Source organism: Pygocentrus nattereri, chromosome 21, assembly GCF_015220715.1.
Source record: "Pygocentrus nattereri isolate fPygNat1 chromosome 21, fPygNat1.pri, whole genome shotgun sequence".
NCBI lineage: Eukaryota > Metazoa > Chordata > Actinopteri > Characiformes > Serrasalmidae > Pygocentrus > Pygocentrus nattereri.
The window spans coordinates 32,574,208-32,646,014 of NC_051231.1; the positions used below are offsets into that span (position 1 = coordinate 32,574,208).

Below are 71,807 nucleotides of genomic sequence, written 5' to 3' on the forward strand. Positions count from 1 at the left end.
CTTGACCACCTCTACATGCCTAAATGCAGTGAGCTGTGGCCGTGTGATTGGCTGATTAGCTATCTGTTCTAACAAGCAACTGAACACTAATAAAGTGGCTGGTGAGTGTAAAATTCAATTGGGTATCCATCCAGTCCAGGACTTTTGCTGTTTTGCATCTACTGTTTCCTGCAATTACAAAGGGAATCCATTCTTTCTTTTGATCTGAATCTATGACTGGGATGTCTAATTCGTCCAAGAAACCGGACGCAGCCGAATCATCATCAGTGAATTCAGCAGAGTATAAATGAGAGTAACGTTTTTTAAAGCATCATTAATTTTATAGGGGTCTACTTCGCTTCTTGGGCTGCACTACGAAATCCTGAAATTATCCGGGATGCAGATTTATTTTGTAGCTGATAAGCCAAAAGACATCAAATAGACCGTTCTTGATCCAGCTTCAATATAAAGTCTATACGTTGCCGTTGTTTCCACTTTAATGGGTAACCGGATTACAGCTCATGTGTAGCAGCAGTGAAACCCTCCTCGTTTACCAGACTTCACACCAAAGTTCACAGTCATATGGTGCTTGGCCGTAAGGACTTAGTGAGCTGTTAGTCACAAGCAAACAGCATTTTTTCTGTCTTCACTCCAGCTCTCCGTGCACCAGCGTTACACTAAGAGGTCAGTGACAGAGCGGTCTCTCTGTACAAATACAGAAATGACCAATGGCAAAGGCTATGCCTGCAGAGCCAGGCTTCCTACATACTAAAGCTTATTATTCACCAACTACAGGGAGTCCAGTACAAACGGGCTGAGCGATTCTTAGGTTACAGAAGCGTGCGCTGAAGCTTTGGGCCCACTGGTGGTCCCTGAACGTCTCAGGGGTTAAATGTGTGTATTTGTAAGGCCTCACTGCTCCTGGAGGTGCCATGGATCGAACCACAATCATAGCAACTGTCCTTGGATTCTTACTCATCTGTGTCACCTCTGCCCCAACCAGTGAGGTAAGGCCAGAGGTTATTCAACGCATCGGCTGTGTGTTTATTCCATTTAACCCTTAGACGTCACAGTGATGACCAGTATGCTGTAGTTTTATACCGATTATTTCTGACTTGCAGACTCTAAAAGGGGAAGCTTTCAGGGCAGCGCAGAGGCGTTCCCGACTCTGCATGCATAACGAGTGTTAAAGGCCTAGAGACGCTCCAATGAAATTTTAGTGAATTTGAAATCATTAAAACCAATATTAAAAAGATTCTTTAAAAATGCCTCATAAGCAGGAGGTACTGCCCTTAAAGCGAATAAGAAAGCAGCAGTTATAAGTTGTACACCTATCTCTGTTTAAGCAGTTGTTATGTGTGGATTAACTTTTATTACATTATCTTTTCAATATGAAATATTTGAGCATTGGTTGGAATAGAAAATCAGCTACGGCAGCAATTACTTTATTTTAATAATAAGCAGTGATATAAAATCTGCGTTTTGCCATTTCATTGCGGAAAAGGGGTCTTTATGATATGACATGAGGAGGAATTCTTATGGTGTTATTATTACCATACGTTCCAAATACCAACAGAGACTGCATTCATTTCCAGTGTTTAGACAGTAGATATTGGGCGGTACATTTCACTAAGCGTAAGTTGGATTTGACTACGCACTGTTCCCATATGGCAACAATTTACCAAATACCCCACTTAAAAAAAAATTAAATTAAAATATTTCCATTATGTCAGGAAATTAAAATAACAAAAAAAACACATTTAAACATTTTTATAATGTGCAAGTAATAATTCATGCTATAGAGGGTTAACTGTCCTTAAAAGAATAACATTTGAGGGGTTCCTCTGGGTGGTCTAGTTTCTACTACATTGCTAAAAACTTTGTTGGTTCCTCATCCGTACCAAGACTGCATACATTAATAAATTCATCATTATAATCCCACATAACCATAGAAACCATAAAAACATTATCAGACTAGACTGGAAATCAATGGAATTAGACAATGTACAAATATACAAAGTCAACAGCTGACCAAGGTCCACTCTGATAGATTGGTTTTTCCATGTTTCTGTGGGAGGTTAGAAATGGCTGGACGCCAGAGTGCTCAGCTGATGCGAGCTGTTAACACTGCCCTAATGTCGGGACAGCATCTTGTTACAGAGAGTCACAGACATTCTGTGAATTGTGTCCAATTTTAGTTTCATATTGTAATATTTTAGAACATAAATTCTTAAAACGTCAACATGGTGAGGTGTGCGGCGCTAAATCAGCTGAACGTGGTGTTCTGGTGTTTTCTGAGCTCTCTTGGTATGAAATCTGACAAAAGCCTTTTTAACTGGATGAGAACAATCAGTAATGAAGACGTGCATCTGACCGTTACCGAAAGATCACTCTCTACACCAGAATCAGCACCAGAATCAACCCTGACAACAGACATCATCATTATCCTTCACCATGTACTGCTTTCCCCACCGCAGAGGCGAGACATTGACATCTACAGCTTCCACATAAACTCCACGGTCACCAGCCGCTACGCCGTCACAGTCATCACGAGCCATGTGTCAAACCGACTCCGTGAGTCCAGCGAAGTCCATTTCCAGGTCAAGATTCCCAGGAACGCTTTCATCAGCAAGTTCAGAATGTGAGTCGATATGTTGAACAGATTAAGCTTTATTCTTAGTCCTCGGTCTTATTTAACATCGTCTAACTATTAAGGTTGTGTACAATTACAGTGTCTATAAACTCGTCTGTCTCTCAGGACCATGGAGGGGAAGACGTATGATGGAGTTGTGAAGGAGAAAGAAGAGGCTCAGCGGCAGTACAGTCAGGCAGTGTCTCGGGGAGAAAGCGCTGGGATGGTCAGGTACCGTCATACAGACTTAAACACAGCTAATTCCATCACTCAGGCTCCTGAGGAGATCCTGCTTTACCCAATCAAACATTCTCCTCAGATGGCTTCACTGATCTCACCCACATTATCCAGAGCTCAGGTGGAAACTGAACTACCACAGTAGTTGAATTAGCCCCAGTTTGCAGTTATAGATATCAAGACTGACAACCATCACGTCCTTCTGTTCCAGCTCAGTAGGAAGGACTCTGGAGGAGTTTAAGACCTCAGTGGCAGTGGCTGCTTCCAGTAAAGTGACCTTCGAACTGACCTATGAGGAGCTGCTAATTCGACGCCTTGGCAAATATCAGCTACTCATCAACGCCCAACCGATGCAGCCTGTAGCAGATTTCAAGGTAAAGCTGAAAGCTAGTCTCAGCCTCAGATGCTCTCCTGCACATTACGATGACCACCACTGAGCTTCTTGCTGTACAACGCTGTGCAGTCCTCACCCTCAGATGCTGCTGCTGCTGCCCCACCTGGTTTTCCTGCTTTGTTCTAGAAAACTTCATAGTAACAATGTTTGCTGTCCGGTGTCGACCAGAGGAGGACGGGTTCCCCTTCTGGGTCTTGGTTCCTCTCAAGGTTTCTTCCTCTTTTAGGGAGTTTTTCCTTGCCCCTGTTGCCACCGGGGGACTTTCTGTAACACTGATTGTTCTGTAAAGCTGCTTTGTGACGACACCTGTTGTACAAAGCGCTGTATAAATAAACTTTGCTAACTTGCTGTCAGGATTTTGTCGGTTCGTTCTGACTGGTTTTCCACGCGTTCATGTAAACACAGTTCTGTGCAGCAGGTTTTATCAGTTCCAGGATCTCAGAGTGAGATCTCACGTTTGGCCACTACTTAATAAACTGCCCACGCATTCGTAGAGTCAGGGCTCTTTTAACATCCACCAAATAACGACAACACGAGCCCAACAAGCGAGTAAACCCAGTAACCGTCACGAAAGACGCTGCTTTTCTCTCACAAGTGAAAATGTTTCATTTCATCAAACCAAAATTTTCCTCCCAATAATTACATTTTCTTTCATTTCATTTGATCTCAGTTCATTACTTTGTTTTGTTTATTTCTTTTTATTCCTTTTTTTATAATTCTTTTACTTGGCTGCTTTAAATTTTAGTTTAAAATATTTGTTCTTTGATGTTTGTCTTATGAACTGGTTTATCGTCGTGGTTTAGTTTTATACTTTCTTTTCTAAATGAAATCTTAATTGTTTTTCTTAATTATTGGGGTTTTTTTTGGTTTTACTGTTAATTTTTTTATTCACACACACACACACACACACACACACACACACACACACACACACACACACACACCTACCTTCTAAGCTGCTTCTCCTTCTAGGTCGTGGGGGGAGCTGGAGCCTCTCCCAGCTGACATTGGGCGGAAGGCAGGAAACACCCTGGTCAGGTCGCCAGTCCATCGCAGGGCATTTGTTCACGTAGTTTAACCGAATTAAAATTAATTTAAAATTCTTTTTCCATCCCTTTCATTTCTAAATGCTTGGCAACATAGAAGATATAATGTAAATATAATGTAAATCCGAGTGAGAATACAGGTCGATTGATTGACTGATCGGTTGATTGACTGATTGATTGAAATCTAAACTTACACAGCTTAATGAATGAAGGGCCAATGAAGAGTCAATCTGAAGCATCATGACAGGCAGTTTGTGTTCAGAAATCACGTCTATAAAACGTTTTATAAAAGCTTTTTTCCGTTGGGGCTGCCTGCTATAGTTATTGATATTTACATGAAAAGACAGTATAACAGTTCAGCGCTGAGTCTCAGGTGTTTGGGTGAACGTTACAGTTGAGTTTTGTGAGGTTTTCGTTGCTCGAGAGCCGATATAACTTTTAACGTGGCTGCAGTTAAAACTAATATGGGTTTTGAAATTTCAGCTTGTGTCGTTGGACCGAGTGACTCTCGGCCCTGCATGTTGTGTAATCGCAAAGTTTTAAGACAGAACGATCTACAGTCAATATAAGAGCTGCGCACACTTACATCATTTTGAGCTTTAGATCTTTTCCATCACTTTAACTGCTCTAAGCTCCGTCTAACTGCACTGCTGTTTATATCTGCACTATTTATACCCACAGACCTTAATCTGCATGTGCCTTAGATCCCTTTAGTGTTCTTTTCAGGACCTTCTGATATTTATATTATTATTTTTTTATTATTCTATTTTTCTACTGTTAGTGTTTATTTTCACAATCAGTGTTTAGTGTTTTTTTTTTTTAGCAAGTAGGGCCTGGGTTCGATTCCCCGGCCGGACGACCAGGGTCCCTTCAGTGTGGAGTTTGCATGTTCTCCCTGTGTCTGCGTGGGTTTCCTCCAGTTTCTTCCCACATGAGTGAATGTGTCTGTCTGCCCTGTGATGGACTGGCGACCTGTCCAGGGTGTATCCTGCCCGATGACTGCCGGGATAGTCTCCAGCACCCCCCGTGACCCTGAGGGAGACGCGGCTTAGACGATGTGTGTGTGTGTGTGTCTATGTCAATTCACACTTTTCCTGTTTAGCATCTGTTTAAGTGCTGTTGTTACACCACGGGGGTCTGAGAGTAACAGCTTCAGTTCGCTGTATGTCCTGTAGGTTCTGTAGTATTGACAGTAAAAGCTGATTTGATTTGATTTTTTTTATCCGTTTTATGTCCTGTGGCATCTGGATATTTTGGAACCAATTCACTACACAAGCTCTATTTTTATTCCATAGTCTTTTACTTCCACTTTCCCTCTGCACTGTGTCCAGGTGCAGTTATAACGCTGTTAAATTCCAGGTGGAGTTATAACGCTGTTAAATTCCAGGTGGAGTTATAACGCTGTTAAATTCCAGGTGCAGTTATAATGCTGTTAAATTCCAGGCGCAGTTATAACGCTGTTAAATTCCAGGTGGAGTTATAACGCTGTTAAATTCCAGGCGCAGTTATAACGCTGTTAAATTCCAGGTGGAGTTATAACGCTGTTAAATTCCAGGTGCAGTTATAACGCTGTTAAATTCCAGGCGCAGTTATAACGCTGTTAAATTCCAGGTGCAGTTATAACGCTGTTAAATTCCAGGCGCAGTTATAACGCTGTTAAATTCCAGGTGCAGTTATAACGCTGTTAAATTCCAGGCGCAGTTATAACGCTGTTAAATTCCAGGTGCAGTTATAACGCTGTTAAATTCCAGGTGCAGTTATAACGCTGTTAAATTCCAGGTGGAGTTATAACGCTGTTAAATTCCAGGCGCAGTTATAACGCTGTTAAATTCCAGGTGGAGTTATACCGCTGTTAAATTCCAGGCGCAGTTATACCGCTGTTAAATTCCAGGTGGAGTTATAACGCTGTTAAATTCCAGGCGCAGTTATAACGCTGTTAAATTCCAGGTGGAGTTATAACGCTGTTAAATTCCAGGTGGAGTTATAACGCTGTTAAATTCCAGGTGGAGTTATAACGCTGTTAAATTCCAGGCGCAGTTATAATGCTGTTAAATTCCAGGTGGAGTTATAACGCTGTTAAATTCCAGGTGGAGTTATAACGCTGTTAAATTCCAGGTGGAGTTATAACGCTGTTAAATTCCAGGTGGAGTTATAACGCTGTTAAATTCCAGGCGGAGTTATAACGCTGTTAAATTCCAGGCGCAGTTATACCGCTGTTAAATTCCAGGTGGAGTTATAACGCTGTTAAATTCCAGGTGGAGTTATAACGCTGTTAAATTCCAGGTGGAGTTATAACGCTGTTAAATTCCAGGTGGAGTTATAACGCTGTTAAATTCCAGGTGGAGTTATAACGCTGTTAAATTCCAGGTGGAGTTATAACGCTGTTAAATTCCAGGTGGAGTTATAACGCTGTTAAATTCCAGGCACAGTTATAACGCTGTTAAATTCCAGGTGGAGTTATAACGCTGTTAAATTCCAGGCGGAGTTATAATGCTGTTAAATTCCAGGCGCAGTTATAACGCTGTTAAATTCCAGGCGCAGTTATAACGCTGTTAAATTCCAGGTGGAGTTATAACGCTGTTAAATTCCAGGTGCAGTTATAACGCTGTTAAATTCCAGGTGGAGTTATAATGCTGTTAAATTCCAGGTGGAGTTATAACGCTGTTAAATTCCAGGTGGAGTTATAACGCTGTTAAATTCCAGGCGCAGTTATAACGCTGTTAAATTCCAGGTGCAGTTATAACGCTGTTAAATTCCAGGCGCAGTTATAACGCTGTTAAATTCCAGGCGCAGTTATAACGCTGTTAAATTCCAGGCGCAGTTATAACGCTGTTAAATTCCAGGTGCAGTTATAACGCTGTTAAATTCCAGGCGCAGTTATAACGCTGTTAAATTCCAGGCGCAGTTATAACGCTGTTAAATTCCAGGCGCAGTTATAACGCTGTTAAATTCCAGGCGCAGTTATAACGCTGTTAAATTCCAGGCGCAGTTATAACGCTGTTAAATTCCAGGCGCAGTTATAACGCTGTTAAATTCCAGGCGGAGTTATAACGCTGTTAAATTCCAGGCGCAGTTATAACGCTGTTAAATTCCAGGCGCAGTTATAACGCTGTTAAATTCCAGGCGCAGTTATAACGCTGTTAAATTCCAGGCGCAGTTATAACGCTGTTAAATTCCAGGCGCAGTTATAACGCTGTTAAATTCCAGGCGCAGTTATAACGCTGTTAAATTCCAGGTGGAGTTATAACGCTGTTAAATTCCAGGCGCAGTTATAACGCTGTTAAATTCCAGGCGCAGTTATAACGCTGTTAAATTCCAGGCGCAGTTATAACGCTGTTAAATTCCAGGCGCAGTTATAATGCTGTTAAATTCCAGGCGCAGTTATAACGCTGTTAAATTCCAGGCGCAGTTATAACGCTGCAGATGCTGTTAATGAAACTTTTGCTTGATTTATTTCTCACAGTAATGTGGGTCACACAGGTCTAGAAAGAGTATTAAAAAGATAAAAGTTTGCTATATTTATTTTTATATTTGACTTTATTTCAGAGTGGAATTCACAGAAAAATAATCTAAATAATCAATAACAAAAATCGGATTTCATTTTCCATTGTAACTGTAGCCTCAGCTTTATATGCTGGTTATGCTCTCTGACAGGTTGACGTGTACATTAATGAGGGTCCAGACCTTTCCTTCCTACAAGTGAAAGGAGGGCTGTACACCCAAGAGCTGACCGATGCTCTAACCACTACACGGTCTGGTAATAAGGTGAGAGTAATACACTGTATACGCTACATACACCATATTTATGCTTCTTTGATTCCTTTGAATTGATATAACACATCAAATTGATATAAATATTCAAAATTACTGTCTAAGATAAGATAAGATAAGATAAGATAAGATAAGATCAGATAATCCTTTATTAGTCCCACAGCAGGGAAATTCACAGTGTTACAGCAGCAGCAGAGTAACAGGAGTAAGACACTCAGTAATAGAAACGGGAAACAGTATAAACATTATAAATAATAAAAAATTAAAGCTAAATCTCGACTATTTACAGGAAAATAAGGATAATAATAAAAGAAAAGAAAAGAAAATAAGAGTTGCCTAGAAATCTGTATGTGTGTCTATGTACAACTGACAAAAACATATAGTGGGGGGGGGGGGTTTCAGACTTTGAAAACTTATAAAGGATTTTTGAATTGCAAGTCTGGCTTGAGGGCGGTTTGGCCACATGCTGCAGGAAAGCTGAAGAAAAGGATCGGTGGTGTCTGAATTCTTTTTCCCCACCAGTTTCAATCTTCACTACACACTTTTCGTTCATAGCGCAAAGGATCAAAAACACTGTAGGTGTAAACTTAAAGTGGATAAATGAACAGAAAGTATATTACATAACAAAAAACAAGTGCCTGTACAGTTGCTTTGTTTCCCTCCTCAGTGTGTATCACTCAGTCAATAGGTCAGTTGTAAAGTTATAAAGCCAACGTCTGGTGTTTGGTGAACTGAACAGTACAAAGCATGAGACTGAGTCTGTGTCTATCTGTAGAATATGATACCCATGTGTTAGCTGAGTACCTGATTAAATGGAAAACCTTTTGACGTCGTATTTCAGGCATGGCTGGACTTTCACCCCACTGAAGAGCAGCAGACCAAGTGTAAAGGCTGTGCAGAAAGTGGCCTGAATGGAGACCTGATCATAACCTATGATGTAGAGAGACTAAACCCCAGTGGAGAACTGCAGGTAGTAAATACAGAGTCTTTAATGCCACACTTAATACAACAAACACTGAACTTACAATATACCTCATGCACATGAGTGAATAACCAGAAGCTACAAAGAAGCTCAGTAGTTAGTCTACTCAGCTTTTAACACATATCGCTGCTGTCGGAATGAAACTGCGTATCTCCGAAATGGGAACTTTTCAGGAGAAGGAAAAAACCTACTTTACTTTTAATGTAAGTCAATGGAACCAGAATTTTTTCCAAGTCACTTTGAGCCGTTTCAGTTGGTCCATTTTTCATGAAATGTACACATGAAGTAAAGGGCAACGGGCATTTTTAAGTGATGTCACAAATTTACAAATCACAAAAATGGAGATACGAGGTTTTGTTCTGACGACAGAGATAAATGTACATATACGGAGTAGTAATGCACTTTTTTCTCCTCTAAAAATAATACTCATGTCATGCTTTCGTTGTTTTGTTATAGGTACATTTATCATAATAGTGTATCCTCTGCAACTCATGGTCTTTAACAATAGAGCACAATGTATTTTAATTGTAATAGTCAATAAAATCTTCTGGCAGTTGGCAGATAATTTGTGTTATATACAACCTCAGGTACAGTCATGTGCAAAGGCCTGAACACTCCTGGTCAAAAGACATTCTTTGGAGTTTTCTGAGTGAAGGCATCCAGAACACACTGAACTATGACCTGCACAAGTTTAACATGTTGAAAAAAATGAAAACATTAAACACATGTGTGCCATAACTTTTGCACATGCCACATTTTAATGCTTTATTTTTTCCCAGTATGTTAAATTCAGTAAACAAACAGGAACTGTGCATTACAGTATGGAGAAATGTCTTCTGTAGAACATGTTGTTTGACCGGGATGCTCAAACTTTTGCGTACAATTGTAAAAACGAGCAGCTGGAAAAGTTGCCCCTCATGCCTCTTTCAGGCCCTTTTCCAATTTAGTCTTTCTTTCCTGACAGACATCAAACGGATATTTTGTCCACTACTTCTCACCGACGGATGTGCAGCGAACCCCTAAAAACGTGGTCTTTATCATCAGCCGAGGGGACGCCATGCAAGGCAGGAAAATGAAGCAGGTGCAACGATAAAAAGAACCGAGAGCCATTTATAGCTTTGGGTTTTAACTTCCCTTTTTCATTGGAGACGGTTTTACTTGGTTTATTTTACTACGTCTGCACAATTCTCATTGACGCGAATGTGCCACTGAATCGCTAAACGCGTTTGCTGATTAAGCTTTTCACCGCAGACCCGTATGGCGATGTGTAACATGTTGGAAGATCTTGCTATTGACGACAACTTTGGGTTGATCACCTTCGACAGTAATGTAAAAGTCTGGAAACCTAAACTCCTCAAAGCCACAGAGAAGAACCTGGAGCAGGCGAAGACTTTTGTAAAGAATATTCGAGCTCAAGGAGGTAAAATAGCTTTTATATTTGATCCTGAACAAATCATATATAAATATATATATATATATATATATATATATATATATATCCCGCTACTGTCAGATCAAAACTTCATATCTCCGAAATCGTAACTTTACAGGAGAAAGAAAGAAACACACTTTACTTTTAATGTAAGTGAATGGAACCAGACTTTTTTCAGAGTAATTTTAGGTCCATTCTTCCTGAAATTGACACTCAGTGTAAAGGATAACAGTATAATGTTTTAAAATTATGTCAAAAACTGAAAAACTACAAAAATGGAGATATGAAGTTTTGTCCCGGCACTGATGTGCGTATTGTTGATTATAACCAATACGTGTGTTCTGCTGCAGATTTGTCCTTTCTGTTCTGAATTTATACTTTTATGAACATTTTAATTTAAAAATGTAAGAAACTGACATATTAAATAATATAAACCTGAGCTCCCAACATCTTTTAAAGACTAGTTCTCTGGTCATTTTAATGACTACTAACATGTGCATTCATGAGCTTCTTCTGATGAAGGTTCATGATGACTTGCATGCTAACGTCGCTCCCTACTGGAGAAACTTCAGACTGCAAGCACATTCCAAAGCCATGCCCATGTGCTGTACATACTGGAAAACCAGGCGTTTTCCATCATTATATAGTCGCTCTGATATTTAGGTGTTACCAACGTAAATCTTACCACACTGCTCGAACGCTCCATCCTGAACTATAAGCCTAAACTATAATATATATATAATATTATATATTATAAAACTTTATTTAATTCTAATTCTAAGTAACCCAAGAGTAATGTGATCTGATTACACTACTTTAATATAATTATCATATGAATTAGAGGAATTTTCTCTCAATTTAGACGTGTCCAGTTCCTCTCACTAGTCTTCTCTCTCCAGTCAGACACACTACGAGCATCACCTGGGTGAAAGTTAGCACAGGCTTCCTCCCAGACCTGTGAAGCACCACCGCTTTCAAACTGCTGCTAATGCAGCGTCACTCTCGGAGGAGAGCAGCAACCGCCAGCTCTGTTACATCAGCTAACAGACGCCTTCTCTGACCAGCATCGCGCTGAGCGATGGGGGAGACAGGGGGCCACCCTACCCACCCAGAGAGGGCGAGGACAAGCGTGCTCTCTTGGACTCCCTGCCACAGACAGCTGTAGCATCACCAGGGCTCGAACTCGCCACCTCTACAGAATACAGTCCTCCCAGTCCCGCTCTACAGTGTGAACCCACTAATACTTATTAGGACATTCATTCTGTTCTAATTCATGTTGTCTGCTACATTACGAGAACGAGCTCTGCACTCCGAATGACACAACATCACAGCAAAGCTGATTGTACGCTGTACATCGTTGCTGTCAGAAAAAAAAAAGTATCTCCATTTTTGTCATTTTTCAGTTTTTTGACATAATTTGAAAATACTCATGGTCCTATATATTTTATGTAAATTTCATGATGAATGGACCAACAGAAATGACCTCAAATTACTTGGAAAAACGTCTGGTTCCATTGACTTACATTAAAAGTAAGGTGTGTTTTTTCCTCCTCCTGCAAAGTTGGCATTTTGGAGATTCTGGAGCTTTGAACACAACGACAGCATGTCTGTACGTTCGTCATCTGCGTGACACATGATACCTTTACTTGGAATACATGAGAGTCTACAGTGATAATATTTACATTTACATTTACGGCATTTGGCTGACGCTCTTATCCAGAGCGACTTACAATTTGATCATTTTACACAGGTAGGCCAAGGTGGTGTTAGGAGTCTTGCCCAAGGACTCTTATAGGTATAGTGTAGGGTGCTGACCCTGGTCAGGGATTGAACCCCAGTCTACAGCGTAGAAGGCAGAGGTGTTAACCACTACACTAACCTAATATAAAAGCACTTTGCAGTGTCAAGGGTGCAGAAAGTGGATCCCAATCATCAAACATCACGTTGGTTTCATTTTAGTTAGTATTTGTTTTAATAGCTGACTATTTTTCCGTTAGGCACCAACATCAACGCCGCAGTGCTGAAAGGGGTGGAGATGATCAACACACACCAACGAAAAGGCTCTGCCTCCATCCTCATCCTGCTGACGGAGGGAAAGCCCACGTCAGGTACGAAAGCACTCATACACAGTTACATGTAATGAACTCGTGACTTTAACGTCAGTCCAACTCAACATTCATCTGCTGAAAGTCATAAACACTTAGGCTGATGTTTTTGTCTTTAACTCTAGCTTAGAGGTCTTTTTGTAGTTTTCTAACTAGTTCAATTCCTTCGTCTGTGGCCATCTGAGTGTCTAAAGCCCATTCTGTTTAGAACCAGTTTGGAACCTTTATTTAAGAGGAGCTTAAGATTAAGATAAGATAGTCCTTTATTATGCTTTGTTGTTGCTGTTAGGCATTATTTATATATGCCCGTTATCCCCACATGAATACTTTAGGTTGTACATTTTTTAAGAAATAAATAATAAACTTTCAATTTTAGTAAAACTACATTTCCGTGGTTTTCCTGTGGTCACACCACATGACGTGGGAAGCCAAATCAGAAGAAGAATGACCCTCACTCAATATATGTGAAAGGCAGTGCTGGACAGTAACTGAGTAACTGAGTAAATGTAATTAGTTTCTGTACTTTAGTATTTTTGGTGTATCTGTACTGAAGTTTCTCCTTTACTGGGCGACTTTTTCCTTTCACTCCACTACATTTCAGAGTCTAATATCCGACTTTTTCCTCCTACATTTTGAGAAATCTGTCGTTCCTTTTGGTTTCTGTGTGTATAAAAACGTAACATGTCAAAACGAAAGAAGCGCAAAGCCAGAGCACCAATCAGGGCCCAGCGGTCACTTTGTTTAGAGCTGGTTTTGACCTGTTGGTCATACCGACCCAGTGCAGCACGCGGTTCAACGTCAGCGCAGCAGCGTAAAACTTTGGGAGAGTCTGTTCAACATAAATGATGAACTAACCTAACTTTGTGTAAATAGAGCTCAATATAGAAATATGTCCACATATGCAGTCGAGACTGACGCAGCTTTTTTCTGAATTTCTACAAACACCAGTTCATTTTATAGTAAATGAGTTTGGGCTGGTTTATGTTTATGAACAGACGCCTACAGATCAACATAGTAAAGGAGCTCATCTGTGATCCTGAGTTTAAAGCCAGTTTTTATTCAACTTAAACTTGGAACTAAGTTGTAAATAAATCTGAAACTGAAACTTTGCTTGTGTGTAAAAAGTGATTTCAGAGCCACTCGGTTCTCCCTGATGGAAACTGTTTACCTTCAGTGTTTTGTGCTTCTGATCATTTTAATAGACGTCAGCGTCACTAATTAATGACGTTCTATTAAAAGACTGGTTTACCAAGAGAGACGCTGGAGGACTTTCACCTGAAATGAGTTCATGAAGCCAGTCTGGTTATAAAAATGATAACAGGACATCAGAGCCAGAATTACTCTTTTAGTACTTTTACTTTATACTTAAGTACATTTGAAGGGAAATACTTTAGTACTTTTACTCAAGTGGAGGTCTAAAGGGAGGAACTTCTACTTTTACTGGAGGAATATTTTACCCTGGGGGTCTCAACTTTAACTCAAGTACATGGTTTGTGTACTTCATCCAGCTCTGGTGAAAGGGCTACTAACCTTGGCATTGCAGCATGAAGCTCATTTCAGGCGTCTTCCTATGATGCTCACTTCTTCCTAAAAGCATGTCAGACTAAAAGCCTTTCATTGTTGTTTTGTGCTGTGTGACATTTCATGAAATCAGAATCTGGAGTTACAGTATAGTTTTATATCACTGACCTACTTGTTATAACATGTTATTAAACCCACATGTGTGGCCACAAATCTGGACATTTTTAGACTTCGGGGGGCATAAATGCCTAAAAAGAAAATTGTTTTGATGTAATGAAAGCGCATTCACATAAAAGAGGCATTGTGGAAGAATATGGTCTATGCCACATACTCATTCAACATTTGTATAGGAAAATAATAGAGTTTTTACCTCATTAATTGACCCAGAAACATATTTTAAGGTTGCAGAAGTTCTGGTGACATCTAATGGTAAATGCCAAAAGCAGAACACAACATTGCCTAAATCACTGCTCCTCAGTCATTAAAGTACCATTTTAAAGCTGCTGACTTGAGATGTGTCATTTATTCAGTTTAGTAAGTTGTAGTGAATGTAATAACGTTCCAGCATAAGAGGACCAGCATCGCCTGGCCAGTTAAGCTTTTTACACAAAGACAAAGTAAAAGCTCCACTGCTCTGCGTCCCACAGGTGAAACTAACACAGTGAGGATTCAGGCCAATGTGAAAGAGGCCATCGGGGGGAAGTTTCCTCTGTACTGTCTGGTGTTTGGATCTGATGTCAACTATGCTTTCCTGGAGAAAATGGCTCTGGAAAACAATGGACTCGTTCACAGGATCTATGAGGACTCACATGTTGACATACAGCTACAGGTGGGATGAATGCTGCAGTTGGCCACCTGAAAAAATGTGATGATCCTGCGATATTCCCAAATTGTGCTGGCTCCCTGGAGCTCCAGTGCTGTCTTCATGTTTTGCAGGGTTTCTATGAAGAGGTGGCCACTCCCCTCTTAACGGATGTTCAGCTGAACTACACTGGAGCAGGAAACCTCACCCAGACCGGATTCAGTCACTTCTACGACGGCTCAGAGATCGTGGTAGCTGGACAGGTCACAGACGACAGCCAGGACACTTTCAAAACGGAGGTCACTGCAGTCTCTGTAAGATCATTTCTGTTTATATAATGTGGCACTAAAGACCGTTTACCTCAAAATTGCTGTCACACTTGGTTAATTGTATTTTCGAATGTTTCACTCTTTGTAGAAAAATAATGATAAAGTGAAATACGAGAATTCCGTGTCGGTGAAAGACCTCGTTGGGGTGCCTGAACATGGAAACTTCATAAAGCAACTCTGGGCTTACCTCACGGTGAAAAAACGACTGGACAAAATGTAAGTGCTTTTTCAGTGTTTGTTTAAAATATGCCAAAACTGCAACAGCAAAACAAACATTAAATACTTATCTCCCCGCACATTCAACCAGCTCAGCTCAACAGCCACATTCCTGTGCTAATAGTATTAACACAGTATATCACATCTCAATATGACTAAAAACTCTGTTTACATTTTGGAAATACCTTTGCTTTTTGGGGGGTTTGCATGAAATAAATCAATGAATGAACAACTTTTTACTTTTTACAACTTTAAACAGGTGTAAATGAATTTTTTACAACTGGGGGCTGTTACCGCGATGACTCGGTTGACCATCACTTGGCACATTCACTATATTGCCAAAAATAGACTACAACAGACAAAATTTTGTGTGCAAATGTACTATATCTGTGTCTCAGAGTGGTATTTCAGGGAAAGGAGAAAGAAGCAGCCATGAGGGAAGCCCTGGATCTTTCTCTTAAATATGGATTTGTGACTCCACTGACGTCCATGGTGGTCACCAGCCCTCAGGACAAAGTCATAAGGGTCACCCACAAACAGCCACACAGTTCTGGTGACCACATACATGCACTGCCACAACTAAGCTTGCATTATTTTTAGTCTGTTTATACAAATAACATGCATGAGCAATAAAACCTGCCAAAGCAGCTAGTCATTCAGTGGGAGATCTTTACTTTCCAGCAGGTTTGGTTTGTTTTTTTCTGGACAGTATTTTGTAGTTTAATTTAGTTTAATTTAAGTACTTCTAAGTCCTGTAAATAAGAAAGTACAGCGCTCCTGTTTCACATGCCCACTGGTATTTTTTTATATCAGTGTTGGTCCTTAGACCGACTCGTTTGTGATGATTTGGAGGTTTTAAAGACATTCAGATTAATTAGCTGCTGCTGGTGAGGTGAAGCTCTCAGGTCTGATGAAGAAACACTCCAGTTTTTAAGTGTATGTGACATCATTTGGCTTCTGTACACCGACACAATCGATTTGAAATGAAGCAACATACACTCGCCGGCCACTTTATTAGGTACTAGTAAAAGGCTAGTAAAAGGCTGGACCCCCTTTTCCCTTCAGAACTGCCTTAATTCTTCCTGGCAGACTTTCAACAAGGTGTTGGAAACGTTCCTCAGAGATTCTGGTTGGTTATTTGAGCTCCTGTTGCCTTTCTATCATCTGGAACCAGCCTGCCCGTTCTCCTCTGACCTCTCAAATCCACAAGGCTTTTATTGTGAATCAAAATCGTGAGACATGCCGATTTCTTTTCTGCGTTTTTCCTATTTGAAAATGAAATCAAGGTCTAATATTCAAAATTTTGAACCTTTCAAGATTTGCTTCTTTCTCACTTTAAATGAACCAATTCTGACACAGTTAGTGCAAAGTCCATACGCACTGTGTAGTTCAGAATCCATTCATTAACCATTCGTTTCACTTTATAATCAAATAAATTAACATGGAACACCCACTAATGACACTTACCTGTTTGAGTCACTGCCTCTTTATTCTATCAGTTGATCTGTCTGTATTATATGATTTTAAATAATTACACATAAATTCTCCTCCTGTCTGTGAAGCGCTCTGAGCTGCCACCAATATGAGAAGGGCTCTATAATCAAAGCACATCTGAAGTGCAGGGACCACTTCTTACAGTGTGCATGACAAGACAGGGCAGTAGCAACGAGTGTTTTTATTTACCTAAAGACACATTTATTTACTGTAATAAGACAACATTTAATGTGAATTCAAACATTTTTTCATTAAAATTGAATCTAACGTTCATCATCTTTCTTTTGCAGGAATCCCTCTTCCTTTTCAAGGTTTGCATCTCTCTTCCTCTAAATAGACCAAACCTGACACAGTTAAAGCAAAGTTAAGAGCACTGTACAGTTCAGAAAACCTTCAGTAATCATTCATTTCACTTAGAAATGAATTAAATCAACTGCACTGGTCCCCGTTTTGTCCTTGTCCTTTATACTGACTATGTAAAGCTCAAAATTGAATCAAGGCCTAACGTTCAGCACCTTTTTCTGCTCTGCAGGCATCGGCCCTCCGCCTGCTGCTCACGGTTTCTCTTATTTGTATTTGAATTTATTGTTTTTTGAAAAATATTTGCCCAATTTGAAGCAGATGCCAACAACACTTGCCAAAAAAGTTGGGACGGAAGGGGGGGGGGGGGGGGTAAGGGGGGGCAAAAGGCTGATAAAGGCTTTTGGCAATATAGAGTGTGTGTGTATATAGATAGATAGATAGATAGATAGATAGATAGATAGATAGATAGATAGATAGACAGACAGACAGACACACAGACACACAGACAGACAGACAGACAGACAGACAGACAGATAGATAGATAGATAGATAGATAGATAGACAGACACACAGACAGACAGACAGACAGACAGACAGACAGACAGACAGATAGATAGATAGATAGATAGATAGATAGATAGATAGATAGATAGATAGATAGACAGACAGACAGACAGACATAGATAGATAGACAGACAGACAGACAGACAGATAGGTAGACAGACAGACAGACAGACAGACAGACAGACAGATAGATAGATAGATAGATAGATAGATAGATAGATAGATAGATAGATAGATAGATAGATAGACAGACAGACAGACAGACAGATAGGTAGACAGACAGACAGACAGACAGACAGACAGACAGATAGATAGATAGATAGATAGATAGATAGATAGATAGATAGATAGACAGATAGATAGATTTTGTATCAGCCAGTTAGCCACTGATCATGAGGTTTGATAAAGAAACCATAATTAATGTAATTCTGATCAATTTCAGGTCGGCTCTCTGAGTGCTCAGTGCTGTTCTAACGCCTTTTTTCTCCTCTGCAGGATTCAGGCGTCCGGCTATTGCTCATATTCTAGGTATTCTGATTCTTTTTCTCTAATTTGAAAGCCTTTCTCTAACCTCCCAGACGTCCTCATGTTGTTTGGTACTTAAATTACTTGACAAGCAGTGCAGCATCTCACATTGTCTTCCAGCTCTTTGATGAATTTCCTCCTTTAAGTGAACAGAGCAGATAAACCCCTTCAAACACGTCACAGACGGTTAAACAGTTGCTAAACATCTATTAATGTGACGTAAATGCACGTGAGTTCATTCTGACTGGCAGGGCATGATTTGACTTCATGGTGACAGATAATAAACAGTAATTATGAAAATAAAGCGAGGGAGAAGAATTTCTTTTGGCTTCGTACACTACAGTTTGGAAATCTCTGGTCAACAGACACTTTTTGTTGGTTTTCTGAGCGAAAGTTAACACACCCTCTACAGAGAAGCAAGTTTTTCACTTTATAATTAATCAGCTGTGTCGTTTGCTTTTTTTCGCATGGGGTTTGCATGGAACACCCACTGATAAGACTCGCCCATTTCAGTCACTGCTGATTTATCCAATGTACTGACTGTTAATGTAAAACTCAGAATGGAATCAAGGAATAATGTTCAACATCTTTCTCTCCTCTCCAGACATCAGCTCTGTGGCTTTTGCTCCACTTCCAGGTCCTGTAACACTTTACATGTACATGAAGCATCCATGGCATGTCATGAAAATATAACAGCAGTACTCTGAATAAATAGAGATATAATTACACTGAATAAAACTTTACATATTATAAAAAAGTCAGACAGTCAAACATGAAGGCTTTTTGAACATTATATATATATATATATATACACTATATTTCCAAAAGTATTCTCGTCTGCCTTCACTGGCTCACAGTCTCCGCTCTAATTCATCCCAAAGGTGTTCTGTCAGGTTGAGGTCAGGACTCTGTGCAGGCCAGTCAAGTTCTTCCACACCAAAGTCGCTCATCCGTGTCTTTATGGACCTGCTTTGTGCACTGGTGCTCAGTCATGTTGGAGCAGGAAGAGGTCGTCCCCAAACTGTTCCCACAAAGTTGGGAGCATGAAATTGTCCAGAATCTCTTGATGCTGAAGCTTTAAGAGTTCCTTTCACTGGAACTAAGGGACCGAGCCCAACTCCTGAAAAACACCCCTACACCATGATCCCCCCTCCACCAAACTTTACACTCAGCACAATGCAGTCAGACAAATACCGTCTCCTGGCAACCGCCAAACCCAGACTCGTCCATCGGATTTCCAGATGGAGAAGCGTGATTGGTCACTCCAGAGAACACGTCTCCACTGCTCTAGAATCCAGTGGCGGCGCTTTACTCCACTGCATTCCACGCTTTGCATTGCGCTTGGTGATGTAAGGCTTGGATGCAGCTGCTCAGCCTTGGAAACCCATTCCATGAAGCTCTCTACGCTGTTCTTGACCTCTGCGCACTATGCCCCTCAGCATCCGCTGACCCCACTGACTTCGTGGCTGAGTTGCTGTCGTTCCCAATCACTTCCACTTTGTTATAATCCCACTGACAGTTGACTGTGGAATATTTAGTATTGAGGAAATTTCACGACTGGACTTGCTGCACAGGTGGCGTCCGATCACGGTACCACGCTGGAATTCACTGAGCTCCTGAGAGCGACCCATTCTTTCACTAATGTCTGTAGAAGCAGTCTGCAGGCCTAGGGGCTCGGCTTTATACACCTGTGGCCATGGAAGTGACTGGAACACCTGAATTCAGTGATTTGGATGGGTGACTGAATACTTTTGGATAGATAGATAGATAGATAGATAGATAGATAGATAGATAGATAGATAGATAGATAGATAGATAGATAGATAGATAGATAGATAGATAGATAGATAGATAGATCTCACAGATTTTGTATCAGCCAATTAGCCAATGAGCATGACAGTTGAAAAACAAACCATAATTAATATAATTGGCTCACTGAGTGCTTAGTATTGTTCTAACGTCTTTTTCTCCTCTGCAGAACTCAGCTCTCCGGGTCCACAAGGTATTCTGATTCTTTTCTCTTATTTGACATTGGTGACAGTTTACATGCACACAAATCATCTATGTTATTCATGATTATAGTTATATCAGTTGGTCGAAAAAACACATCACAGACAATAAACATTCAATAATGAATGTAATTTGGATACCTTTTGGGCAGGCTTACTGAGAGCCTAGAATTGTGGGCAGTTTACTCCATAGGTAAATATTAATAACCTCATGAATCATATATGTATATATAAGTATAAAACACCTAGTCAACATAAAACCCCAATTCCAAAAAAGTTGGGACGCCGTGTCAAATGAAAACACAGAACACATCAAATCAAATCAAATCAAATTTATTTGTAGCGCTTTTTTACAACGGATGTTGTCACAAAGCAGCTTTACAGAGTTTCAGAAAAGAAAAAGTTTCAAGAGAACTCTAAGAATGTACAGAAACCCCCCGGGGGGCAAGCCAGAGGCAACAGTGGCAAGGAAAAACTCCCTCAGAACTGAGGAAGAAACCTTGGGAGGAACCAGGCTCACCAGGGGGGACCCGTCCTCCTCTGGTCAAACTACCTACAAGTGATTTTATTACTAATATTAACAGCAGTAATATTGGTATTATGAATAACTAGGAGTCTATGAAAACATCAGCGTAGGGTGGGCAGCTCATCCGAGGTAGGTGGTTGGGGCATGGGCAGCTGGTCTGAAGTGGGTAGCAGGAGGGCTCGGCAGTCGGTCGTCCTTCCGTGTCCAGCCGGTCATATGGGTGATTGTGTACTCGGAAAGAAAGTAGGTAAATGGAATTAGTTTTATTCTGTCTGTTTGTACATAAACAGGGAATGTAAACATTTACAGAGTGTGGCTAACGACTCCGGCAGATCTGACTATGACAGCTTAACTGAAAGGAGAGAACCAGAAGGACACACAGACATGGCAGCACTCTGAAACAGTTCGGCATCCCTCTACTCCACCGTCCACAAACTTGAGTGACCGCGTGCGAGCAGCGGGACGACAGCACCAGCGTCTCAGTTTACTATAATTCCCTGTGTCCATGGACCCCTGGATCTGCTGCCTTTATCTAAGGGGGGACATTAGCTACCAAAAGCTAAACTGAACAAGTGAGTTTTCAGCCTAGTCTTAAAGATTGAGACTGAGTCTGAGTCCCGAACAGTTTCTGGAAGATCATTCCAGAGTTTGGGGGCTTTATAAGAAAAAGCTCTTCCCCCAGCTGAAACCTTCCGAATTTTGGGGACTATTAATAAGCCAGCACTCTGGGATCTGAGTAGTCGTAAAGGCGCATAATGAGAAATAAGGTCTTGCAGGTACTCAGGAGCGAGACCATGTAGGGTTTTATACGTCAATAAAAGGATTTTATAATCAATACGGAATTTAATAGGCAGCCAGTGAAGTGATGATAGCACTGGACTGATATGATCAGATGTTCTAGTTTTAGTGAGGACCCTGGCTGCGGCGTTTTGGACTAGTTGGAGTTTGTTTAAATTCCTGCTCGTACATCCTGACAGTAGCGCGTTACAGTAGTCTAGCCTAGAAGTAATAAAGGCATGTACTAGTGTTTCTGCATCACGCAGGGACAGGGCATTTCTGATCTTGGCGATGTTGCGAAGATGTAGAAAAGCTGTCCTAGTGATGCCGCCTGTGTGTTGATCGAATGATAAATCGGAATCTATTATAACGCCGAGATTTTTAGCTGCTGATCCAGGTGTGGCTGGAAAGTCGGCGAGATTTAAGATTAAATCTGGTGATTTACTTCTTGCTAATTTTGGACCCAGAAGGAGAACCTCTGTTTTGTTACTGTTTAATAGGAGGAAGTTCTGTGACATCCAGCCTTTCACGTCTTTTACACAGTCCTCCATTTTCTTTAACCTGTATTGGTCATCAGGCTTGGCTGATATGTACAGTTGAGTATCGTCTGCATAACAATGAAAGTTTACGCCATGGTTACTTATAACTGTGCCTAACGGTAACATGTATAGGGTAAATAATAAAGGTCCTAATATAGAGCCCTGCGGAACTCCAAATCTCACTTTTGAATAAGTGGAAGATAAATTGTTTACCCTAACGAACTGATAACGTTCTGATAGGTAAGATCTGAAGCATGATAGGGCCGTCCCTGTGACTCCAACCATGTTTTCTAACCTTTCTAAGAGAATATTGTGGTCTATTGTATCAAAAGCCGCGCTGAGGTCAAGTAGCACTAACAGGGATACGCAGCCTTGATCAGAGGCAAGAAGAAGATCATTAGTCATCTTAACTAGAGCCGTCTCAGTACTGTGGTGTGGCCTGAATCCAGACTGGAATTTTTCATATATATGGTTCTTATGTAGATATGAGTTGTTGGGCACAGCTTTTTCTAAGATCTTAGATATAAACGGTAAGTTAGAAATAGGCCTGTAATTAGACAAAACGGTGACATCAAGATTTGGTTTCTTGATCAGAGGTTTGATAACTGCTAGTTTAAAAGCTTTGGGAACATGGTCCAGACTAAGGGATGAGTTTACAATAGTTGAGATAGGGTTTATAATAACTGGCAGTACTTCTTTAAGTAATTTTGATGGAATTGCATCGAGTGTGCAGGTTGTGCAATTTGCAGAGGAGATAATCTTCTCTAGCTCCAGCTGTGGGAGTGGGTAAAAGGTTTCCAGGCTCTTTTCTACAGCTGTGTTTTGTTCTATATCAGCCAAGTCAGATGACAGCCAAGCTGGATTTGAATTTGATACTGTGGGTTGAATTTGTCGTCTAATATTTTCAATTTTATTATTAAAGAAGTCCATAAAAAGTTCACTGGTGAGAGTTGCTGGGATTTCTGGTTCATTACCTGCCTGATTTTGTGTGATTTGGGAAATCATATTAAACAGAACTCTAGGATTATACTTATTATTCTCGATCAGCGAGGCCAGATATGCTGAGCAAGCTTCTGTGAGAGCATTTCTATACTCTATAAGGCTGTCCTTCCAGGCAGTGTGGAACACTTCTAGTTTGGTATGACGCCATTTCCGCTCTAATTTCCGAGCTGTTTGTTTTAAGGTCCGGGTTTTATCGTTGTACCACGGGGCGAACTTTTTCTGCCTTATTCTTTTTATTTTAAGTGGGGCCACATTTTCTAAAGTGGATCGTAATGTATTTTCTAAATAATCGGTTAGTGAATCTAGTTCCATTGGATCTGATGGAGTGGAGACTGGGGTTGATAACTCTGGGAGATTTTCTATAAATTGTAGGGCGGTAAAAGGTTTTATTGTGCGCTTTGTTGAATAACGAGGGGACGTATATATATTATGGCTAAATCGTAGCTCATACGAAATTAAGTAATGGTCGGAGATCACTGTGGTTTGCGGTAGGATATTCAGCTTGTCTATGTTAAGACCTAGTGTCAAAACCAAATCTAACGTATGACTAGTCGTGTGTTCTTTTTTGTGACCGGATTTGTGACGTGAATAGAGAGGACCTCAAAGGAAGTGAAAGGGTCACATTGTTTCTGACTAATATCGAGAGTATTTTGGTATATTACACAGACTCCACCTCCCTTGCCTGATAGTCTTGGCCTATGTGCGTAATTATCGCCTACAGGCGTGGCTTCATTTAAAGCTAAATATTCATCTGGTCTAACCCGTTTCAGTAAGACAAAAAAAGTCAAATTTATGATCGCTTATAATTTCATTTACGACGACTGCTTTAGAGTTTAGTGATCTTATATTAAGTAGTCCAAGTTTTAGATTTAAGGTGCTAGTGCTATCATCAGAACATGGATATATGTTGATAAGGTTATTTAAGCGGACTGATTGAGTTTTTCTATGGTTAAATTTAGTTTTAATTCGGGGCAAAGACACAGTCTCAATACGATTAATCTTGGGTGACGCCTCAAGGCGAATCGCAAACGGTCGGTTTAGCCTGTCTGTCTGCGGCCTGGTCCCGGCTCTGGATTGTCAGCAGCGGTTTACACTACTCTGCCGACTAACTAAAAGACTATGTGCTATGCTGCACGAAAGTAAGGCAGCACCCTCCCGCGTGGGGTGGACACCATCCCTACCTATGAGACCAGGCTTGCCCTCAAAACGTAACCGATTATCTATAAAGCCCACTTGATTTTCGGAACACCACTTGGACATCCAGCAGTTTAACGCCGTAAGCCTGCTGTAGGCCTCAGCGCCGTGCCGCATTGGGATGGGGCCAGAGCAGATTACGGCATCGGACATCGTCTGGGCCTGTTTAACCACCTCTCTATTATTAGCCTTAGTTACCTCTGACTGCCGCAGACGGATATCGTTGGCCCCTACATGAATAACTATCCTCGAATATCTCTTAGCAGCTAATCTAAGGTTGCCACTAATGTCCGGCGCTCTGGCTCCCGATAAACATCTAACTGTAACCGCTGGCGCCCCTAACGGAGTAGCTAACTTCACGTGTCGAACAATCGAGTCTCCTATGACCAGAGTGCTTTTAACAGGCTTCACAGTGGGGGCTTCACTGAGCGGGGCAAACCTGTTTGACACGCGAATGGGAGGAGCGTGGTGTTCCGGTGGGCTAGCTTTGGCCTCAGCGTTAGCGTTAGCCTTAGCTTTCCGGCTAGACCACCGAGTCATCACCCATTCGCCCCGCTGTGAGGGCTCTGACGCCGGAGTCAAGAGGGTGCTAACTAAAAGGGCGTTAAGCTAAACATGCCACACTCTGCGCAGACGAAGCAACCAGGAAAAGCCATGATATTTAGCCACTTACCGCTTCTTGTTGATTTAAATGCTAATACAACAAACGTTACCGCACTGACTCGCTCTCAGTCGCTCGCAGTGACGCGCTCACATATCAGACGCTGAAAGTGAGACAGTTTACCACTTCATAAAAATATGAACTCATTTAGAGCTTGATGGCAGCAGTGCATCTCTAAAAAGTCGGGACAGGGCCGTGTCTACCGTTGTGTAGCATCTCCTCTTCTTTTAATAACAGTATGTAAACGTCTGGGAAGTCCGATCACGGTACCACGCTGGAATTCACTGAGCTCCTGAGAGCGACCCATTCTTTCACTAATGTCTGTAGAAACAGTCTGCAGGCCTAGGGGCTCGGCTTTATACACCTGTGGCCATGGAAGTGATTAAAACACCTGAATGCAATGATTTGAATGGGTGACTGAATACTTTTGGCAATATAGAGTGTGTGTGTATATGTGTGTATAGATAGATAGACAGATAGACAGATAGATAGATAGATAGATAGATAGATAGATAGATAGATAGATAGATAGATAGATAGATCTCACAGATTTTGTATCAGCCAATTAGCCAATGAGCATGACAGTTGAAAAACAAACCATAATTAATATAATTGGCTCACTGAGTGCTTAGTATTGGTCTAACACCTTTTTCTCCTCTGCAGGATCCAGCTCTTTGAATATACACGGTATTCTGATTCTTTTCTCTAATTTGACATTAATGTGTTTTTTCGATTAACTGATATAACTATAATCATCAATAACATAGATGATTTGTGTGCATGTAAACTGTCATCAAAGACAATAAACATTCAATAATGAATGTAATTTGGATACATTTTGGGTAGGCTTACTGAGAGCCTAGAATTGTGGGCTGTTTATTCCATAGGTAAATTTTAATAACCTCATGAATCATATATGTATATATAAGTATAAAACACCTAGTCAACATAAAACCCCAATTCCAAAAAAGTTGGGATGCCATGTCAAATGAAAACACAGAACACATATCAAACGATGAAAGTGAGACAGTTTACCACTTTATAAAAATATGAACTCATTTAGAACTTGATGGCAGCAGTGCATCTCTAAAAAGTCAGGACAGGGCCGTGTCTACCGTTGTGTAGCATCTCCTCTTCTTTTAATAACAGTATGTAGACGTCTGGGAAGTTAGGATACCAATCGCTGGAGTTTTGGGAGAGCAATGTTGTCCCATTCCTGTCTGATGTAGGATTCTAGCTGCTCAGCAGTCCTGGGTCTTCTTTGCTGTTCTTTTCATTTCATGATGCGCCAAATGTCTTCTACTAGTGAAAGGTCTGGACCGCAGGCAGGTCAGTTCAGCACCTGGACTCTTCTTCTGCGAAGCCATGCTGTTGTGATGGATGCAGTATGTTGTTCTAAAACCTCTATATCCTGTTCAGCATTGATGGAGCCTTTCCAGATGTGTACGCTGCCCACGCCATAGGCACTAATGCAGCCCCATTCCAGATACAGGCTTTTAACTGTGCGCTGATAACAAGCTTGATGGTCCTTCTCCTTTTGAATCCGCAGGACACGGTATTTCCAACAAAAAGAACCACAGAACACTTTTCCATTTTGCCTCAGTCTGTTTTAAATGAGCTTTGGCCCAGAGAAGACGGCAGCGTTTCTGAATCGTCTTGACATTTGGCTTCTTCTTTGCATGATACAGCTTTAACCTGAATTTGTGGACTGTACAGCGAACTGTTTTCACAGACAATGTTTTCTGGAAGTGTTCCTGAGCCCATGCAGGGATTTCCAGTACAGATTCATGCCTGTTTTTAATGCAGTGCCGTCTGAGGGCACAAAGATCACGAGCATTGAACATTGACCGTTGGCCCTGTATACAGGGATTTCTGCAGATTCTCTGAATGTTTTGATGATATTATGTCCTGTAGATGGTGGAATTTCCAAAGTCTTCACCATTTTACATTTTTTTTTCCACAATTTTTAGACACAGTTTTTGGCAGATTGGTGAACCTCTGAGAGACTCTGCCTGTCTGAAATGCTCTTTTTATATCTAGCCATGTGAGTTAGTGGCAAATTGCTTCTCCAGCTGTTTTTTATTAGTACCATTTACTTTTCCACCCTTTTGTTTTTTGAGATGCATTGCAGCCATCAAGCTGTAAATGGCAATGTTTTTCATGAAATAGTTATGAGGAAAAATACAGAATACAGAATACATGGGGAACGTATTGTTGTTGGAGACAACAGCCCCCCCCCCCCCACAGACACACACACCCCCCGACTGTGTTCCTAAGGGAAAAGTCTGGGAACAGAAAAAAAAACACCACAGCACATTAGCACACAGAGTCCAGGACTTGCAACGGGGGTGGGGGTGAGGGGTGCAGACAAACCCAGCACAGCAAGCAACCATCCAGTTCTACAGCCATATTCGGCGCTGATCAAAGACCCGTCATGCCACACCGGGGGGGTAAAAGCGACAATGGCATTGGGAAGGAGGGGGGAGTAATGGGGGGGTCTGAAGAAGGTGCCTCACCTGGCATCCCAGTTCAGGTGTCTCAGTCCGCAGGGTGTTATGGTGATAACACAGCAAATTGCCATGGAGACATCCTTGATCGGGTCCCAGGCAGAGTCAACAATCAGCAGGAATCCGGGGAAGGGATAAAAGAGCATCTCGCTGCAGTGATCTTCTGGAGGAATTTGTTGTTCCAGCAGTGGCCTTGGCCAAGGCCAGTGCTGATACGGGGAGCTGAAAGCAGATTAAGAAAAGGGTTACAGGCTTCGGGCGAGTAGCTGCATTTTCACAACTCACCAAGTCCATTTTGGTCACCCAAACGATCCATTTTCCTTTGCAAAGCCACCAGCTTCTCCACAATGTTATCCAGGGTGCAACTTACAGTCACAGTCTGAGTGTTGACAGCTCTGCCCACCACATCAATCATGTCGATCAGCTTTAAGGGGCCATGGACAGCTGTCCTCAAATTTCATGATAAACCAGGGCAATGCCTAATCCAATCAGCAAAACACCTGTAATGATGGTTCCGAATAGGTAGATGTTCTCAATATCCTCCACAGAAAGAGCAGCCAGGCACACGACTCGCCACCTCTCCCATGCGTCCATCATGTAGCCAGCTGCAAACGATCTGGCAGGACAGGCTGGCTCTCCCGAACCCAGCCTTCTCGTCTCGTCGTCAACTGCATTGAGAGACCATCGTGTCAAATCCATTTTCCTTTAGTTTGAAGAACAGCGCAGAGAGAGTCTCTCAATAAAGAGTGTAGACAAAAGACTAAACACAACCGTAGAAGCGAAGCAGGAGAGATAAGGGAGAGGGAAAAAGTGCGACTGCCTTCGTTAAAGTAAGTAGAGTAACGCAACATAAAATATACAACATGACACAGGACAAAAAAATCTAAAACAAAACAGGGCTGGCGGTGGCTTAGCTGCCTTGACCAGTTCTCCAAATGCCTGCTTAAAAAGGTAGGACTTCAGTTGCTTTTTGAAAGACTCCACAGAATCAACTGATCTTAAAAAAGGGGGGCAGTGTATTCCACAATTTAGGAGAGAAGACCTCAAATGCTCGATCTCCACGAGTCTTTAGTCGAGAACGTGGAACAGACAGAGAAGAAAATGTCTAACTTTCAACATCTGATATGTGTTCTAGGTTCTACTGTGAATAAAATACGGGTCTATGAGATTCGCAGATAACTTCCATTTTTATTTACATTTATTTACATTTTACACAGCGTCCCAACTTTTTTTGGAATTGGAGTTTTGTTGATTTTCTGAGCGAAAGTTAATACATCCTAAACATCTAGGATACTTTTCTAAAAATGTAAAAAACTGGGAAAAATGACATTAAATAGAACTTTAGCACAGCCACATTTTTCATGTTCAATTCAGCAAATAAACAGTAATTGCGCAAAAGTTTGTTCTCTGTTAAAGATTTCACTTGAAAATGAACAACACGTGGAATTTGACAGAAGTGTCAAAATTTTGCCTATGACTGTAAACCTCTTCAATAAACGCATAGCATAAAATTAGTGAATTTTACATATTAGTGTTAAATTGTGATTTCTACTCTACATCTTTGGTGCAGTGCAACAAATTGCAAATATCTGACTAGAAATACTGACAAGTGTAATTGTCATTTACTTCAGATTACTTCAAATATTTTTCTATTTTCTAACTAAAATTGTCATTTATATCAAATGCCAAAGGAACAGCAACGACAGGTTTCCCACTCCTTTTTCACATTAAACGACCTTTCTGCATGCAGTGGATGTCCAGGTTCGTCCTTCTCACAAAATAAGTATGTTTTTTTTTTTATTGTTTTACTGTAGGACCTCCTCGGCACACTTTCGAAGACATCATCATCGTTAGAGTGATACCTTTCCCTCCAGGTACTGAGCATCTTCCAAAATTTGCATTCATGTATTTATTTACTTCACCAAGTTTTTCTTACACAGAGTTCAGTTCAAGCCTCCCAAGCGGTCAGTCACCTGACCCAGCTCACGTTCAGTTGCAAGAATTCGTCACAGTCTTCTGCTGCAGATGATCTACCATCTGAAGTAGTGCACCACTACGGTCTCTCTGCAGATGGGTGAAGTACTAATTTGACAGGATTGGTAGAGGCTAATGCCAGTTTAGCACAGGACGTCTGGAATGTTTGACTGACTCCCTCAGGATGAGAAATCATCTAGATGTCTTACGCTGTCTTAAATGCAGTGTGTCAATAGTTTGCGAATTCACAGCCAACAGTCAATATTTCTTCATGAAATGAACCTTTTCCTCCATAAGTTTGACACGTTTTAATGTTCTGAGTCGTACACTTGAGGTAAGACAGAACATATTTGTTTGATTTTAACCACAGAGAACACACGTACAGCCTTCTTCATGTGCTTCCATACTAGGGACCGCAACGATTGTTCGGCTTAGTCGACTGGACATTAGACACTTTAATGGGTACAATATACGCAGATATTTATTGATTAATTCTGTGGTCATTATATGCGGTCATCTGTAAATTTTGGTACAGTCATTATTGCACTGCATCATCTCAGGTTATAGATATTATCACAGACTGTGGTATTTTATTTATGCTTCAGCTCCTCACTGCTGGGCTTTAGTTACATTTAGGGATCATACGCCTTCAAAGAGGGGGGCAATTATTTATTATCACCCCCCCCCCCCCAATTCTTCAGTGATATGAAGCTGAAGTCAAAGATTCTCCAGATTCTTGTTAGAATTTTCCTGTTCCACCTTAAATGGTGTAGTAGTTCTGACACCTGAGATGTCATTTAAGGTGGAATGGGAAATTTAGCTAGCTAGCTACCAAGACAACAGCACTATTAGTGATGTTTATGCTTGTCATGAAGAAAAGGACCATAATTGATGGAATGGTTAATGTAATTGTTAACAGAGAAAATTCTCACAATTGTGGGTTTCTTTGGTCTCTTGTTCAGCCGTCTTGCCATTTTTTCTGTTTTTTCTCACATCACTCTGTTTGGAGTCTCTGAAAAACCTCCGTTTGTAGCCCTAACACTTCACCTTGCCCCTCCATCTCCACAACAATCGGGACACCACACCCCCTTACACACCCAAAACGGGGGAGTGAGCCTGTCTATCTGTTCATGAACTCTGATGGACACTTAAATATCAATATTAGTTGAACTGCTGTTTCCTTTAACCTCTTTCCCTCTCAGGGCAGTCTGCCAAGTTTTTGGTCACTTCTACTGGTCAGCCTAAGCCACTCTGCTATGAGATATCTTTATCTACCAAACTCCGCCTTCTGATGGACCGCTCCTCAGGTGAGGCGTTTACTACAATACCTGTCAAAGGGGTTCAAGCTTTTCTGGCTTGGTCTGTGTTCAAGAATTTTCAATCAAAAAAAAAAAAAGTCCGAAGGGAAGGTTGAGGGCCTTGGAAAATCACACATGCTAATATAATGTTTTTAACAGTAAAACACTCAGGCATGCTTCCCCAGGTGGGCATGCTTCCCCAGGTGGGCATGCTTCCCCAGGTGGGCATGCTTCCCCAGGTGTCTTAGAAAGCTTCTAATTCAATTTCAAACTCAGTGAAGCTGGAGAATTTTCCCATTCCGCCTTAAATTGTGCATGCAGGCTGTTTTAGGCGGTCACTAACATGCACATCTTACCATAAAAAAATAGTAGTTTGCTGCAATATTAATGTTTAAAATTCACTTTTAACTGTGAAGACAGAACGTAAATATCTAAGCAAAGTGTCCTATGAATTCACTAGTGTTGCTTGAATCTATCGCTGCTGTGGGAAGAAAACCTTGTAGGTTCATTTGTCATTTTTCGGTTTTTGGCATATTTTAAAAATACCTGCTGCTCTTTATATTGTGTGTAAGTTTCATGCTGAATGGACCAAAAGAAACGGCTCAAAATTACTTGGAAAAATGTCTGGTTCTACTGACTTACATTAAAAGTAAAAGTTAACATTTTATATTTATAATAATAATAATACCAAAGATTACTGCTAATGTTATCAGCGGGACAGCCTAGTGTGCCAGTGTGTAACATCTCCAGTGTTTTCCTCAGAATTCTCTATGAATGGTGAACTCTCACAGTATGGAGGGAAAGGCTTTAAGGAAATTGCTCTTCATTACAAAACGGATCATCTCCTGACCCTCAACACCAGCGAGATCCGCTACTCTGACGGTCAGAATCCTGTGAAGTTCGTTTGGGGGCAGCAGCCCACCAAGTACGAGAGAGACAGGTAAGAGTTCCACAGCACTGAGGACCAGGGAATTTTCCACAGGTGGTAAACACCTGAATAACTGCACTGCTGCTTTGCTGAAGTATTATTTTGAAAGAGTATAACTAAAATTGTAGTACAGTGTTGTGGCTCCGCCCATTCACACTGTTAAAATGAGTTAAATGGTTTGCTTCTTTTGGTAAGCATTAGCCACGTTTACATGCAGCCTAATAATCCGTTAATAATCCGACTAATGGCTCAATCAGAATAGAATACGTCCATGTAAACACCTCAGTCGGAAAAGTCTAATCCGATTGAAGCCATTCGTAAAACAGTTTCTATCTTATTGAAGAAGGTGGGTAATCCTGTAAATAATCCGATAAATGGAAGATTAATATCCGTGTAAACTCCTGTATCCGATTACATTCCCTATCGGAAAGTTTCAGTCCGTTCTGCATGTGCGTCGCGTCACAGTGAGAGTTTATACCATTCAACACGGCGGAGCAGAAACTGGCCTGCAGAGGAGACGAAGTTCATGCTCTGATCTTTAAAAGACGGCGGTGGGACGGACGTCCAGCTTATGCGTCTCAGAGCACGACGTCTTCCTCTCGGCACCGCAGTACATGTTAACGACCCAACTGATTGGCAGAAAAACTATTTGTTGCAATAATTCATATAGTTCTGCCTTTAAATCACGTTAATTAGGGATGGATTTTTCCCATCAAATTTTAAAGCACGGTTTTTATTTATTTATTTATTTAAATTCATTCCCGGGCCAACATTCCTTGGCCACACCACCACCCCCCCCTTTTCCAGGGGACCTATTATTATTTCTTTTTCACTTTGTTACTAAAGTCACAGCTCATCATTTATTAATGATCATACAGGTATAAGGTGATGGGGCACCACCTCCCCCACCCTCACCCACCCCTAGATTTGAGCAAAACAAAAAACAAAACAGACAAAAAAGAAGTGAAGAGAGAGGATGAAACAACAATAATAGTAATAAGCATAAGACGAATGATAACAATAACACTTAACAATGGACAAACTGGACATGCAGGACAGACAAACTGGACATGCAGGACAGACAAACTGGACATGCAGGACAGAAAAACTGGACATGCAGGACAGACAAACTGGACATGCAGGACAGAAAAACTGGACATACAGGACAGACAAATTGGACATACAGGACAGACAAACTGGACATACAGGACAGACAAACTGGACATACAGGACAGACAAAAACTTAACAAAACAAAAAGCTGTAATGCCCCCTTTGGTAATCATGACATGGGTAGTTATCAAATCCTCTGTAGGGGTTTAGACCCTATCCTGATGAGTTTGGAGAGATCAGCTATCAATATATTGTAAAACCTGTGACCAGCTTTCCCTGAAAGATCTGGTGTTATTGAAATTTGCAAGTCTCTCCAGGTTACAGTGATCTGTGAGGAGGTTTAGCCAAAGCTTTACTGAAACTTTGGTTCTGTCCTTCCAGTTCAGCAGTAGAGCTTGTTTAGCAATGGTAAGTGATGTGAATATAAAGGATCTGAGGTTTTTAAAGGTGACCGGACGTGTGAAGTAACCGGACGTTCTGTCCCCTCAGTGTGTCTTTGATTCTGGAGAATGATGAATTGAACGTCACCATGGGAACCGTGCGTGTTGTTCTCCTTCTTCATAAGGAAGACGGAGATGTGTTTCTGTGGCCCGCTGTTCGCCACCTACCAAAAAACGTTACCTTGCAGGGCATTCTGGGTAAGAAATTCATAGTTCTAGTGTAGAAATCTATGCTAAATGAATATCATATCAATTACCTATTACAGCCTTGAAGGCAGCACAGCACTTTAAGCCACATTAACTTTAAGAGCTCTATCAAGCTCTTCAGTAAGCTGTGATACAACTGAGGCCCTCGAGTTTAATACCTGTTTTAAAGGAACAACACCGAAAACAAAAACATCAGACTGTCCACTGCGCTCGTTGGTGTTATGCTCTAATAGTGTGAATAAAGGCCTCATCTTTATTTTCTGCTTTAGGGAAAACTGATGTTCAGTATGAACAGTTAACAGAATCACAGATCAAAATCAAGGATCAGCCGCTCCGAGCAGAAGTGTGAGTACCCTAAATAGCCATAACCACACTACAGCGCTTTCTTTCCATTTGCTTTTCTTTTAATCTTAAATGCATGTTTTATTAGCCTCAGGAGCAATGCCACCGACTACGGACGTACTTCAGCCCCAAGTGTGGACTGCTGGCTTGTACCCCTGCCATTTGTCCTGCAGGGGAAACTCTCTGACTTCACTGTGTCTCAGCTTTAAAGCTCTCAGCTAAAGTTTCATAGCTATCTTCTAAACAGTTTGGATGAAAATGTGGAAGAAAATAAAAACGCTTTTAATGCCGGCTGTGGTTCTGAAGGCTTACTGTAGGGATGCTCTGCCTGTGGTCAGTAATGTAACAGTTAGAGGGCTGAAGATTTCAGAGGAAATTCTGTGGGAATTGTTTAAGATGTTCTTGAGGTGTAAAAAGTGTTAAGACTTTGCTGAAAGAATAAAAAATGACTTAATCTCAAGTGTTTGGTTTTTATTTTAGTTTTAAAATTTCTAAATCTTAAAATTTTTAAAGTTTCTTAATGTTCTCGCAAAATGCACTCACCGGCCACTTTATTAGGTACACCGTGCAGACTGAGCATCAGAACGGGGGAGAAAGGGGATTTAAGGGACTTTGAACGTGGCGTGGTTCTTGGTGCCAGACGGGCTGGTCTGAGTATTTCAGAAACTGCTGATCTGCTGGGATTTTCACACACAACCATCTCTAGGGTTTACAGAGAACGGTCCAAAAAAGAGGAAATGTCCAGTGAGCGGTCAGTTGTGTGGACGAAAATGCCTTGTTGATGTGAGAGGTCAGAGGAGAATGGGCAGACTGGTTCCAGATGATAGAAAGGCAACAGGAACTCAAATAACCAACCAGGATCTCTGAGGAACGTTTCCAACACCTTGTTGAAAGTCTGACACGAAGAATTAAGGCAGTTCTGAAGGCAAAAGGGGGTCCACCCTATTACTAGCAAGGTGTACCTAATAAAGTGGCCTGTGAGTGTAGTTGCCGCTGTCAGAGGTGAGTAGTACCTAATTCCATTTACATTCTTTTTTTTTACGTTTCATTTCGTTCTGGTATGTTATTGACAGCGTCTGTACTGCGTTAAGATTGATCCCATCTCTGACTCTGGAGATTTAGCACTGTATTTTAGACCGAAAGGATCCAAAGAGAGATGAAAAATGAACCTCAACTCCTAAGCTTGTAGATGCTCGATGTACCATGAAGTTGAGGTGGTACCCTCAAGGGTACATCTTCAGTACCTCTAGTTAGAGGACATAACTTTCTGATGATCCACTGCAGTTATATTTCTGAGGTTGTCTTGACTTCGCTCTTTATTTTATTGCTCTGTTTTTAAACATTAGGTTATGACAAGCGATAAATATGTTTGGGGAAAAACTTTTTGCTTTAAAGGACAAAATGACACAGATTTGAGTGCCTTTAATGATCTACAACCTGCTCTGCAACTGATTCACAAAGCTCAAATGATAAATCAGCCCAAGTGCATGAAATCAATCAATCAATCAACCTTTATTTTGACTCGGAAGTACATTGAGGGCAATCCTCATTTTCAATGTAGCCGAGCATTTCCAAAAACAGGGATTGACATGACAAAGAAAATAATAACTACATTTAATCATTTTAAATTAAAAGAAAATGGAAAATAACAGTGAATAAAAGAGAAAAGTAGATAAAAAATAGAACTTGAGATTTAAATGGTTTGTCCATGGCAGCCCCGTTTCTGCACAAACCTTACCTTTGGTTTTCGTCGTGGAATTTTCTCTCTCCATGTGCATGTCTATCCCTATATAAGCACTAATTTGCTTAATTGCTGCGTCAACAAAGGGTGTGCCTTGTGATTCTCTTTGGGATACACCACCTAGGAATGATCTCCTTCAGCACTGCTTTGGCCACTGCTTCTGAGTCTCAGTCCATTTAGAAAACATGCCTACCATCACCAAGCAGTATCGTCTGCCTTCGCTGGGAGTTAATTCAAGGAAATCCATTCGTAAGTGTTCAAATGGTTCTGAGGCAGGGGGCTGTGCTACCTGCTGCACTTTGAGGCCTCTGCCTACATTGTGAGTGGGACATATTACGCACTTGTTACAAACATTTTGTGAGTAATTTGAGAACCCCTCCGTGAACCAATGTTTCCTTATTTGGTGCACCATCCCCGCCTTTACACACATGATCTTTACCGTGTGTGATTTTAGCGAAATATGGAAACATACTCCTTGGCAAGCATGGTTTGTCCTCAGTGCTATACCAAATCCCGTCTTTGACGGGGCATCCAGCTCTCCTCCATGTGGCTTCCTCTTCAGCTGTAGCTGTTTGCTGGATTTCGGCCAGTGTCATCAGGGGGTGTGTGGGGTGCTAACTGTACATACCACAGAATACCTCTGAAACCCTGCATCCGTGCTCTCATTTCCTTTCGAAACCACATCCCCTTTCTTGGTGTGTTCTTCACACTTGCAGACATCTATAGCATTGAATAGTGTCTAAGACCTCAGATACAAGCTTGTGATTAAGGATGAATTTTCCTGAACTGGTGAGAAAATTCCTTTGCTTCCAGATATTTCCAAAATCATGGGTGATGCCCCAGGTATTCCTGCCATCTGTCCAGATGGTGACAGTTTTGCCCTCTGCATACTTACATGCCTCCATGTAGATTACTTGGCAATGCTCCTGATACTACAGTGTCGTGATCTGTTACCACAGCGTATCCCACTTGATTTTTGCCTGTGTCAGGATTTCTGGATGCAGAGCCATCAACATAAAGGATGAGGTCAGGATTGACCAGTGGGTCCTCCTTCAGGTCTTCCCTAGGAGAACAGAGTTGATTAGTGAGTGCAACACAATCATGTGGTTCTCCCTCATCCTCAGTGGAGAGGAGTAAGACAGGGTTTAAGGCAGTGCAGCGCTTGACAGTGATATTAGGCATACCAATCAGCAAAGGGTGATATTTCAACCAACGCTCTGCAGACGACTGTGATATTTTCTGGTTCTTCAGAATTGAGTGTACTGCGTGCGGAACTAGGAGGGTCAGGGGAGCGTAGCCCACGAGGTCCCTCGAGGCAGTTGCAGCATGCTCCACTGCAGCTACAGCTCTCAGACACAAAGGCAGCCCGGTTCTACCCTGTCGAGTTTACTTGAGAAGTATGCTACCAGCCTGAGCCATCTCCATGCTTCTGGAGCAAGACTGAGAGCATGCAACCATTTCTCTCATCCACTGCCTGGATGCAAGGCTTTTCAGTGGGAATGCCTAATGTTGGGGTTGTTTGCAATGCAGGAGTTGTTTCTTGTTGGGGTTGTTTCTAACACAGCATACTCTGGCACAAATGTTCTGCAGTATGAGCACATTCCCAAGAAGGACAGCAGCTGATTTTTTGTTTTTTGGGTTTGGGCAAGGCTTGAATAGCTGCAATCCAGTCTACTGAAAGCTGTTTCCCTGCTGCTGAAATGTAATGGCCCAAGATTTTAGCTTCCAGTTTCACAAACTGCAGCTTTGACAGACTAGCCCTGTGCGCCTGATATGACAGTATCAGGTTTACACTCGGCTGGGAGCGTATAGGAGCAAGTCATCCACGTACTGGATCAGGGCGGTGCCCTCTGTCAGCTGTAGAGGGTCTTAACTCTTATTCAATGCCTGGTTGCATATGGTCTGGGACTCGCAATACCCCTGACAGAGACGCGTGAACGTGTAGGGCTTTCCGTCAAACATAAATGCAAACCAGAACTGACTGTCTGCGTGGACAAGAACGCTGAAAAACGCGTTAGCCAGGTCCACCACAGAGAACCACTGGCTTTGCCCAGGTGTGGAGATTAGAATAGTGTGTGGGTTTAGGTGCCCTCTGAACCCTTGCAGCATTTACTGCCTGCAGGTTCTGTACAAATCTCCACTCATTTGTGCCTGGTTTCTTTACAGGAAAAATTGGAGTCCGCACTGGTGAGACTGGGCATGGAACTACGACCCCCGCTGCCAACAGTGACTAAAACACTGGGGTGATGCCATCAATGGCCTCCTGCTTAGGGGATATTGACGTTTGTTAGGCCTAAAGTCTGATTTTGGCGTTATACGCATTGGTTCTGCCCCTTTAATCAGACCCGCACCATGTTTTCCCTTAGCCCATAGTTCCTTAGGACCCTGTCTCAGCAGTTCTGCCTCGTGCGGCTGCATCTCATTTACAGACGCCAATATTGGGACAGCGTCCTTTGGTATGTAAGTGTTCTTTGAGTTGAATGTAATGTATAAGTAAGGGCTTTTTTGTTTGTGTGAGTGTAAGTCAAACACGCCTGGATGTGTTCCACATCGTGGTCTCACACATACGCATCAAGCATTAACACCTCGAGGTACTGAACATATTCAGCTTGTCTGTTTCACCTTACTTAGAAATGATGGCTTGACTGTTTGATCCTACTACAGATGTGTCACCCTTACTTAGAAACCGCTGCAAAACAGGAAGCACCCATCTGGGCAAGTTCCTTTATATATATATATATATATATATATATATATATGTTTGCCGAGCTTCAGAGCCCCAGCTGACAGCTCCCCACAGTGTGATTTTCCAATAAATCTTTGATTATCTTCTGAGGTCTCTGACTTTATTAGAATTTCCACCACGCTGTTTTGGTGCATGAAACCACACAAACGTAATAAAAGTGAACCTTCGGCGTAAAAAAATACTATTACTAGAAAAATGTAGGATATGGGCCGCTTGAAGAGCTCTCTACCGTAGTTTTTCTATAACACTAAACCTACGTTTTTGTAAAGGCGTACATCAGTCAGTTGAGTGATCTCAGTAAATATTCCGTTGTATTCTGTTTTTCTGTTTCAAAGTAAACTTTCAAGGAAAAACCGGTCTTCAGTATGAGGAACTATCCGGATCCCAGATTAAAATCGGTGATAAGGAAATGAGCGCGTTGTGGTAAGTACAGTAAACAAATGTCATTTAATCAACAGAACACCTGCAGCGTTTATTATAGTGAATAGCATTTATATTTGTGATTTGGTCACAGCAGATCATTGTCATACGCCACTGTTGTTTTGGTGCAACTGTTTTGCAAAATAAATAAAAAGTACGGTTTTCATTGTGGCAGTTGTGAGCTAAAGTTTAGACGCCCTCCAAATCCGGCACTGAGTGACACTCCCTTTGGCAGATATTTTCCACTCGCTCATTCTTTGCGAAATGCTTCTAATTCTTGGGCATCTTACATTCAAAGCAGGGTTAATATGCTCCCACGGATTTTCACTGTCGTTCAAGTGCTTTGTGGTGGATTTTGAGGTATGTTTGAGATTGTTGTCCTTTTGTCAAAGCCAGCCACTTTCCAGCTTCAGTGCATTGACTGACTGTGTCACGTTTGCTTCCACAATTTGTTGATATTAAATGGAATCCATTCTTCTGTCTACCTGTGCAATGACTCATGTGCCGTTGACTGCTCCACAAGCCCAAAGCATAATCCATCCAGCCTCATGCTTAACATTCGGCACATTGCTCTTTTCATCAGATGCCACTGTTTTTTTCTCCAAACACACCTTTGGCCACATCGTTTCATTTTAACTGGATCATTCCACAGCTCCTGTTTCCAGCCTCTGGCTGATTTACATGTTGCTTTGCATGCTTCAAATATTGGCTTTTGTATTGAGGTCGTGAAAAGAAAGAAAAAAAGAAAGAAAACATTTCTTTCTGATGACTCTTCCATGCAAATCACACAATGTTGCACAATAGCAAGCAGTGCACCACTACCTCTCCTGTATCAGCTAAACATTCCTGCAGATCCTTTGCTGCCATGTGGGGGTTTTGCTTTGCCTTTCTGGTCAGCAGCTCCGTCTGAGAGCTTCAGGGTCTTACCTTGACTTCCAAAGTTCCCCTTAACTGCCATTTCTTAATGGTAGAAATTGTGAGCTAGAAGTGCTTTGAGGTATTTTTTGCTGTGTCAGCAGTAATTACCTTCATTTTTAGATCCTCATGGTTGTTGTGTGGTGGCATGAGGTTTGATGAATTAGAGAATTTGTGGTGCTGTGAAACGCTCATCAGATGACATTTCCTGCTGACAATTCTTGACATTTCTGTGTAACCAGTCCTAACTTGCCTAACGAGCTCTGAGACTTTACAAATGGAAGAGCGTCCAAACTTTTGCCTATGCCACAACTACTTTTCTGTTTTTAAGTTCAAATCAAATATAAAGCATTTATTACCATTTGCAGAAAATAGTACATTATGTTTATTTCTTTTTACTTCAAAAATCAACAAAATATGTCATTTGATCTAAGCTGTTGCAGACAGCCATTCAAACAGCATTTGTCCACCACAAATATTATATTTTTGCCGCCAAACACAAAGTTGTCGGTGCTGATCCTGATATAGTTTTCTTATGCTGAAGTTCCTCCAACACTCTCAGAAATAAAGGTACTAAACTGTCCCTGGGGCAGTGCCCCGATTGTCCCCGGGGTGGGACCCTCAAGGCTCCATCTCAGTCCCTTTAGTCAGGGAACATAACTGAACCATAATCCATTGAAATGATCTGTTCTAAGCTGGACTGACTTTTCACCTGGAGAAACTGATTTAAGATTCACAATCAGACCTTGGAACCACTGTAGAACCTTTGAGAGAACATTTACACTGTTTCCACCTTGATGAACGAGAAATGAACCTGCACAGAACCTTCATTACTAATAGAGTAGAGTTTCTTCCTCATGCTCCAGCTCTTTCTTTAGAGTCTTATATACTCTCACAGTTTCTTCCCCATGCTCTCACAGACGTCTTCCCGACCGTGAGGGGGCTGAACTCATATTTTCTGGACGAACTGCTTTGAGATAATGTCTGTTGATTCAAACTACTGAATTGAATTGAATTGTATTTCATTGCAGGAGCGCTGCCATTGACTACCAACTCCCTTCATCCCCTAACGTGGGGTGCTGACTTGTAGCATTCCAGTTCGCTCTACAGGGGGAGCTCTCTGACTGCGCTGTCTCAGACATGTAGGTGTTTTACCTGCTTTACTAACAGGAGAGAAGTATCAGCAAAAGCTTCGAGAAATGAAGTCAAAACCTAAGAAGTTTTTATGATTGTCCTCCGTAAATAAAAATAAAATGATAAAAAGCCTTTAATGTTTTTTTTTTTTGTTGCTTTCTGTTTGAAGATATGGACAAACAGACAGCAACGTCCATTTGACCCCAGCATAGTCAACTGAACTATCAACTGGATCATGCTGGGTTGAAGGTATTGCTGGAATGCGTTTTGCAAAAACGTGCATTTCCTTCATGTTAGGCCACCAAAACATGGTAAAAGATGACAGCGTTGAATATTATTTTACTTTACTTCCTTTTATTAACTTTGTAACGTCTTTTTCCGTTGCCTTTTGTGTTGATTTCATTTGCATGTTGTTTGTCTCTGTTTGGGGGCTGTGGAGAGCAGTCCTTTAGTCATGGAACGACCCCCAGTGGTCAGCCTATTTCACATCTGGTTATCGATAGCTCCCCAATCTAGCAGTGCCAATTGTTGAAGGGATATCTCGGAGACATCCTGGCTTTTAGATGGGGAAGACTGTAAATCCTAGGTGGGCCTCTAATTTAACACCTCTAATTTAATTACAAAGGTAGAGGCAGCCACCCATCAAGTAGGAGGGCTTCGGGGTCGTTTATACATAGAGACAACTAGAGGGTGTGGGCTACCTGGGTGACTGTAAGTTAATGGAGTTTGACTTGCTTGGTTGGGAAGACAGGCGTTCATTCAGCTTCTTTTTCCTCAAGTCTCCGTTCCTGTTCAAGAAACAAATGCTTGCCAGCAAAGGTCAACAACGGCATGCAAATTCTGACACACCTGCAAGATGCAGGGAGCTGTGACGGTAATAAATAGACTTCCCAATGTACTGCGTATCCTAATATAAACAATAAAAAAGACGATTCTATCTTTATATAAATAAACTATTACAGAATATTGCTCAACCAGTTGTTACAGTAACAGGGACTTACTCTAAACAACCAGATTCTAAAGTCACAAAAGGCCCTGTCAGCTTTCTTGTATAGAAGTTTGAACAAACTGTCCTCTGAGACTCAGATGTTATGATAAATATGTGTTCCTTGGCAAGTGCATGAATGTACCCAGACTGGTCTAATCACACCAGTGAGTGTTTCTGGAGTGCCGTGAGTGACAGGTAGAAGAGGGGTGTTAATGTTTCTGTGCATGCCGTTTGACCAGTTAAACGAGCCTAGTTAAACAATAGATGTGTCCTTCAGAAACTTCAGCCCATACTGGATACCGTCGAATGCAAACATTTGAACATCCCCAGGCAAATTATATATTCTAAGTGAAAATAAGCCACAACGTCCTCTTCACTCTCAGAAATAAAGGTACTAAACTGTCTCTGGGGTGGGACCCTCAAGGCTCCATCTCAGTGCCTTCAGTCAGGGAGCATAACTGAACCATAATCCACTGAAATGATCTGTTCTAAGCTGTACTGACTCCACACACCCCGCCTCGCCTCGCCTCCAGACTTTTACTCTACTGCTCTGTTTCAAAACATTCAGTTATGAAAAGGAAAAAATGCCAACTTTTCACCTGGAGAAACTGATTTAAGGTTCACAATCAGACCTTAAAACCACTGCTGGACCTGTGAGGAAACATTTACATTGTTTATACCTTGATGAACAAAAAGTGCACCTGCACAGAACCTTCATTTCTAAGCAGGGGTGCAGCAGGGGTGCCCAGTCCTCGTCCTGGAGATCAACCACCATGCAGAGATTAGCTCCAACACTAATATAACACACATGATCCTGGTGCTGAAGGCCTACAGGGGTATCTGAACATTAGAGCCAGGGTGGAGAATCTGAACGTTCCAGGATGATAGATCTCCAAGATCAGGACTGAGCTCCCCTGCTGTGGTCTGCAGTAAATAAACGTTTCTGTTTAAACTGAAAGGAGCAGCATAAGTACGTCTTTATGTAATAACGGAAAGAAGGTCCGGCTCGATGTTTAGGTTTCAAGTGATCTCAGACATCAACATTAAACTGATGAAGATGTGATGACTGAAGCAGATCGTTTACTCACATCCTCAGAAGACGCGTCCTTCGCCGCGTTCTGATTGAGTTCTCTTTGAATTCTCTTTCAATGATCAGATTCTTCGGCTTGGGGAAGGAGACCGGAGCACAACCCACAGTACAAAACGCTGCAGGCTGAGTACATTCGTGCGTTTGCTAAGTGACAAACAATTCTGCATTTTCACCATCTTACATAGTAGACCTTCAAATTTTGTGCAGAATTTGGAGCTTGGCATTTTGGAAAATGACAAAACATGAGCCATGACTTTCGCCCAGGCCATGTTTTATGTTTTATTTTCCCAATGTGTTCAAATTAAGCATGCATATATATATATATATATATATATATATATATATATATATATATATATATATATATATATATATACCCAAAGTATGTAAACAAAAAAGAGAACACTGAGCCTCAATCACCAATATCCTTCTAAGTTTGTTCTGAAATGTGTTTCTGAGAAAGATCCTGAGAAAAAGTCTACGTCAGATTCATGACGTGCTCTTAAACCGCAGAACTGTTCTCACCTTTGTGCTCTCGAGTGTGTAGATTCTGTTCTTACCTAAGAACAATTGGTGAATGTCAAAACCTTTGTGAACAATGCATTTCTTCTTAAGAATGGTTGGAGTCGTTTTTCATTAGAAAAACACTGGCTTTGTTCACACAGCTGGTAAAAGTGGCCCAAATCCAAACCTTTTCTTCATATCTGACACAGATGTGGGTCTGAGTGTCAGTCTGAACAGATAAACACACTGAATCTGACATTTTCAATACCGATTTCAGACACTTTCATATGTGATACTGAAATCCGATACGTATCCGGTCTGCAGCAACGCCGGTCTGAACAGCCGGATCGGGAATCCTGCGTTTTACATCAATCCAACAATCCAACAAGGCGTTGAGGAAAAGTCTGAAAGCAAAGTTTAATCAGAATCAGAGGATGCAGAGCAAAGAAGTGGCTACTGCCGAATAACATCCCCTTTTACGGCGAGCTGGAACACATTCTGGGTGAAAAGCCCAGAACATCAGAACTTCATGATAGCACCTGTGATTCTGGTGAAGATGAAACTGAACCCTCTGGGAGCAGACCATCATTCGTTGGCAGTTATGATTGTTTACCTCTGGATGAGAGCACCAGGGGAAGTATTGTGGTTTTGCGCATGGGGGTCAGTTTAGGAGCTGATCTTATACACGTCACACTTAAAAGATATTGTGAGCAGCCAAATGACAAAACTGGGTCTGGTGAGAAAATCAGATCCGGGACGGTTTCATCTGCTGTGTGAATGTAGCCACATTCGTGCTCTTGAGGGAATGAAGAGCAAGATCGTATTGATTATTGGTTTTTGAGGAGAGGTTTAGAGGCTATTTATGGTTACTGGGTCACATTACGCTGATATATTGAAGTGATTACGTCTTGATGCCTTCATTTGTTTTAAACAGGATCAGGTTAACATCCGAGGGCAGATTATTTGTTCTTCTGGCTTATAAATACGACTTTTATGACTGCAGTTAAGTGAGACAGGGTAAATCAGAGGCATACAAGTTACAGCGCCAATAAAACATGTGCACACTTGTTAGGTGTATTCATGCCGTGCAATGTTACCATATAAACTGCTGCAAATATTTAAGATTGATGTAGACAGCAAAACATAAGGGGAATCAAAACATAAAACAAATTAGGCATTGCCTTATTAACACATGTTCATTTGGTTAGCAGGAAATTATTGTGACAGGCTTTTTGTTGGCAGGTTGGAATCCCTTTATTTTACCTGCAATTTCCTCATTATTACCTTCTTACTTGAAAGCATACCTACTGTATAACTTCTGCCCTCAGAGGCTTCGAGGCCTTCAGACAGTGACGTAATCATCATGTTTGTTTTATTTAAACTCTGAAAGTGTTGTAGTGTGGCGTCGGCTCAGAAGGAGAACCAATGCCTCTTTATGCTCAAGGAAAATGCTCTTTTATTGAACACAGCAACGATGGCCACTGAATAACTAGCAGGGAAGGTCACCTTGTCATGCATGCCTCCAGCTCTGAAGCGTAGGAAACTAGGTAGATTCAGCCAAGCTGTTCTCCCATTGGTTTAGGACTTCAGGAGCTGAACAGAAGGCCTTGCAAGTCAGATTAACTACCAGTATAATTAGGAAATGACTGAGGAATCAACCAGGCGTTGTGTTGGCAGGTTGGAATCCCTTTATTTTACCTGCAATTTCCTCATTATTACCTTCTTACTTGAAAGCATACCTATTGTATAACTTAATCTGCCCTCAGAGGCTTCGAGGCCTTCAGACAGTGATATAATCATCATGTTTGTTTTATTTAAACTCTGAAAGTGTTGGCCTTGCAAGTCAGATTAACTACCAGCATAATTAGGAAATGACTGAGGAATCAACCAGGCGTTTTGTTGGCAGATTGGCTTAAAAGCCGTTTCCAAATGTAGCTGATCAGCTAAACATGTTTGGTGTGTGAAGCTTGCTTCTTTAGTTGTGCACTAGTTTGTATGGCGCTGACTGCATATCTAAATAATCACTCACTCAAACTGTGGAGCTGGTCAGTATCTCTATTAGACCTGATTATGTGGTTTCTGAGACTGAAACTGACAAAAATGTGGACAAATTCATCTCCAAGGCAACTATCGATGCTAATGTACTTTAGTCTATATTGCTGCTGTCGGAACGAAACCTCGTATCTCCGTTTTTTGACGCTTTTCCATTTTTTTTTTGGCATAGTTTGTAAATCCCTGTTGTCCTTTACACTGTGTGTAAATTTCATGATGAATAGATCAAAAGAAACGGCACAAAATGACGTGGAAAGACGTCTGGGTCCACTGACTTGCACTGAAACTACAGTATGTGTTTTCCTTCTCCTGTAAAGTTAGCATTTTGGAGATACAAGGTTTCGTTCCGACAGCAGCGATATATTTAGATTGCAGCGTGTTAGAAACAACATAATCAAGTCCATTAGAGACGCTGAACACCTCCACAGTCTGAGGCGAGTGAGTGATGTTCGGGTTTGCAGCTAGCGCCATGCTAACTGACCCGTTTGGTGTTCGAGTCTGCCTCTTTGGTTTAGCACTGAAGCTATGAGGCAGCTCAGCAATGCTAATGGATGTGAATTAGCATGGAGACTGTTAATCGACAGAAATGTGGACAAATTAAGCCTCAAGGCCAAAAGCAGTGCTAACGTACTTTAGCCCATGTTTATGGGTGACAGGGTGTCATACAGAGTCAGAAACCGCATCGTCATGTCGATCAGAGATACCGATAGTCTGGCCGAGGGAGTCATGATTCAGATATGCAGTTAGCACCACGCTAACTGACATACATAAGCATAAACTACTTGGCTACATAAGCCTGGCGGCTCCAGCGCAGAGCTAAAGAGGCAAGCCTGCCGTGGCTGATTGACTGCAACTGGAAATATCTTGTTAAATCAGTGAAACTGGACGCGGCTGAAGGAAAGGCTTTGTCCGGTTAGTCCAACACAAACACTGCATGCGTGCGCTGATAGCAGCCGTAGATGTTGGTTATGCACCACAAGCCTTAGAACTCCCGTTTGTCCTGTTTCTATGGGGCCGTTTACGGACCACTAGACAGCCAAACAGACCATATCGCTCCACAGTGGACTTTGAGTCGATGCACTTCGAGATTAAAGATTGACTGAAGCAAACAGGTCACGCCAGAGTAGGAAGGAAAGTAGTGTCAACATTACAGAGAGAAAGAGAAACACAGACACAATAAACTTGCGTCCTGGATGCTCCTTTTGTTCACATTATTTCTCCCCCTGAGGTCCAATTATGTTGTTTGTGTGGGTTTATTTACCAAAGAGCCGTGAAAAGTGCTTCGAGCGCGAACATTTTCCATCCTCTCTTTATCAGTTCAGCAGGCTTCTGTCGTGCGTTTCAGGCTGAGACATAAAACTTCTGTCCAGGATGAAAAGCTCCTTGCCGTGAATGAGCGAAAAACGGCTTCTAATTCAGAAAACGAATACAAAACCGGAAGCAATTAAACACCAAGAACGACAGAGAAAAGCAGAGCCTTTTATTAAAGATTAGGGCTTCACAAATGAACCTGAGCTGCCTGGGGCGGCGACTGAAAACTAACAGAACAAATCAAGCTGCCACCCCATGACCTCATCTCCCCTGATCTGACTCACCATCGCATGCACCTCTACTACACTGAGCTCTAATATAAGACCTCTTACCTGCACAGTGTCTCTACGTTCACACACAAACAAACTCAGAGCCAGGCTTGGTTTGGCGTGTCCAACTGGCCTGACCGCACGTTTTTGGACTGTGGGGGGAAACCCACACAAGCACAGGACGAACATGCAAACAGAATGTGCCTTGGTCGCCCGGCCGGGGAACCAAACCCAGACGCTTAGTGCTGCGAGGCAACAGCGCTACCCAAAATGCTTTACGCTGAATAGGATATCGCTGCTGTCGGAACAAAACCCTTGCATCTCCATTTTTGTCGTTTTCCAGTTTTTTGCATAATTTGAAACTACATATTGTCCTTAATATTGTGTCAAACTTTCACGATGAATGGGCCAAAATAAACTGCCCAAAATGACTTGGAAAAAATTCTGGTTCCATTGACATCCATTAAAAGTAAAGCATGTTTTTTCCTTCTCCTGTAAAGTTCCTGTTTTAGAGTCAAACAGTCAGTCAAAAACAGGCCGTTAGTTCCCATTTCTGTTCCACTTCCGATGTCTCTGCGTACATCCATCTCTTTCTGCTTTTCATGTTGTCTGCAATGAGATTACGTTAGAGGCTTATCTAAACGTTTGTACTGCACCCATAAAAACATGGTTCTATATGGAACCATGGGCACTCAAAGAACCCTCTGCATGCTTAAAAGGTTATTTGCATCATAAAACAGTACCATGTTTTTAATGCTGCATGCTTGTCATAATAGAAGAACTCTTTCTGGTGCTATATAGAACCCTTTTCAAAAAAGCTCTACATAGAACCACCGAGGGTTCTTCTATCATCACAAGCATGCAGTATTAAAAACATGGTGAAGAAAATGGTTCTATAGAGAACCATGGGCACTGAAAAAAATCATTTCCACGATTAAAGTGTTCTTTACATCGTAAAGCAGCTCTTCAGATTGATGAAGAAAGTGCTGTTTATGGTTCTATATAGAGCTCTCTTGAAAGGGTTCTATGTAGCACCATAAAGGGGAACTTCTATAGGAACAAGCTTGTATCATAACAATAGCAGAACCCTTTTTGGTGCCATATAGAACTCTTTCCAAAAAGCTTCTATATAGAACCATTTCACGAATCGAGGAAAAACCAGGCCTTCAGCATGGTGGTGGTAGCATGTGGGAAGACTGCTTGGACTGACAGGAACGGAAAGCGATGGCGTTAGATTGGAAGAAGGAGGGGTTTCAGCCATGCCCCCCCACAAACTTCAGGTATAACAGAACTACATTTCATGGTTCTATATAGAACCATTTTCTTTACTAAAGAGCCCTTGAAGAACCATCATTTTCAAGAGTGTACCAAAGAGCAAGAGACGTCCCAGGTTAAAGACACCTACTCAGATCTGAAGGAATCTATTGCAACACACCTTCTCTGTTGTCATCACTGCACAGTAAGTAGGAGTTGTAAACTCAAATTTCCAATGAACCAGATCAGCGTTGCTCAACCGACATGCCTGAATCATGACGCTCTGCACAAACTGTCTGTTTATTCCACTGCTATACAGCAGCTTAGAATCATAAGGCTCTATCAGACATTTCGTGGAAATTGAGTTACGTGCATAGAGTTAATCATTTAGTTCTGTTTGTTGTTGCTGTGGGTTTTTTTTTGGAGGCTGTAAAAAAAAATAGTAAAGCGTTCCTTCTTGAAAGCTCCTAAAGCCAGATGATAAGACAACAAAAATAAGACCACCCTGGGAGCCACAACATTTTATGTCCTTTTACCATCTTGGCTGTAAATCTGCCTCAGTATGTGCTGACGGACTAATATAGGCTAAAACTATAAACACAAACACAGACTCGCTTCGCTCTGCTTTGAGCTTCAGCTCAGCTGTAGCTGCTTTTCTCGCATCTCCAGCAGGAAACTTTTCCTCAAAAGTAGAACAGTTTCTTCTAAAGTATCTATCAGTATTCGGCTTTTCATGAAGCGGAAGTCACTTCTCATTCACCGGCTGCTTGTTCGAGTTTACCGTTCCACCTTAAATGTTGCCTGAGGCACGAGAATGTAATTGCGGCACCATTTAAGGTGGAACGGGAAAATGCGAATGAGAAGCGACTTCAGCCTCGTGACTTTTTAATGTTTGTCAGTTTCTCATTTCAGATGAAACGTATCAGGAAACCAGCTGGAGTGGCTATAAACACTAATCAGTCCATTCGTCTCCAAATTATCGATGTTCGTCTTAAATCTCTCTCTTTACCGTTTCGTAGCTACTAGCTGGGCCAGACTGTTGTCTGTGTTGCTATGGTGACCAGCCGTCTGCGCTGATCTTCAGGGTTAAAGGGTGAATCAGCAGTTCTACATTAACTCCAGCGTTTAAGACCATTTACTGTTAAACTGTGTTGAAGGATCAGCAGAGCTTCATTTTACTGTAGAGGAGGATTATTTTATTATCTCATTCAGCTGTGGAGCCGCAGCAGGGCAGCAACAGAGCTGCACTATGAACTATGAAGCCTAGTTACATTAGCTCTCAGACTTTTTAAGTGATTTAGTGACTTGGTTAGCATTATTATCGTATCATATCATCTCTGATATGGACAATAACACCTTAACACTAAGCCACTTCAAAGAACCGAGTCACTTTAAAATGTATATTGTCTCTGGATTTTGTGTGTATTTAATATATTTCACATTCTTTTTTATAGTTAGTTAGAAAGCCAGTTAGCTGATATCCTGCTTCATTAGTTAAATTACTGACTCTGCTTTGGTAATTTGGCTACTGAAGTGGGATGAACCAGCTTCCAGACGAGCGAGATGAATTAACTCGCTAAAATAATCCCCAAAAGTACATTTGAAGCTAAATAAACAGCGCGGCTTTAGCTGTAAAGCGTATGCTCTGTGTAAACGGGCAGACCTGGGTCGCTCCAGGCTGACAGGCAGGTGTCTGTAAATGCTTTGTTCTTTCTGACATCAGAAAAACGGTGAGATTAAAACAGACTGCACACTGTTCGGTTCCATAAACCCTTCAACATACAGTGCACTGCATGTACTCTGTGAATTAATGGGCTTTTTACGGTCTCATCATGAGAAAAATCCTGTTTTCCTACAAATTCCTACATGAAAGTTTTGTCTGTGAGGGAGACGTTAATGTTGGTTATGCAGCACAGCAGCATTTAGATACAGTCAGGTACGTAGAGAGAGAGAGAGAGAGAGAGAGAGAGAGAGAGAGAGAGAGACAGAGGGGAGGAGAGAGAGAGAGAGAGAGACAGAGGAGAGAGAGAGAGAGACAGAGGAGAGAGAGAGAGAGAGAGAGAGAGAGAGAGAGAGGGGAGGGGAGAGAGAGAGAGAGAGAGAGAGAGAGAGGGGAGGGGAGAGAGAGAGAGGGGAGGGGAGAGAGAGAGAGAGAGAGAGAGAGAGAGAGAGAGAGAGAGAGAGAGAGACAGAGGAGAGAGAGAGAGAGAGAGAGAGAGAGAGACAGAGGAGAGAGAGAGAGAGAGAGAGACAGAGGAGAGAGAGAGAGAGAGAGAGAGAGAGAGAGAGACAGAGGAGAGAGAGAGAGAGAGAGAGAGAGAGAGAGACAGAGGAGAGAGAGAGAGAGAGAGAGAGAGAGAGAGAGAGGGGAGGGGAGAGAGAGAGAGAGAAAGAGAGAGAGAGAGAGAGAGAGAGAGAGGACGCAGGTCACGTGAGTTACGATCGGGCACCGCCCATTTTCAGGAACTCTGCGTCACAGCCTGAGATTGGAGCTCACCTGTCTAACCTGTTCCCCTCAGGTAGAGCCGAGCGCGCGCCGCTCTGCGTGTTACTGGGTGTTTGGTGGCGCTTCTTCGTTTTTCCTTCGTCCACGCCGTTTTCTGCCGAATGACGTCATCGCTATGCTGCTCTCTCCCGATACTGATTTAGCGATTTCTTTGGAAACGGGCTAGACAGACAGACAGACAGACAGACAGACAGACAGGCAGCCCGGATTATCCCTGTCGCCGCTTTCCTCCTCGAGCTCCGCTGTCGGAGTGCTGAGTTATGGGGTTGGGGGGGTTCGTGCTGGTTCTACTGGCTGGAGCTCTGGCGTCTTCAGAATTGCTGGAGAAACATCAGCTCAGACAGACGCTCACCTGCTCTCAGGTAAGAGCTCAGCGCAGCCGCGTCCTCACGGTGCTGTGGTGGTTTGTTGGTTTATTACAGGGTGGTCTCAGGTTTCAGGTGGTGGGGGTCTTTGGGAAGCTCCTGTTTGATCCAGTATCGGCTGATGGTTAGTGGTGGTTCCCAGTGGGAACTGAAAGTGACGTTCGTGTCCCGTGTTGGAGACGCGGTGCCCCGTGTCCTGCTCATAAGGCTCTTATTGCCTGAGCGCTTTAAAGGGCCCATATCACGGAAAACTGCATTTCGCATCACTTTTGGAATAAAATGTAGTTTATGAACGCTGTTAGAGTTTTAAAATGCACCCTTCAATCTATATATGGAAACTAAGCTAACCAGTTTTGAATTCACTGTTTTTGTGATGTCACAAAAATCTATGCACTTGCAAAAATGCACCTATTAAGCAATTTACACCCCCCCCACCTTACATTGAAGTTACAATGACTTTGAAAGACTTTTGTTTCAGCCTGTACTGCTTTCTGAATGAAGCTGTATACAGGGCAGCCAATCACAACAGAGCTCATTTACATATATCAGTCTAAAAGACACATAAAGAATAAAGAAAGGTGAAGCGCAGCGAACCAGAGAAATAAGTAAAATAATGTAAGCCCTTTAAAGACTTTAAGGTTCAGATGTAAACGAAGTCCTTCAGAGCGGTTTGGTGTGAAACGATCTGTTCTAGATAAACTCGTGTGGGTTCTCTGGTGGTTCTGGATAGTAAATAAAATGTCTATATCTGTGTTGTAGCCTGACGACATCTGGTTCCCATCACCACCACTGTAAGCACATCTGAACCATTTCACACCAAACCGCTCTGAGCCTCTTTGTTGTCACTGGGGTGGTTCCCTCAAGGCTCCATCTCAGTACCTTCAGTCAGGGAACATCACTGAACCATAATCCACTGAAATGATCTGTTCTAAGCTGTACTGACTCCACACACCCCGCCTCGCCTCGCCTCGGCTTTTACTCTACTGCTCTGTTTTAAAACATTTGGTTATGAAAAGGATCAAATACCAACTTTTCACCTGGAGGAACTGATTTAAGCTCCACAGTCAGACCTTAAACCCACTGTAGAACCTTTGAGGGAACATTTACAGTGTTTGTACCTTGATGAACGAGGAATGTACCTGAACAGAACCTTCATTTCTATAACAGTCACTACTATAACAGTAATTGTGTGTTAAAATGTGCAGACGTGTTTCTCTTTGGAGAATATATGAACTGATCTGCACTTAGAAAACACACCCAGAGGCGTGCAAACTTTTGCACGTCCAGTAGGGAATTGCGCACACAAGGCTGAATCCCAGTTCGCTCTGTGGTCAACCTGTGAGGCTCTGTTTGGGTGCAGGAGCCAGTTTTTAGCAGAGCTGGACGAAGTACACAAACCATGTACCTGAGTTAAAGTCGAGACCCCCAAGGTAAAATATTCCTCCAGTAAAAGTAGAAGTTCCTCCCTTTAGACCTCCACTTGAGTAAAAGTACTAAAGTATTTCCCTTCAAATGTACTTAAGTATAAAGTAAAAGTACTAAAAGAGTAATTCTGGCTCTGATCTGGTCCTGTTATCATTTTTATAACCAGACTGGCTTCATGAACTCATTTCAGGTGAAAGTCCTCCAGCGTCTCTCTTGGTAAACCAGTCTTTTAATAGAACGTCATTAATTAGTGACGCTGACGTCTATTAAAATGATCAGAAGCACAAAACACTGAAGGTAAACAGTTTCCATCAGGGAGAACCGAGTGGCTCTGAAATCACTTTTTACACACAAGCAAAGTTTCAGTTTCAGATTTATTTACAACTTAGTTCCAAGTTTAAGTTGAATAAAAACTGGCTTTAAACTCAGGATCACAGATGAGCTCCTTTACTATGTTGATCTGTAGGCGTCTGTTCATAAACATAAACCAGCCCAAACTCATTTACTATAAAATTAAATGGTGTTTGTAGAAATTCAGAAAAAAGCCGCGTCAGTCTCTTTGGTCAGTCTCTCGCTGGGCCCTGATTGGTGCTCTGGCTTTGCGCTTCTTTCGTTTTGACATGTTACGTTTTTATACACACAGAAACCAAAAGGAATGACAGATTTCTCAAAATGTAGGAGGAAAAAGTCGGATATTAGACTCTGAAATGTAGTGGAGTGAAAGGAGAAAGACACCCAGAAATGGAGAAACTTCAGTACAGATACACCAAAAATACTAAAGTACAGAAACTAATTACATTTACTCAGATACTCAGATACTCAGATACTCAGGTACTGTCCAGCACTGGTATTTAGAGACCTGCGTGGTGCTCTGTGTAGGGCGTATTAGAGATTCAGCCATAGTAAATGATTAAAAGGTACAAATATGAAGCTTTACCTGGCAACGTGACTCTACCCTGACAGCTCACTTGGGGTACGCAGTCGGACCGTGTTGTACCATTTAGGGCACATTTATACTGTAACCTTTGGGAGACTAAAATAGACCTGGATATCTTTTCAGGGTTTGGACGAATGCACAGCGGATGAGTCATTTCGGGTGGAGCCGCTTGACTCCGGCCCTGTGGAAGTGACCGGTTTGGGTGTGAAAGCTGCTCTGTGCTGCAGAAATAACCAGAAATGCAAGGCATGTCTTCTGATCTCAGTCCGGCTCAGGATTCTGGAAAATGAGGAAATCAGTGGAGGACAATTGGGAGAAGATGCAGATGAGGACAAGGACGATGGTGAGCACATATCGGTTACGGTCTGCATGTCACGCAGGGTCACAGCATAGACTAGGTGTTAGGTGTCTAGGGTTAGGTGTCTTGCTCAAGGACACCTCAGTCATGTGCTGTCGGCTCTGGGGATTGAACCGGCGACCTTCCGGTCACAAGGCTGGATCCCTAACCTCCAGCCCACGACTGCCCCATATATATCCAATAGGTTAAGTAAATTAAAATAAAGAATTCTGCACTAAAATTTGGAAAATCAGTTTTCCCTTAGAAAATCAGCACAACATGTAACTGGACCACGGTGTTCAAACATGTGCCTTCAACTACTGTATACAGTCATTTATTTACTGTCCAAAGCCACCAGTGAACCTACAGAAGGGTGTTTATATGGAATGTTGATGATGGAAAAATAGTGGAAGTTTTCTTTGCCGACTGTTTTGCCTCACAATGCTTTATATGTATCCCTCCACCATGAATGCATTTAAAAAGAATATGTAGCCTAAAATCTTCTCCGAGCTGTCGTAAGTCACCAGGCCATGAATTCATAACCATGTCTGAGAGGTGGACGTCTGGTTCCTATCACCACCACTGTGAACTGGTTGGTGGACGTTCTCTTTAAGCACTCATTAACCTTATTAACTTTATTATCCGTGGTTTCTGAGCTTGCCTTGTTAATATCGAAGGCTGCGCTAGTTTTATCTCGCGTCCTGATAAATGTGTGGTGATACTGAATGTAATCAGTTTTAAGGCGCCGCTCTGCGCTGAAGGTCCGTTTGGGACGCTTTGACCCGTTTAGCACTTTCGTTTTTCACGCTTTGTTCTTCTGTGTTTGTGCAGCAGCTGCTGTAACCGTGTGCTACTATTCTGGCCCCAGTCTTCCTCGCTACAAGGTGATTTCCTTCAGAGTGACGCCTGCTGCACGCAAGAGCCGGGAACATGAGGTGAGCCAGAGTCTGAACCTGACCCTCCTTTCCAGAGCAGTCACAGAACCAGAGCTTTGACTGTAGCCCTAAAGAACCCAAATCATAGAAAACCAAAAGGTTCTCACTGTATTCAAATAAGAGACCGTACATATGTGGAAGCTAAGCTCCAAAAACAGGTTGGTTTGTGATGTCACAAAAACACAGTGGGGTCCAAAAATCTCAGGCAACATGGAAAGTTGGGAAATTTTTCATTTAAACCTGAAGATTTTGGAATTGTGAAAAAATTAAAGCAGGAATTTAAACCAGAAAATGTGAAGATTTGTGAAAAATCAAAAACAAGAATTTACGCCTGGAAACTTCAAAAGGTAGAAAGCCAGAAATTAAAGTTGAACGTTTTAGAATTGTGAAAAATTAAAGCGAGGACTGAAACCTGAAAATGTTAGATTTGTGAAAATTAAAAAAAAAAAAACCACACGAATTTACACCTTGACATTTTACGTTTGTGAAAAATGTAAACAAAAATTGTAACCTGAAAATTTTAAAAGCAAGACTTTAAACCTAAAAAGTGAAATAAAACAGAAAAGGCAGGATGAGGAAAAAGGAAGAAGAAATATTCCGAATTCTAATTCTAGGTCAGTGTCACGGTCAGAAAGGTTTAGTCTGAATTCCTCAACCTGACGCTCGTGTTCAGACGACTCTCGGGTGGATTTGATCCATCATGCAAGTGTGAGCGTCCCCCGTCGTTAAAGGGGTTAAAGGGCTCTGCTTTTCACTCATACAGCACTGTGTGAAATTTTCAAAATCTATTTGTATAGTTTGTGTTTATTTACTGAGAAAAGTGTTAATATTTGAATAAACAAAACTTATATACACACACACACACACACATACACACACACACACACACACACACACACACACACACACACACACATACATATATATATATATATATATATATATATATATATATATATATATATATATATATAACTAGTGATTTTCTGGATGTTGGTGTGTGTGTCTACCCATCTCCAAGCCGCTCCTCGAGGAAGCCCAGTATTATATGTAGTTAAAAAGCAGCTCCTGGTTTGACCAATCAGAGCTCAGTAAATTGAGCTCATGATGTAATTGATGATATTAACGAGTCTCTGTGGCGGCTGTGAAGGTGTCCAGGAAAAATATGGACCCAAGAAATTCTTGTTACTTTTCATTGTTTTTCTGTTTATTTAAATTATGAATGTGACTTTATTCTAATGTATATTGTGATAAACTCATAACCCTATTTTTTACTATATATATATATATATATGTGTGTGTATAAATGTGCTGTAGGCTTAATCTGTGGATAAATGTACATGGGTGGGTTTTTGTGACATCACAAAATCAGTGAATTCAAAATCAAATCAGGCTGTTTTGGGAGCTTGGTTTGTGTACACGGACCGTAAGGACTGGAGAGCGAACGGATCGTAGGGTCGCTTTGTTGTCATGAAAATCACTGCATTTACATTTATGCGTATTTTCAGCCTGCTGTGGTTTAGCCCCACCCACTCTTGCTGAAGCTATAAGGAGTGTTTCACTCAGATTGCTTTTAGAATGAGGCAGAATATAGCGCTGCCAATCAAACAGCTAATTTGCATACATCAGTCTTAAAGGCACAGTAACAAAAACAGTTTATTTCTAAGTGATAAACAAAGGTTGGAAAATTGTCATAGAAATAAGAAAAACAATCCGGACAGTCCTTTTCCTCTTTGGCCCGGAGGACACGACGTCCATGATTTCCAAAAACAGTATGAAATGTGGACGCGTCAGACCACAGGACACTTTTCCACTCTGCGTCAGTCCATCTCAGATGAGCTCGGCCCAGAGAAGCCGGCGGCGTTTCTGGGTGGTGTTGATATGTGGCTTCGCTTTGCATGGCAGAGTTTTAACTTGTACTTGTAGATGGAGCGACGAACTGAGTTCACTGACAGTGGTTTTCCGAAGTGTTCCTGAGCCCATGTGGGAACATCCGTTACAGAATGATGTGGGTTTTTAATGCAGTGACGCCTGAGGGGTCGAAGGTCACGGGCATTCAGTGTTGGTTTTCTGCTTTGCTGCTTACCTGCAGAGATTTCTCCAGATTCTCTGAATCTTCTGATGATATTATGGACTGTAGAGGATGAAATCCCTAAATTCCTGGCAATTGCACGTTGAGAAACGTTGTTCTTAAACTGTTGGACTATTTGCTCACGCAGTTGTTCACAAAGTGGTGAACCTCGCCCGTCCTTGCTTGTGAACGACTGAGCCTTTCAGTGACGCTCCCTTTATACCCAATCATGACTCTCACCTGTTTCCAATTAACCTGTTCACCTGTGGAATGTTCCAAACAGGTGTTTTTTGAGCATTCCTCAACTTTCCCAGTCTTTTGCTGCCCCTTTCCCAACTTCTTTGGAACATGTTGCAGGCATCAAATTCAAAATGAGTGAATATTTGCAAAAAACAATAAAGTTTATCTGTTTGAACATTAAATATTGTGTCTTTGTAGTGAATTCAATTGAATATAGACTGAAAAGGATTTGCAAATCATCATATTCTGTTTTTATTTATGTTTTACACAACGTCCCAACCTCACTGGAATTGGGGTTGTAAGTTAGTGGTTATTATACGTTGAAGTGAGTGCACTGTGAGTGTGTAGCTGCTCTCTGGAGCTCCGCCGGGCTGTGTCTGAGCTGTGTGTGTGTGTGTGTGTGTGTTGTCCTCTAGCTGACGGTGGTGGAGGACAAGGGTGTGTACCTGGGCAGCTCTGTGAACGTGAGGGTCCGCTCCTTCAACCGCTCAGCCACGTTCCCCCTGCAGAGAAAAGGTAGGGCTGCATTTCAGCCGTTCCAGACATGCCTGAGTGACACGGATCCGGATTATCAGGCGCTCCGAAACGGAAAGTCATGGGTTGGATCCTCGCTGATAAAACTACTGTTTTGTGAAGTGCCTTGAGCAAAGTCTTTCAGCTGCCTTCGCGCTCTGTAACTGGAGGCGTCGGTTTCTTTCTGACAGCCTCTGCTTTCATTGAGAACATTGTGGAGGTGTTTTTGGAGGAAGCTGTAGAGCCCTGAGGGGATGCAGTGGGTGCAGATTTACACCTGAACCGCACACACTGACTGATCCCTGTGTTTTAGGTTGTTCAGTGATTTGTCTTTATTTTAGGATTTTAGCAGTTTGTGTTATCAGCTGAGGCGTTGATCTGTGGGTTTTAGGCCGAATCAGCGGCGTCTCTTTGGGTTTTAGGCCGAATCAGCGGCGTCTCTTTGGGTTTTAGGCCGAATTGGCGGCGTCTCTTTGGGTTTTAGGCCGAATCGGCGGCGTCTCTTTGGGTTTTAGGCCGAATCGGCGGCTTCTCTTTGGGTTTTAGGCCGAATCGGCGGCGTCTCTTTGGGTTTTAGGCCGAATCGGCGGCGTCTCTTTGGGTTTTAGGCCGAATCGGCGGCGTCTCTTTGGGTTTTAGGCCGAATCGGCGGCGTCTCTTTGGGTTTTAGGCCGAATCGGCGGCGTCTCTTTGGGTTTTAGGCCGAATCGGCGGTTGATTTAGCGATTTATCTGTGTTTTAAGCCAATTTAGTGGATTCTCTCTGTATTTAACACTGAATTAGCAGCTGTTCTTAATGTTTTAGGTTATTTTAGCGATTACTTTTTGCATTTTAGGCTGAATTGGCAATTTCCCTTCGCATCTTAAGCTACAATAGCAGCGTGTCTGTGGGTCTTAGGCTGATTCAGTGAGTTCTCATTGCATTTTATGCTGATTTAGCAATTTCTTTCTATGTTTTAGGCCAATTTAGCATCTTTTCTGTGTTTCTTAGGTTGAATTAGTAATTTCTCTTTACATTTCAGGTTTATTATCAGTATGTCTTTACATTTTAGGCTGATTAAGCACTTTGTCTCTGTGTTTTGGGCTGAATTAGCAGCTTTAGACCAATTTAGCTGTTTCTGTTTGCACTTTATATTGATTTAATGATGTATCGTGGCTTTGTAGGTTGATTTGGTGGGTTCATGTTATGTTTTAGGCTGATTTAGTGGGTCCTCTTTGTGTTTTGGGTTGATTTAGCAGCTCCTCTTTACATTTTAGTCTGATTTAGTGATTTATCTTTGTTTTATACATGCATGATTTTACTCAGTCCCTTGACTAATCACTCAGTTGTGTCTGTACGGCAGACCTGCAGTGTAACATGTGCTCTGCTCTCTGTTGACAGTGTGTCCGTCTGCAGAGGTAGAAGAATGTGAAAAATGCAGAAGTGAGTATTTGCTTCCTCCATCTCTGCAACTCTAGACTGTGCGTTTTATTCCAGCTTGGCTCTTTGTTCAGCCACAACAACAGTGACTGCAGGAAGCAGGTCAATGTTTCCTCTTATGTAGATGAGTCTTCGCGTCTGTGAGCTGAGGAGGAAGATTGATTGTGTCTTGAAATAGATATCAGTGTTGAATCTACAATACGTTACAACTGCTTATCACTGTTCTAGAGTATCAGACCAGAACAAAGAGGAATTGAGCAACAGTGAAAACTGCAGAGATAGTGAGTTAATTAGTTTTTCTTTACTAGCAGAGACGAGCAGGTGGATCCTGCAGTGCTGATACGCCCAGTCTTAACTTCTTTGTTTGAGAACCGATAACACTGTGCAACAAGTTCCTGAGAGAAAGGATCTGTTCAGCTGTGTCTGGCGGCCAAAAGGCGTTTCTAATAAAACATTAACAATACAATCAACGCATATAAATGTGCAGGATGAAGTGCAGTGAGAAGTCAGGAGTTTTTCTAACCAGCATATCGCTGCTGGCGGAACAAAACCTTGTATCTCCATTTTTGGCGTTTTTCAGGTTTTAGCAGAATTTGAAAATGCTTGTTGCCCTTTACATTGCACATAAGTTTCAAGATGAATGGACTAAAAAAACGGCCCAAAATGACTTGGAAAGACGTCTGGTTCCATTGACTTGCATTAAAAGTAAAGTAGGTTTTTTCCTTCTCCTGTAAAGTTACCATTTTGGAGAAACAAGGTTTTGTTCCGACAGCAGAGATATATATTTTAGTTTTTGATGTAATTTATGTAATTTGAAAAAACCTGTTGTCCATTACATTGTGTGCAAATTTCATGAGGAACGGACCAACAGAAACAGCCCAAAATAACTCAGAAAAAAATCTGGTTCCTTTGACTTGCATTAAAAGTAAAGAAGGTTTACACACACACACACACACATTTTAGACAGTACACAAATAATGTGAAATTAAAAATGTGTGAAGCACTGAGTTACATATACGGGTGCATCTCAATAAATTAGAATATGATTGAAAAGTTGATTTATTTCAGTAATTCAGTTCAAAAGTGAGACTCGTATATTATATAGATTCATTACACACAGACTGATCTATTTCAAGAGCTTATTTCTTTAATGTTGATGATTTATGGCCTACAGCCAATGAAGACCTGAAAGTCAGTATCTCAGACAATTTGAATATTACATAAGACCAGTTTAAAAATGATTATTAATCTGTAAATGTTGGCCTGCTGAAGAGCAGGTACAGTATATGCACTCAGTACTCGGTCGGGGCACCTCAGTGCGGCATGGAGGCGATCAGCCTGAGGTATTATGGAAGCCCAGGTTCCTTTGATAGCGGCCTTCATCCCGTCTGCATTGTTGGGTCTGGTGTCTCTCATCTTCCCCTTGACAATACCCTATAGATGATTCAAGAATTTGAGTGGACTGCTGCTGTGCTTCAAGAGCCACCACACACAGACGACGTCAGAAGCGTGTTACCTGGGCCAAAGAGAAAGAGGACCTGACTGTTGCTCAGTGGTCCAAAGTCCTGTTTTCAGATGAAAGTAAATTTTGCATTTCATTTGGAAATCAAGGTCCCAGAGTCTGGAGGAAGAGCGAAGAGGCACTCAATCCTTGCTGCTTGAGGTCTAGTGTGAAGGTTCTACAATCAGTGATGGTTTGGGTAGCCGTGTCACCTGCTGGTGTTGGTCCACTGTGTTATATCAAGTCCAAAGTTAGTGCAGCCGTCTACCAGCTCATTTTAGAGCTTCCCTCTGCTGACAAGCTTTATGGAGATGCAGATTTCATTTTCCAGCAGGACTTCGCACCTGCCCACTCTGCCCAAAGTACCAAAACCTGGTTTAATAACCACAGTATCACAGCAAACACACCTGACCTAAACCCCTTAGAGAATCTATAGGATATTGTCAAGAGGAAGATGAGAGACACCAGACCCAACAATGCAGACGAGCTGAAGGCCGCTATCAAAGGAACCTGGGCTTCCATAACACCTCAGGCTGATCGCCTCCATGCCGCGCTGCATTGATGCAGTAATTCATGCAGAAGGTGCCCTGCCCGAGTACTGAGTGCATATACTGTACATGCTCTTCAGCAGGCCAACATTTACATATTAATAATCATTCTAAAACTGTCCATCCATCCATCCATCCATCATTAGTCATCCTTAGAGATAGGGTGAGAAGTTCGGTCATCCGGGAGGGACTCGGAGTAGAGCCGCTGCTTCTCCACGTCGAGAGGAGCCAGCTGAGGTGGTTCGGGCATCTGGTTAGGATGCCTCCTGGACGCCTCCCTCGGGAGGTGTCACAGGCAAGTCCACCCGGGTGGAGACCCCGGGGAAGACCTATGTCGCCCAGCTGGCCTGGGAGCGCCTCGGAATTCCCCCCCGGAGAGCTAGTGGAAGTGGCTGGGGAAAGGGAGGTCTGGGCCTCATTGCCCCCGTGACCCGAACATTTTTAACCTGGTCTTATATAATATTCAAATTGTCTGAGATACTGACTTTCAGGTTTTCATTGGCTGTAGGCCATAAATCATCAACATTAAAGAAATAAGCTCTTGAAATAGATCAGTCTGTGTGTAATGAATCCATATAATATACGAGTCTCACTTTTTGAACTGAATTACTGAAATAAATCAACTTTTCAATCATATTCTAATTTATTGAGATGCACCTGTTTGCACTATGTACAGGTAAAATAACTGAACAGCTAATAAAAGTGTAAGTGTATTTATAGAATATATACGCTGTAGTGAGTTAAAGTGCCGTGTGCGCTGTCTGCCATAGAGGAAGGTGAGACAGGTTCTCATTCAGACGGATTATTGGACAGAGGTTTCGTTGGTATCATAATGATAGCCTTCATACTGTATATTACTGTATATTACTGTACATTATTGTATATTACTGTACATTACTGTATATTACTGTATATTGCCTGCACATTTGTTTGTATTTTGTTTGGACGTATTGAGTCAAAGAAAATGTTGCCGACCGCTTGTTGTGGTGTGACGTGTCGTTCAGCTCCCAGAGTCGTTGCAGTGACTGACGAGCAGAGAGGTGTGGTTAATCTGACGGTGGCTGACGAGGATACGGGTCAGCTCCAGCTGCTGCAGATGTGCGTGAAGCGAGGAGAGCAGGGACTGTGTCTGGTAGGAGATCTGTTTGTTTGGTCGTGCTTCTCTTCACAGACTAAGGAGCTTCACGGTTTAGCTGAGCTTTCCCAGCCCTGGAGCACTGACTTAGGGGGGTTTTATCACAGTCCGTAATCAGAGCGAAGCAAATATAAAGAGTGTGTGTTTGTGTTTTCTTAACGTTTTAAACTGTCTCTCGACTCTTTGTTCTCTCCAGCAATCCTCGTCATCCGTTCCGCTGCACGCCGTCACCCCCTGCATGTGCTTTGAGGTACCTGATTTCTAACCGCCTCAGCGCCGTCTGATGTGCTGCATTTATTTATTGATTGTTGTTTATTATTGGGATTGTCTTTTATTCGATATTTGTCTCTGTCTCTGTCCATCTGTCCGTCCGTCTGTCTCTGTTCGTCAGGTTTGGATGGAAGGATCAACATGTCGTTCTAAACTTTGTCCTTTCAGCGAAAAGGAAGGTAATGCTCGTCTCTTGGGAATTCCATATCGCTGCTTTCGGAAAACAAAACCTCGTATCTCCATTTTTCTCATTATTCAGTTTTTGGCATAACTTGAAAAAGCCGGTTCCCCTTTACATCGTGTGTAAACTTCATGATGAATGGATCAAAAGAAACGGCCCAAAGTTACTTGGAAAGACGTCTGGTTCCATTGACTTACATTGAAAGTGAAGTAGGTTTTTTCCTCCTCCTGTAAAGTTCCCATTTTGGAGATACGAGGTTTTGTTCCGACAGCAGCGATATGTAATAGTATGCATAACAGTGTTATTACAGTAATAAGTGCCCAGCAGTTGGATGTTATTACAATGAAAAATGCACATTCGTTTTAAAAAGGACGTTCACCTTCTGAGCGGCGCTGCAGTTTATTACTCTGCATTTCTTCCCCACGCAGAGTTCAGAGGGAACGTGCTGAGGAACACGTCCCTCTCAGTAGTTCACTCTAAGACCAATGAAGGGCGTCCGGCCTTGAGCTGGAACCTGGCCGCCCCCTGCAGGCTGGAGGCCGAAGTGTGGCCGTGCCGAATGGACGCCGGGTCAGGGCAGGGCTGCGGTGAGGTGCTAGGGTTCAGAGTCAAGCGTAACGAGAGCTCTCAGTGGTGGGAGAACAACGCCACACTGTGGGTGAGTACAGTAAATACTGCACACATACAAAGCTGAAATCGGGACTGAGTCAGAGTAAATTACAGCCTCACGTAATCAGAATCAAGCTTTATTGGCCAGGTATGCTTACACACATGCACATACACGGATGTGCTTAGGGTTACAGGAGCTCACATTGATTATATAATCAGTTATGTAATCACTATATCAACGTTCTGTTCTCTTCATTTCCGTTTTTTGTTTTTTTGGTGGAAAAAGTCAGGACGTGCGAACAGACACGGACAAACACATTAGCCCGTATGTTTTTAAGTTAGTTACGGCTCCTGAAAACGTGCATGAACTAGTCTTTGAACTTGGATCCCCATTAATCCCTGAGAGCCTCATTTTTTTTCCCCCTAATAAATAAACGTTATTTTGTTATTGACATTTTCCTGATATTCTTGGGGTCGCGCCACATGACGTGGTAAACCGTATCAGCGTAAAAATGACTCGAAACACCCCACCCGCTCTTTCTTAAAGGCATGTGTAAATAGAAGTCCACTGCTGTCAGAATAAAAGTCCCTGGCGGACTTTTATTTTTTTTTGCAACATTGACTTTCCATTGGATTCATTCCAAATGATTTTATTTAGAATATTATATGTTCAATTGCCTTTTTAATAATTTAATGAATCGTAAATCATAAAGAAGTCATCCCTTCCCCAGTGCACAACTCCTATATGGAAACCAAACTGCAAAAGCAGCTTGTTTTTAATTTATGTTTTTTGTGATATCACGAAAAACAACCCGTGCAGAGCTCATTTACATATCAGTCTTAAACTCACAGGCCTCTTTAATTCTATTTGATAAAGAGAGGTTAAAATTTTTTTACACAAACTTCTTCGCACAAAAGTTTTACGCAGAAAACACACAAATAAGCAGAAAACAAACTGAAATGCGGGATTAGAGCCCTTTAATTATCTGTAATATAGAACGCCTGTCTGCCCATTCATACAATAACAGTTTGGCTCCGCCCACTTACACTGAAGATTGAGAGTATTCTAGGCTGGATTGCTTGAATGAGGCACAATACAGGACAGCCAATCGGAACAGAGAGTATTTACATAAATCAGTCTTAAAGGCACAGTAACAAAAACAAGCTGTTTAATTCTAATGAGATCATTTTCCAGTAAAGAGCGTTTGGAAAGTGATCATGTGAAAATTAATTATGGACATTTGTGGTGTAAAACACTGGATAGCACACAGGAGTAATGCAGGATGTGGGCCGTTCAAGTTAATGAATGAACTTTAATTAAGCCTTGACAATGGTCGTGTCATTGACCCCGAGACATTAGGCCTAGGTTTGTGTGATTTAAGCCTTGGCTTCAGGGAGGAGGAGTGCAGGTTTAGACACTGACTGGATGACTGTTACCACAGAAATACGGTGTGGCCCTTAAACACTGTGGTTACTGTAAGCTGTCATGTGCTGACATGTTATTGACTCAGCTGAGCGTCTCTCTCTCACCATTTACAGACATCCGGGTCGTTTGTGGACATCGGCTCTAAGGACCGCTTCCTGCACTGTGTGATGGTATGGCATTTACACTCTCCCGTAATTGTGCGTTTGTTGGGTGTGCAGTTCTCTGTGCAAACACGGTGGATTCTGTATACATGCTGTGTTTGTGTTCCTGCAGTTTGAGGTGGATGGAAAAATATTTGGCCCCCTGTGTCAACACGACAGTGAGTGTTTCACTTTTATTCGCCCTAGATTTGTTCCATTGTCTTCTCCTGTCGACTCGAGGGGTTGTTTGTAAGCCGAGTTACGTATTTATAGGAATATTATAATTTAATGCCAGCTAGTGACGTTGCATCAAAACCATGTCAGGCCCAGTCCCGTTTCACACCTCACCCCTACCGCTGAGCCCTTAGCAACGTTTTGCATGTTCACATTTAGGGGTAGGGGGTCCCGATTCTTGTTGAGATAGAGGGGTGGGGTGAAGTGTTAGAGCTACATGTCCCTCCAAACGGAGGCTTTTCAGAGACTCCAAAGTTGTGAGAAATAAAGAAAAACTGGAGCACAAAGAAACCAAAATTCACAAATGTGAATATTTTACCCTTAAAATGACGATAAACACTGTTTGATCTTAGTTTTAATGCCGTTTCAGTGGATTTTGGTCGTTTTTCTTCATAACAAGCATAAAAAAAACACTAATAGTGCTAATGTCTTGTTAGCTACCTGGCTAAATTTCCCGTTCCACCTTAAATAGTCCAGCCGTTCTGACAACTGAAGCGCCAGAATGTAGCTGCTGCTCCATTTAAGGTGGAACAGAAAAATTCAAACAAGAATCTGGAGAATCTCAAATCTGGAGACTTCAGCTTCACATCACTGAAGAATTAGGGGGGGTGATAATAAATAATTGCCCCCCTCTTTGAAGCCGTATGATCCCTAAATGTAACTAAAGCCCAGCAGTGAGGAGCTGGACTTTCCCCTCCTCTGCTGTCCCTGCAGACGGCCAGGGTCGCCTACAGAGCGGCGCTAGTAGCTGTTAATGAAGAGATGCTCTTTTATTAGAGGGGCTCATTTCAGAGGAAGATCTCAACCACTGCCCTGGAGCGTCGTCCTTTGGAACTGAGCTCAAGGGGTAGGGGTAGAAATAAGAAATGGGACTGGGCCCAAGTTTTTTTTTGTTTTTTTTAATGTTAGCCGTCCTTTACATTGTGTGAATACTTCGTGATGAACGAACCAACAGAAATGATCCAAAATTACAGGAAGCTCACTTAAATATGACATTTTCAGCTAATTATAGTGCAGTTTCTTTTATTTTTGCTCTGGATGACAAAAAAAAAAACGAAAGCATAAATTGGACAATGTGCCAGACCTTATGCACCGGCCACATGCTGTGAGTTTAAATATGTTGAGCTCAGTAAATAAACAGTGATTGTGTATTAAAGGGGGCAGAAGTGTGTCTCTGTAGAGGATCTGTTCACTTATTTACACTCAGGAAGTCCATATGGCATTTCATTGGGGTGCCCTAACTTTTGCACAGGGCTGTAGTAATGCTGTTTCTGTCTGCGGTGTTACTCAACCTTGCTTCAGTTGCTTTATCTTCCCCTGTGATGTGTCCTGTAGCCCACAGGCAGCGCTGGAGTGTCCCTGTGCTCGCGATGCTGCTGTTTCTCAGCCTGGTTGGGGTCGCGGTGTGTTTCCTAAGGAGCCGACTCAGAGGTCAGTCTCCCTGTTTCTCACCAAACCATCACTCGTCCACTCACTGTTCGCAGAAATATCGTTAAGGAGAAAGGATTAAAGCCTCCGTCATGGTGAAGGTGATTCACAGGGTTCACTGGATCATTTTAAAACCTCTAATTAGAGAATCATATTCATAGATCATACAGCAGTGTCGCTGTAAAGAATGAACGGTCGGGTCAGCTGTGCTTTACTCAGGCTCAGGTTTCAGACCGTTGCACCACTCGGCTCTTACACGGACCGTATCGTGGAAAACTGAATTAGTGTTGGTATAAAAAGGCCACTGCACATCTGGAACCAGTCTGCCCATTCTCCTCTGACCTCTCACATCAACAAGGCATTTTCGTCCACACAACTGACCGCTCACTGGATATTTCCTCTTTTTCGGACCGTTCTCTGTAAACCCTAGAGATGGTTGTGTGTGAAAATCCCAGCAGATCAGCAGTTTCTGAAATACTCAGACCAGCCCGTCTGGCACCAACAACCACGCCACATTCAAAGCCCCTTAAATCCCCTTTCTTCCCCGTTCTGATGCTCGGTCTGCACTTCAGCAAGTCGTCTTGACCACCTCTACAGGCCTAAATGCACTGAGTTGTGGCCCTGTGATTGGCTGATTAGCTATTTGTGTTAACAAGCAACTGAACAAGCAACTGTACCTCATAAAGTGGTTGGTGAGTGTATATAGACTAAAAATGGAAATCTTAATGTTTTAACTTCAGGCAGATTTTCATACTGAAGTGTAGTGTGAACTCTGTGAATCATATCACGACTGTCTGTATATGAATTACTTCACCACAGCAGAACAGAGCAGATCTGTTCTATAACGCGCAGTAAAGCCATAGATCCCAGCCCTGTGTAGAACAGACCGAGCGGTCAGATACGGAGCTGGGACGAGTGAGTGGAGTTCATTGTTTATTATTAAGCAATCTGGGTTCTTCAGCGGTGGGGGGTGGGGGTGGGGGAGTGGGGGGGTGTTTCTCAATGAATCCATTGATGTGCTCCCTCTGTTTACTTCTATTAGTGTAGTACAAATCTCTCTCTCTCTCTGTCTCTCTCTCTCTCTCTCTCTCTCTCTCTCTCTCTCTCTCTCTCTCTCTGTGTCTCTCTCTCTCTCTCTCTCTCTCTCTCTCTCTCTCTCTCTCTCTCTCTCTCTCTCTCTCTCTCTCTCTCTCTCTCTCTCCATTTCTCTCTGTCTGACTGTATGACGGTCTCTGTCCTCACTAAGTCTAATATAAGGTCACATTGTGCAGTGAATCGGTCCATCTGATGTGTCTCTGTGTGTCTCTGTGTGTCTCTGTGTGTCTCTGTGTGTCTCTGTGTGTCTCTGTGTGTCTCTGTGTGACAGGCTGCATCTCAGACTGGGAAAGATCTCACTGCTCTGCAGGTACGACACTCACACAGTCATGTTCACTAGAACTTCACCACTCAGGAAAATATACACGTTTCTGTCTGTAAATAACGACCAACAGTGCATTCAGATAATCTCACTTAACAAATTCATCCCTTTCTTCCCTTCTCTCTCTCTCTCTCTCTCTCTCTCTCTCTCTCTCTCTCTCTCTCTCTCTCTCTCTCTCTCACTCACTCTCACTCTCTCTCTCTCTCTCTCTCTCTCTCTCTCTCTCTCTCTCTCTCTCTCTCTCTCTCTCTCTCTCTCTCTCTCTCGCTCTCTCGCTCTCTCTCTCTTTTTCTCTCGCTCTCTCTCTCTCTCTCTCTCTCTCGCTCTCTCTCTCGCTCTCTCATCTCTCTCTCGCTCTCGCTCTCTCTCTCGCTCTCTCTCTCTCTCGCTCTCTCTCTCTCTCGCTCTCTCTCGCTCTCGCTCTCGCTCTCTCTCTCTCTCTCTCTCTCTCTCTCTCTCTCTCTCTCGCTCTCTCTCGCTCTCTCTCTCTCGCTCTCTCTCTCTTTTTCTCTCGCTCTCTCTCTTTTTCTCTCGCTCTCTCTCTCTCTCTCACTCGCTCTCGCTCTCTCTCTCTCTTTTTCTCTCGCTCTCTCTCTCTCCCTATCTTTCTCTCCCTCCCTCTCTTTCTGTCTCTCTGGTCCCCCCCCCCCCCCCCCCCCCCCCCGTAGAAGCTCGTGGTGAGGTGTTGCTCCTGCATGCGTCTGGTGCTGATGTGCTCGAGGCTGGTCTGGTGTGCCAGTTGGGGACGGAGTTATCTGAGCTGGGTTTCGGGGTGTCGCTGGACCTGTGGAGTCAGGCCGAGCTGAGCTCTCTGGGTCCGGGACCGTGGCTTCACTCGAAACTCGGCCTGCTGCAGAGACGCAGAGGTAAAGCCCTGCTGGTGCTATCCGGCTCCGCCCTGGACACAGCTCAGGCCTGCTGGGACAGCTGGATAGGGGAAAAGAAAGGAGGACCAGAAGGGGCGAAGAAGGACCAGACAGCATGGTGCAAACCCACGCCGTGCTTTTCAGACGTCTTCGGTTCTGCCCTCAGCTGCATTTTCTCTGCCCACCTGAAGGGCGGCACCGCTGAGCGCTTCGTTCTGGTGCACTTTGACTCTCAGAAACTCATAAATGGAGGAAGAGCCATGCCGATGCTGTTCCAGGGCCTAGAGCTCTACAGTCTGCCCTCAGAGAGTCGTCAGCTGCTGGCGGAGCTCTGCCCAGAGCAGCCGGAGAGCTTTAGCATGCGGATAAAGAAGCTGCTCTGGCTCAGGAGGGCCTCCAGGCATCTGACAAAGGGGCTGAAGAATTCTGGGAAAAGACTGTGGCCACAGGCACAATCTGTGCTGACGCAGGTGGAGATTCTGGAGGAGGAGACGCTCCCTCTGCATATGTAACTTTACCTCAAAGAGCGTAGCCTGGATAACATTAGCAGACCTGTGTTCTACAGTGTGGTCTGGATTAGGGATGGGCATTTTAACCACACTCTCAATTCAAATAGCCACATGTTAAAAAAGAACAGTATTTAAATATCCCAACCAAAAAGTATTGCATGTTGTATTAAATAAAAATACAGAAAGAAAGAAGGTTTATCATTTGTTTCCTGTGTGTAGCTTAAGAGGATATTTGTATCTCTTTAACATATAAAACTCTCGATTTTAGCGTCTTTTAGTGCAGATTTAGCGTCTTTTACTACAAAACACGGTTTATCATCATAAGAATGTGGCTTCCTTTCCACTGTAGGGCTAAAAGGTTCCCGTGGCCGTCCATTCCATCCAGATGGATCAGAAAAACTGCTCACAGTAGCGATTCAGCTAATAGGCTAACACCATAGTGAACATTCGATTTCGGCTCTCATCCCAACGCCAGTCACTCGACTTGCCTCTCTCAGACTTTTGTTGTCTAAGCTTGTAGCAGCAGAGAGAACCGAGCCTGTACTGTGGTGTGTCCGGCACGCTTAGCCTGCTAACTAAGGTATTGTTAGCTTAGCTGACACGCTACGGCTCCAAACTCCACAGAACAGGTTCGAGTTGGGCTTTCGGTCACTCATCATCGGTTTCTCCACCCTTCTCCCTCAGATCTGTGTCATTGGCATGTTAGTTGTGTCAGTGGTGCTTCAGTTAGACAGAATTGAGCCTTTTCTGTGCTGAGCAGAGGATTAAGCAGGCTAGATAAGCTCAGGCAAAGCAGCTTCTCTTTCACACTTAGCAATGGTCGTGAGATTGGTGGTTTGGCATTTACAGGATGGTCTGAAAATCGTGAGCTGCATTAATTTACTTTTATTTAAGCAAATTGAACTTCATATTTGACTGGTTTTGAAATAATCCATGATAACCGTCACAAAATCAATGTGAACATAGAACCAGTCGTGAATATCCGCGTCCTTAAAGTTATTCCGCGCAGTCAGCTTAAACCGTTCAGGTCTACAGTGGAAAAGAGGCCATTCTCTGCATTTCCACATTGCACACCCAGTCGAAACGTATTTAAATCTTACAAGAGCCTTATTTGTCTCTGTGTACCAAACTGTGTAAACCAGTACTAAAGTACATTTGGATAAATTTGAATAATGGTGCCCATCCCTGGTCTGTATCTGGCACAAGTTTGCTGTAGAAACTAAATGAAGTCTGACTCACTATGTGCACCACATATGAAGGAAGAACGCAGCCGCTCACAGGTCTGTGATTCATTTTTCACTGGATAGAACGGATTGACTGATATTACTGTATCTGAACCGCTCTATCCTTCCCAGATTCCAGCTCAGTGACACTGTCTGTCCAGGTGCTTTGTTTACCTGAAAATCGCGGCTGGTGATCCGCTCAAACACGTCCAGTCAGAAACTAATGGTTCATACCGTCTGGTTTACAGCCACCAGCACTGACGTCCAGAGCCAGGTTTGCTTTGGGTGAAACCGGAAAAAAGGTGGATTTAACACTGAAATGAAGATTCTGCCTTGATAGTAATACGTCCAGGTCTCTGTCCACCAATTTTGGGCCACATCCATGCAGTTATTTGGATAATACGAAGGAAATAATGGGCTTTGGTTTGAATTTCTCCCAAAGTGGAGAACTTAAGTTTAGGCTTTTGTGGTGCGTTGAGCCAAAATGATACTCCGGACGAATGAGCCCTTAATGAGCTGAATCAGGTGTTGTAGCAGCAAAATTACTAAACAGGGTTTCCATAGCACTGGGACCACCACAGGTCTGTAAGTACTACTACTAGTTGTGGTAACTGGTGGCTTCAGTAACCTGATTGCAGGGTCAAATGCAGGAACACAAGCACTTTTTTCTGAGAGATGGAATGCTTTAATTTCAGTGTCATGTATATATTACATAAATATGTGTTGTCTTTAATATATTGTCCATTTGTATAAACAAAGTTGCGTGGTACACTGGATTGTTCAGCAGGAATTTGTGTATATGTAATTTTAAAATGTTAATGTTTTAATGGCTTTATTTTCTACCAAAGGTTACCTCAGGTTTCTTTAATAAACACGTAATTAATGAATGCTTATTGAATGTTCTTTTGTTCAAACACAAATGCCAGTCATTTCGAATCATTTCAGCACTCAGTTAGGTCCACATCTGAAATTTTACACTTACTTTGGTGCATTTGACCTCTGAATTTGGCTGGGTGCAAATTTGAAGACAATGTTCAGATTCATCTGAGATTTTAGCGCTTATAAATTTCATATGAAAATCAGTGTTATGGTTAATTTTCAACCAAACAATAGAAAATCCTAATTCAATTGTGGGCAAAGGTATGAAAATTACGTTTAATCAAAGTTATTCTAATGGATACGGTTAGATGTTCATCCAAGGTGTAACAAAAACAAAATTTCCTCACTTTAGACCAATCACTTGCACACAGTTCTAAATGTTTATACTCTTTGTTAATGGTTTAAATTGGGCGGTCCTAGTG

The 71,807-nt window shown here is 42.2% G+C and overlaps 2 protein-coding genes across 4 annotated transcripts; both read left to right on the forward strand.

Moving 5' to 3' along the window:
• The first annotated feature begins 744 nt into the window (after window positions 1-744).
• LOC108443700 (inter-alpha-trypsin inhibitor heavy chain H3-like) lies at window positions 745-34,307 on the forward strand. Of its 2 annotated transcripts, XM_037532501.1 has the most exons (24): window positions 745-986; window positions 2,457-2,620; window positions 2,738-2,842; window positions 3,060-3,222; window positions 7,943-8,053; window positions 8,901-9,029; window positions 10,006-10,122; window positions 10,293-10,461; window positions 12,471-12,581; window positions 14,747-14,928; window positions 15,036-15,215; window positions 15,319-15,446; window positions 15,845-15,999; window positions 17,231-17,251; window positions 18,303-18,335; window positions 18,937-18,969; window positions 20,311-20,334; window positions 25,704-25,727; window positions 29,362-29,421; window positions 30,724-30,828; window positions 31,582-31,759; window positions 33,348-33,496; window positions 33,775-33,850; window positions 33,936-34,307. In XM_037532501.1, the coding sequence occupies exons 1-24, from the start codon at window positions 912-914 to the stop codon at window positions 34,054-34,056; spliced, it is 2,613 nt and encodes an 870-aa protein (XP_037388398.1). In that variant the 5' UTR covers window positions 745-911; the 3' UTR covers window positions 34,057-34,307. The 2 variants fall into 2 exon arrangements, with proteins under 2 accessions (XP_037388398.1, XP_037388399.1); XM_037532502.1 differs by lacking the exon at window positions 25,704-25,727.
• Window positions 34,308-50,739: 16,432 nt separating this feature from the next.
• Window positions 50,740-71,393, forward strand: il17rc (interleukin 17 receptor C). 2 transcript variants are annotated; one of them, XM_017724510.2, is made up of 14 exons: window positions 50,740-51,139; window positions 53,628-53,847; window positions 54,673-54,776; window positions 57,504-57,603; window positions 58,981-59,022; window positions 62,073-62,200; window positions 62,400-62,453; window positions 62,595-62,652; window positions 63,083-63,312; window positions 64,803-64,859; window positions 64,963-65,008; window positions 66,399-66,494; window positions 67,858-67,896; window positions 68,577-71,393. In XM_017724510.2, exons 1-14 carry the CDS (start codon window positions 51,038-51,040, stop codon window positions 69,284-69,286), a joined length of 1,986 nt encoding a protein of 661 aa, XP_017579999.1. In that variant the 5' UTR covers window positions 50,740-51,037; the 3' UTR covers window positions 69,287-71,393. The 2 variants fall into 2 exon arrangements, with proteins under 2 accessions (XP_017579999.1, XP_017580000.1); XM_017724511.2 differs by having other exon boundaries at window positions 54,676-54,776.
• Window positions 71,394-71,807: the final 414 nt, after the last annotated feature.

What these genes read in the sequence shown, in the direction of transcription:
- il17rc (XM_017724510.2), top strand. Translation starts at nt 51,038, where the DNA reads ATGGGGTTGGGGGGGTTCGTGCTGGTTCTACTGGCTGGAGCTCTGGCG. An exon ending in AGAATGTGAAAAATGCAGAA is followed by an intron (nt 59,023 to 62,072) that starts GTGAGTATTTGC and finishes CGTGTCGTTCAG; the next exon opens with CTCCCAGAGTCGTTGCAGTG. An exon ending in AGAACAACGCCACACTGTGG is followed by an intron (nt 63,313 to 64,802) that starts GTGAGTACAGTA and finishes CACCATTTACAG; the next exon opens with ACATCCGGGTCGTTTGTGGA.
- LOC108443700 (XM_037532501.1), top strand. Translation starts at nt 912, where the DNA reads ATGGATCGAACCACAATCATAGCAACTGTCCTTGGATTCTTACTCATC. An exon ending in CCTCTGCCCCAACCAGTGAG is followed by an intron (nt 987 to 2,456) that starts GTAAGGCCAGAG and finishes TCCCCACCGCAG; the next exon opens with AGGCGAGACATTGACATCTA. An exon ending in AGCCTGTAGCAGATTTCAAG is followed by an intron (nt 3,223 to 7,942) that starts GTAAAGCTGAAA and finishes GCTCTCTGACAG; the next exon opens with GTTGACGTGTACATTAATGA.